We start from the raw sequence: 51,187 nt of genomic DNA on the forward strand, positions 1-51,187 counted from the left end.
GTTAAGGAAATTGCGAATACCTTACCAGATTATGGACCCCGGAGATGACAATTTGATCACCGTGAATCAGTTCATCGATCGTGTCAACAAAGTGGTAGATGCGTATCAATGGGACGAAAAACTTGTACGTCTTGCTATACACACAAAGCTGAAGAGTCCCGCCAAAATGTGGCTCGATTTTACACAACATGGAACAGTTTTGAGGCAGCAATACGAGAGGAATTCGGATCAGAGCCGGACGAGGCAGAAATTCGTATCAACATGGCAAATGCAACCAGACGATCGAAGGAAACCGTAAAGGAGTATTGTATCCGTATGTCAGCACTTGGAGTGCGATTTAAGCTTAGTGATCGGCAGTAATCCGATATGTTAGAGCGGGTCTACAGCACAGAGAGTTGCAAAACTGTATTGCAGCATTAATTTTTCGTCGGTGAAGGAGTTTCGGGACGCTACTGAGGCATATTTTATAACTAGAGGGAGGACCAATACAAATAAGAAAGAGTTCTTACCCAAATCCAGTATTTTTGAGGTACGACTGGAAACTGAGATGAAGCAATCAAAGCCAAGAGAAGCTAGATTCATGCTTCAATTGCGGAGATGTCGGGCATTTTGCTAATTCATGCCCAATGGAGAGGAAAAAAAAGCGTTGCTCCAAATGAAATAAGTTTCATGCCACCGATTGTAATTCGCCAAGCCACACAGGTGATGCGTTTGGGCGCATCCAATCAGGACAAGCTGTTCACACGTTTAATCCACATCAACGAGAAAGGCTATAATGTTTTCATTGATACTGGAAGCCAAGCCAGTATAATTCGCAAATCAATTGCAGGAGTGCTTCATCAAATTGTTGGCCTATGTGGAGGCTCACGTATCCTTACCGAAGCTATGGTAGTGGATATCGAAATCGCTGGAAAAATGGTGACAGCCAAGCCTTACATAGCCGACGACAATCTGTTGCATGAAGATTTGTTGTTTTGGACAAGATGTCATCACAAGCGCTAAAGCATAAAGAAAGCGAAGCGTTTCGCATATTTTTCATCACTAGACCTGAATAGCGGATATTATCAGATTGAAATGGAACCAGAGAGCAGAAAGCTTACTGCATTCATCACCACGGATGGATTATTTCAGTTTAAATGTCTTCCGTTTGGGCTAAACAATGCACCTGCTGCATTCTGCACACTCATGGCAAAGTTACAGAGTGTGTGAAGAAAGGCGACATGACGCATTACATGGACGATATCCGCCAAACTTTTGGTGAGATGTACGAAAAACTAGAGAGAGTTTTACAAGTATTGAGGGATTGACGTTGAATCTAACAAGTGTGAGCTGTATAAGCATCAATCACATTTTTAGGTCATCAAGCCTAGGGCTTCCATTGAGTTGCATGGATTCTGCGATGCTAGCATATTATCTTATGGATCGTGCTTATACTTGCGAGCGAAGATTAATAGTGAATCGAAAATCCATCTGCTCTGTGCCAAGTCAAAAGTAGCTCAACCAAAGGCCTTAAAAATTTCAAGATAACCCCTTTCCGCAGCGGTTTTATTGGCCGAGCTAATCGTAAGCGTCAAGGAAAATCCGGCAGACGTTGTGTCGCGAGGTTGTACCCCGAGAAAATTGCTGGAGCATTACTTTTGGACTAACGGGTCTCCATTCCTTTCGCAAAGCTCGTCGAATTAGCCGTCCCTGTTAAATATACGGTAAAGGATCTGCCAGAGCACCGTTCGGCTGCTCTAATTGGAACCGTTTGCATTGACAATTTATCTTCAAATTCCTTAACTCTTTCGATAAGTTGCATCGCGTACTATCATACATTCATTTTTCGTACATTTGCATATTCTATTCTATTAAAAGGCCATCTTTAAGTGGAGGAGATTAACTCGGGAACTGTACTTCATCTGGGAAGTATTAAGCAGGTTCACTTGGCGATAGTATGGATTTTTTAGCCGGGGCAAGCCGTTTCAACAGAAAAGCAAGCTGGTTTCGCTTAGGCCTATACTCGATTTCGATGGGTTACTAGTCGGTGGAAAGCCGGTCGGTAGTCTAAAACGCAAACTTGGACTACGATACGAAGCATACATTAAATAAACATCAAAACTCTTAGCAGGAGTCGAGGTCCTGACTGGCTTGTGTTTTACTTCTACCTTGTAACAGCTATAAACATTCTTTTTTTTGTCATTAACCACGATCAAAACATCGTGAAAAAAAAAACAAAAGTTGTACTCGGAAAAACATGACGCGAATCCAATGCAATGTTTGGTGAAAATTACGCAGCGCTGGGTCGCGTAAACTTAATAGATATTAAATTTTTGCAGCTGATTATCGAATCCGTACTAAAATTATTTTTATTGATTGACGTTTCGCTGCTCGTTGGTCTGTTAGTCCTTCTGTCCGGATAAACATTAAGTGGTAATATGAAAAAAGAACCTGACTTGTTTTATTTTTCATGTTCTTAAACTGATATATACTTTGATTTTTTTTAATAATCCAACGACTTCAATAACTACATACATACATTTTGATTTAAATTAAACAGATGATTTACGCAATGAGTAGCACTTTCAAATGTCATTATAATGTTTTGCAATTCCTTTATTTTATCAATGTACATCCTGTGAACCTTCGTATTGATACTTTTATATTTCACGCTATCCAGTAACTTAACGATAACATATGAAAGCCATAGGATATTTGTTTTTGGTGAAAACGATGACCAGTTGTTCCTAAAACAAAATAAAATAAAAAAATGATTATTTACAACATATACCCACACATACCCTCACTTATTAGAATTGGATCATTATGTTATTATGAATACACATGGTGCTTAGCTTTTAGTTGTAGCTTGGCTTTTCTAGGAAGACCTAGAACATTACGGGAATAAATAAACCTCTTTTTTAACTCTTTTAATCGGCAAAGAAGTCGATGGAGGTGTTTTATTGAGCAATTTAACGTCTATAGAATCTGTAGAAATTTACAAGATATATATAAAAAAGTGAAAAATATCATATTTTTCAAAAGTGTGGGCGTGACAGTTTTGGGCGGTTTGTGGGAGTTGGAGTGGTCGTAACAATACGATTTTGGCAAATCTATAAAAATTTACAAGATCTATTCAAGAATGAAAAAATATGACCTTTTCAAAATTGCGGGCGTGACAAATTTGAGCGGTTTGTGGGCGTAGGAGTGGGCGTGACAACATTTGGAAACAAAATTGCGCTGCTTCTATGTCTCTAACTTTTATAGTTATAGAGATCTCGAAGTGCATATTTTATTTTATTTTAAGCTGAGCAAGGGGGAACCGGTAATTGTATAACTCAACTATGGCGTTCTCCTTTGTTTTCAGTAAGGTTTTCTGCTAAATATAATTACAAAATTCAGTGCATAATATCATTCAAAATTAGCACGCCTAATGTTGTTTTACAGTTAGAGGGTGTCGATGTCCATTCCAAACGTTCAGCTGAGTTGTCGATTGAATGAGGTAATGCGTGTTGGCCAGGAGATATTACAGAAAAGAATTACCAGGTAGGAACCATCAGCGCGACCAAGCAAAATAAATACTTTGCAGTAATAGGACCCAGGGCACTTTCTCTTACAAATAAAATTTGGATGTCGTTTGGCGTGAGCCAAGACTATTATGTCTTTATCCACAGTCTATTACATATATTTTCATTCTCAAATATATTTGAAGAAAAATTGTGTGTTTTGATTGGTTTACTTACTTTAATTCTTTCCGCATCATTCGATAGACATCATATTGATAATCCCCTGTTGCCTGAAAAAGTTCCTCATCACTTGAGAGGTCATTAAAATAGCAGCAGTTATTAATTGTTATTCTTGAAAGAGTATAGTCAATAATAGTCATTTTCACTCCTCTTGAAAGCACAGTTAAATTTCTGTTTTTTAATGTAAAAATTATGTGCTTTCTATTGGTGTATTCAATTAATATATTTCCCAAATGAAGATCCCTGTGCTCAAATTGATACTCTTCTTCACCAACAGCAAGCGCTAGAATAATCTATAAATAAAATTATTAAATTAAATATTATATTTTTAGAATGCATATGTATACCTGTTGTAAGGCGTAATATGATTGCTCGGAATTTAAAATTGAAAATTCGCCATGTCACTTCCTCCAAACTTCAGTTCTAGGACCACAAAAAGTTGATTGTCTCCAAAAAGTTTTCGGGTGGTCGTTTTCAGATCCCTTTTCCTCGTCATATTTTTCCCACAGCTTTATAAGATGTTGTGGGTATTTTCCTTTGACTAGTGATACCTTAAAAAAAGTTTAGTAAATTTACTCACACTTTACTTTGCAGATTTCGATTTTGTAAGGATTGATTTGTATATCATTTGAATAACGTTATAATTAATTAATTTTTATACCAGTCATTCGTAGAGTAAAAGGGTATACTAGATTCATTGAAAAGTATGTAACAGGCAGAAGAAAACGTTTCCGACCATAGAAAGTATATATATTCTTGATCAGGATCAATATCCGAGTCGATTTGGCCATGTTCGTCTGTCCATCCGTAAGAACGCCTCGATCTCAGAAACTACAAAAGCTAGAATGTTTAGATTATGCTTTCAGCTTCCAGAGACATAGACGCAGCGCAAGTTTGTTTCCAAATGCTGCCACGCCCACTCTTACGCCTAGAAACCGCACAAAACTGTCACGGCACACTTTTTATTTTTTCATTTTTGTATATATCTTGTGCAATTGTGCAACCATCGGACATATCTCTGCCATAGCTTTTTTAATAGGTCTAAATTTTTAAAATTATTTGGATTGGTAGCCTTTATTTCAAGCCGTGCTTACAATAACTCCCATTTTTTCTATTAATAATAACATAGGTTTTATTATTTTATTTCTTATATTAGTTTGACTAATATCTCCCGTCCGCCTTTTTGTCTTTTGAATTTCGCGGCTATGTACAAAGCGCTACAGAGCTCGTATCAATACTATACATAATTTGAAAGGTCTTGACATAACCTACAAAACGACGCTATGCATGATTAGTTTGGATATTGCGTTCAACAGTTATAGACGTGTAAACATGGAGTTCACTAACGCCGAAATTCGCGCTATTTTAAAGTTTTCCTTCGTTAAAGGCAAATCCGCTAGAGAAACGTTCCGTGAGATTAATGGTGTTTTGGGGGATGGTACTCTATCACTTCGAACCGCGGAGGAATGCTTTCGACGATTCAGAGCCGGTGAAAACGACACCATGGATAAGCCAGCCGGCGGAAGACCTGTGACGACAAATACCGATCAAATCATGGAATACATCGAGTTAGACCGGCATGTGGCATCTCGTGACATCGCCCAGGAGATGGGAGTTAGTCACCAAACCATTTTAAACCATCTGCAGAAGGCTGGATACAAAAAAAAGCTTGATGTTTGGGTGCCTCATGATTTGACGCAAAAAACCGAAAACGGTCGTGGTCGAAGGCCGGTGAATCGTCCCAAACAGTGGCCAAGCCGGGATTGACGGCCAGGAAGGTTTTGCTGTGTGTTTGGTGGGATTGGAAGGGAATCATCCACTATGAGCTGCTCCCATATGGCCAGACGCTTAATTCTACCATCTACTGCGAACAACTGGACCGCTTGAAGCAGGCGATCGACCAGAAGCGTCCAGAATTGGCCAACAGGAAGGGTGTAGTGTTCCACCAGGACAACGCCAGACCACACACTTCGTTGATGACTCGTCAGAAGCTACGGGAGCTCGGATGGGAGGTTTTATCGCATTCACCATATAGCCCGGACATAGCGCCTAGTGATTACCACCTGTTCCTGTCCATGGCGAATGCCCTTGGTGGTGTAAAGTTGAACTCAAAAGAGGCTTGTGAAAAGTGGCTGTCCGAGTTCTTCGCAAATAAGGAGGGGGGCTTCTACGAGGGAGGTATTATGAAGTTGCCGTCTAGATGGAAACAGATTATCGAACAAAACGGCGGATATTTGAACTAAATCCGATCACTGTAACACTTTTTATAAAGCTTTGAATAAAGAGCAAAAAAGCGGAAGGGAGATTATTTGCCAACCTATTATATTGATTATTAACTGACATGAAGCTAAACACAAAAAAAAATGTTATTGTAAATAAATTTGTATCCATTTGGTTAAGACCCACTTCATTGAGTCCACACCTATCTGAGTTTTACACCACAAATGTGGAAAGCACCTTGAGTATATGAATGACGATAAAATGGCAGCCCGACATCAGAGGTGGAATCTGTGTCAGTGACAGTGGCGAGAGATTGCAAAACCGGAATTAGACTTAACTTGTACAAATCATGCAAACGACGTCGGCACGTGAGTAGCAGCACGAAATGCATGCATGGCCAGTATTCTTCTGCTGAGTCAGCAACAACCAAAACATGTCACCCACCCGACCCTTGAAAGCACAAATTACAAGAAACAAAACAGATACAAAGAACTGTGTCCAGAAAAAGCCGCAGCCACTCTTCAAAATCAAAGTGGAACCATCGAAGTACATCCTATTTATAAACTACCGTTCTTACTGCACCGGAGAATAATAGCCGAATGCCACACAAATTATAGAGGCACTAACTGAAAACTTAATCGCCAAAACCTTCAACATTCTTAACAGGAAGAAAAAGCCGCAGCCAATCTTCAAAATCAAAGTGGAACCATCGAAGTACATCTTATTTATAAGCTACCGTTCCTACTGCACCGGAGAATAATAGCCGAATGCCACACAAGCGTAATACACCCTAAAATCCATCTGCATCGTTTGCAGCGATGTTCACAGTAACGTGAAACAAGAACGACAGTTTAATTAAACAATAGTGGTATTTTTACAGCAATCTGCCAAGGCTGCTTTGCCTTACAAGGATATTAAGAATCGCCCTAAGAAACGAGTGACTTCATTTAGAGATCATACCACACCAACAATTCGCACAGTAATGCAACCGACAACAACCACCATCGCATCGTCTGCCGATCACATAATAGTTCCCAACTTTTCCTTTTGAACTAAAATCAGGGATCAGGGTCATCTGCAGACACAAGCCAACGTTCAGCGAACAATTAATCAAACAAACACTAACGGGAACATGGAACATTGAAGCGATTGTGCTTTCGATACAGCAAAGCTTTAAAGATTACATGCATGGTTAGATTGTGTTGCTTGCTCGTTTCTAATAAAACAACATAATAAGGAAGCTTTTGACCGCATGTGGTGATGGCTTAATTTATAAGTTAAAATCTCTACTCCCGACTGGCCAATTTCGCCTCCTGAAATCTTACATGCCTAATCGAAGCTCTATGTTCGCTTTATGGTCAAGGTGAAAGGTTAAAGGTCAAACATCAGAAGAGTTCGTGCTGGCATTCCTCAGGGAAGTATCCTGGGTTCCGTTTATATGTATGTATGTATACTATGTTTACTCAAGAGGCCTCACCTGGAAACAGCACACAACGAAATTAGCAGCCACATGTGCAAGGCTTAAGAAGCTCAACTGGCTACTCAAGCAGCTCAACCTAAACAACAAAATCTTGCTATTCTCAATGACCCACTGCATCCAAATATGGGACACTACCTCAGACTCGAATGTCATAAAAGTTAAGAGTTAAAAACCGGGTGCTGCAAATGATTGTAATCGCGAATTACATCAGAAACGATAAACTGGCAATTGACCTCCATATTCCCTCTGCCAAAGAACAGATCAACCGTCACTAGAGCCAATTCAACGAACCCCTAACGCATTATAGCAATTAAGCTGGTTGATTGGCATTTTAACGAATGTACATATGTTACCCAAAAAAAAAAAAAAAAAAACGCTAATGACGTTTTTGCGGCACAAGCTAGAACTAGCTCAGTTCTTAACCGACGAAAACATTGATGTCATGCTACTCTCAGAGACGCACCTTACTGACAAATAAATTTCCAAATACCAGGATTTTCATTCAGTCGGATTTGTATAGCCTCTTGGTAAACGAGTAATATTGATCAGTTTGTTCTAGAATTAGTTCTAGAATCAACACTAGTTGCAGCTGCAAAAGCGTCCACCAGACGGCCACGTTTCAAAGTATAATAGGACAAGCCGAGATACTGAACTGTTTGTGCTCGAAAACGACGACTTTGACGAGAGTGACACTTGGCGCAAAGATTAGACTAAAGGCAGCTTCTCGGAGATTTTCTAAAGCGCTCAAGACAAAAGAAGTGGATGTACAACTACGGTACATCGAGAAACTTACGCCCACCAACGCAAAGAACTCACTGTGGAAAGCCCACAGGAATCTACAGGAACCAACAGAAACTGTTGGAGCCCTGCGTAACTTAACCGGAAACTGGTCTCGTAATGGTACGGACAGAGCAAGAAACCTTCATTAATCACCTCAGAATATATTTTAACGTAATCCAGCCACCAACTCATTTGCTCTCCCACCTCTAACCGCACCACGAGATCCCATAGAATTTCTGCCGAGCGAAAAAAACAAGTCATTAAAGATTAATTAAAGGATGAACAATAGCGTGGCTTCGTTTTAAGAAACCCGAAAATGATATCGATCCCCAAAGTGTGCAGTTTTATACATCTGCTCGTTCTTCAACGCAAATACTAAAATTGGACACTTCCTTAAAAAATGGAATAAATCGGTCACGGTGACGACTCGATCCAGATGCCCAACAAAAGCTACGATGCAACTAGCACGACATTTATTATAGCTGCATTGGCTTGCAAATTGGCGCATACGAGTAAATGAACAGAAACAGGAAACAGGTTACGTTTTCCCTAATTAAACAAAGCTGTACGCCCTTGCTTATGAACAACACGTGCATTTCACAATGAAGCAACATACTCAAGTATTCCCCTGGACAAGCGGCTCGCCTGGGTAAACATATAATGACGCATCTGACGCATAATGACGCATCTAAAATCAAGAGATCTAAACTGCCTTATAAAGGTTCTCCGTGCTAAAACCCATGTCTGTCCGTCTGTATGAACGTCTAGATCTCAGGAACTATAGAAACTAGAATGCACAAGCACACACTTTTGAAAAAAGTTTTGATATTTTTTCATTCTTGTATTAGTCTTGTGAATTTCTGTCGATTTTCCAAAAATAAAGTCTGCTGTTAAGCCCACACCTCTTAAAAAATTTATTATCTTTTTTCAACCATAAATGGTAGTTGTTCTGAAACTTGTCCGGTTTCCCTAGTTTCGGCAGGGCTTGCGCCCAGCTCAGGTGTTCCTGGTGTGCCTCTGTTTGTTTTTTATGTTATTCTCCTTGTGTTTGATTGCTTGTTAGCTATTAATCATTTCTAATACAGTTACATTTTATACAATTTATACAGACTTATTGTAGTTAAATAATTTTATTATTAGTTGAAATACATTCCACTCAATAGAAGTTTCCGGATAATTTCTTCTGTAAAGTATCTAGCAACATTCAGCAACATCTAAGTAACTTGTACGAAAGCATTGTAATATAAATATTCTGGAATACTTGTTGCTAAATATATCCCTTTCAGGGTCATTGAACGGGAAGGTTACAAGATTGTTTGTAGAAGAATAACTTCCACTATAAAAAGAGTTATGAAAAAACATGTTCTACACTTCCTACTGGGAAATGAAATGGCATCGGAGCATTTGATAACCGCCCCGCAACAATTAAAAATTACACCAAGTACCAGCGTCATTATGGGTAATTGGGTTTAGCCGCTGAACAATCGGTCCAATTTTTACGAACTTTTACGACTTATTCGTGATAGTCGAGTTTTTGTATAATTTAAACGATTTGCTACGTACGCCCCCTTTATACGATCGTAAGACTTTGAAGATTACATATACTTTCAGTGACATGGCATAACAATGTCGTTTTGATTTAAAGGATTAGATAGATTGTCTTCGGGTGGTGGTAACTCTAAACTATCATAGTGCTTATATCTATGTAGCGGAATGAGATGCAAACGTACACTCTCTTGACATTTTGTACTCTTGCATTTTGATAGAGCACGAGCAGATTGAGATCCCTTTCTCCAGAACTAATCGAAATCAGACCCTGGCGTCGACCCGATGAATCCGATAGTATTTGAAAAGGCAAACACTATCCCGTCGAGATGTGGTGCAGAGCCGGTCGACTATTCCAGAGATTGCGTGGCGTAAACCTGGCGAGTCCTTAAAGCGGTCGTGAAAACCGGTCGAGGTACCAGCGCGAGCGGTTGAAGGTGACGTGGGGGTTATCGTGTTGTAAGTTCACCCGGTGATAGTCTGGAAATCGCAGCCGTTGGCTATCTGGAGTCTGTCTACGACATAATTCCTTGCCCAGGTTCTCAACACCCAGGACAACGAGAGACGCAGGACAGCGGAAACAAGGTCGTCGAGCATCCGCTGCGGATCATTCCACGAGAAAAATAAAGATCATGGAAAAAGAAAACTGCAAAGTGTTCTTACTGATAACCGGGTGATCATGTTTATATCAATTTTGTTGGGACGAACATACAAAATCTTCTGACCTAGCCTCGTAACCAAAAAAATCAGTTCGTCGTAAGTTGAAATATTATTTATAAAAATAAGGCATTCGTTATCATATACCAATTCACTACATTTTCATCTCACTGACTTGATACCCCTTAATGGTTTCCAAATGAGACACGAAATGAAGTGATTCTTTTTTACATAACTGGAATACTTACCAATAAATTTTGGTTTTTAGAGTCTAGGCGAAGACACTAGAATAATAAGATGCGTTTTTGCGTTAAGACAGTTTTGCACTATGCAGCCACTTTTTTGGTGGCGGCAATAATTCGAGAGGAATTCCTGCTCGCTTAAAATTGAGAGCATAAAAATATAAAAATAGAATTCACTTGGTTGTGTTAGTGAAAACAGTAAGCAAAAAAGTGTGCATGTGTGCGTAGTTCTGCTAGAAGACGATTTTAAGTTCAAAATCAATTTTGTCAGTTTGGTCAGTTTCGTTGTAATATGATCTAATAAAATATTTTTTAAAAATTGACGCCGTGACTATTGTTTTTTTTTAAAGAAGTTATTTTAATATTCGTTAGTTGAATTAGCTACCGTTCCTAGCTGAACTTTACGTATATACTTTTATTGAATACAAATACGGATATATTATTAAAATTTGGAAAAATAGTTGAAAACGATGAGCTCAATGTATTTGTCAGCTTTAATCAAACGGATTAAGAGGAACTAAAAGGAACAACAAACTTGACGCGCCTTTTTACCTACCCAAAATTGCGAGGTTTTTAAAAATATCAAATTAGAATATAACAAAAAACATTCAACAAAATAATATTTACATTTCAAATACTGAAAATTGGTCATTTACATAAGTATGCATTTTTTTTAACTTGTATACTAGTAATTTGTACTAATAAAAATCGTAAGGCGTTACGCATCTTATTATTCTAGTGTCTTTGGTCTATTTCTATATGTCCTGAATTTGATTTGCCTTAATTAACGTTTCCAACTTACAGTTAGCTTAACGTCGTAAACCGGAATCGATTTATTATAATACATAATATAATATATATGTATATACATAATATTTATATATAATATACATATATATATATATAAAGCATTCTTGATCGGTGTTTCAAAGACTTTATCACCAGATACATAACTAGGTTATTTAATTTTCCGATAACTGAAAAGCTATCGTCTTGATAAACAAAACGAAATAATAAAATTTAGAATACGAGTTTTGTCTAAAGCAGCGATTTTGTTATCGCTTTTCTAGACCGACAACAACAAGAGAAAATGCTGTAGTCGATTATCACGACTATCAGATACCCGTTACTCAGCTAATGGAAGTGCGAACGAGTAATTTCAGCATTATCTGGAATATCGGTAGAAATTGGGGGAAAAAAATAGAATGAAAAAAAAAGTGTGGGGGTCACAGTTTTTGGCGTTGCCAAAAAGTTTTTTTTGGAAATCGATAGAAATTTAAAAAGCTAAAAAAATTTTACAAGACTAATAAAGAAACGAAAATATATCAAAACACTTTTCAAAAGTGTGGGTGTTGCAGTTTTAGGCGGTTTGTGGGCGGTGCATTGGAAACAAACTTGCGTTGCGTCTATGTCTCTGGAATCCTCAGCCTTCTAGCTTTTATAGTTTCTGAGATCGAGGCGTTCATACATATGTGCATAGCCAGATCGACTTGGCAATTGATCGTGATCAAGAATATATATATGTCGAATTCTCTTCGTCTCCCATTAGAGCGCAGCGCGTTTCAAACTATTCACAGGCGATCACTCAAGCATACTGCCCTGCTCGTTTTCTAACAGCCTATACGAAAACTCGAACCACACTCGGCGGCAACGTCGCGACGCATCGTCGTGCAACTAGACAGGCGACGCGTCGTTCTCGCCCCGCTCCAACGGTACTTGCAGAAAAACGACGGACAACCACAATGCAAAGACGCAAAACATAATATGATGAAATAATTCAAGTTCATGCATAATCTTTATACTCCGACACGGCCATCCTGACTCTAACACGACCTCGTGTTCCATTCAATTGTCTTTTTTTTAAATTTATTATTATTTATTTGTTTTTTGTTTTATAAACAAAAGATTTAATATTTCCTTATCAAGTTAATTTCATAAAACAGTATCAAGCCTTCTTATCCAGTATCTTTACATAATTCTTACTATAATGTAATTTTTAACAAAATCAATTATTCTTCTTCATTCAACATTACAAACTCAATGCCCCACACGCCATGATCAAAACAAACATCAGTTTGTTTTGCACTTGTGCTTGCATTACTTATCTGGTCTTGTTACTCTGCCATTTTCTTTGGCCAGCAGTAAATCTTTCATCACCTTTATTGGTGTGCTTCACTTTCTTCAGTGGCTTCAACATTTCATTTTCGCTCTCTTCCCACACATTCACCTCCTCGGGCACTTGCCCCTCTGGCATTTTTCTCAAATCTTCATGTGCATATTTATAATTTCTTTTATTGGTTAAGGACTTTAAAGTGTACCTGTCACCCTCCAGAACCTGTATTATTTCAAAAGGCCCCTTGAATTTTGGACTCAACTTGGTTTGATGCCTCTCTTCGCTTTTAAGTAGCACAAAATCTCCTACTTTGTGTCTAAGAACTTTTGCCTTATTTTATCAAATCGTTCTTTGTCATAAACTGCCGTGGCTAAAACATTAATTTCAGCTTGTGCTCTTACATTTGACAGATCAACATCATTTTCTATGTCACCAGGTGGAAGTAATCCTAATGGGCGTGCTACCTTTCCCAATAACATTTCAAGAGGACCTGCCTTCGTCACACGGTTAGTTGTACAATTGATTGCCAACTGCACCTCCCCTAACACGTCCTGCCAAGACTGCGTTCCAGTTTCAACCGCCGTTAACATATTTTTCAAGGTGCTCATGGTTCGTTCAACTTGACCATTAGCTCGGCTAGCCCCGGTGGCAATCAAATGCAAGTTTATTTTCTGATCTGAACAGAATTGACTAAACTTTGCACCCGTAACACACCTTCCCTGGTCAGCTATTATTCGGTTTGGTACTCCAAACAACTCTCACTGTCTAATTTAAGGCTATGACTAAGATAGACATACTTGGTAAAAGCGTCTACTTGAACAATAACATACTCCTTCTGGTCACTCTTGCCACTAAATTTCCCTGTTATATCGATGTGGATAGTGTGCCAAGGAATATTGACTTTTGGGATTGGATGCAATTCGGCCTGAATTTTTCCTGAGTTTGATTTGGACATTTTGCATGTGATACAATTGTCAACAAATTTTCTAACATATTTTGACATATTGTCAAACCATTAAAAATCGTAAACTTTATCTAGTGTCTTTCCCAACCTAAATGCATTATTGACTCAATTATATTGTTGACAATTATTGACTCTTATTATAACAGACCATTTGAAGGAACGCCGTATCACTGGTAAACAGCGTGTTCTGCCATTTCTCTGTATTTTTCGGTAAAGAACTTCTGCCCTTAGTTCATAGGTTTTCGCAATATCTTCAGCAAGAGAACAATTTTTTAATTTGCTCACGATTTCGGCTATGTCCGAACAAAAATAACAAGGACTGGTTTATCAGTAAGAGTAGAAATAACCTTTTTCCGTATCTGTTCATGTTCCACTCTTCAAATAAATTTATTTTTGTCTGACGTTAAAAAATTTAACGGTTTCATCAACTGTGAAAATAAACTGTTTGAAATAAGTTGCTAATCCAATAAATTGCCTAATAAATTGCCTCCAATAAATTGACTTTGGAGGCGGGAGAGCAGTCAACACAACAATTTTCTGAGGGTTTGGGCGAATTTCGCCAGCACTAGCATTGTAGCCTAAATATTGAACCGATGTTTTCAAGAAGGAACACTTCGTAATGTTGAATGAAAACCCGGCCTCTGTCAGAACATCTAGAACAATTTGTAATCTTTCTAACGCCTCACATTGTGTTGATGCAGTTATCATGATGTCGTCCATATAGACGATAACATAAGAATTTGCAAGATCCCCGAGCGCTTGCAATACTAAACGTTGAAATACCGACGGCGCATTTTTAAGCCCGAAAGGCATAGATAAAAGCTCATACTGACCACTAGTAACCACTAGCCATATCTAAACATGTAAAATAATAAGCTCCTCGAAGTCTACTTATTTGATCCTGTATAAGTGGCAGAGCGACTGTGTTTGAATTTAACTCCCTATAGTCAACACAAAGCCTATCCGAACCATTTTTTTCTTTACATCTTTCTTTTTGGATGTTTTGCTCCCATCAGCTTCCTTTTTTGCACATTGGGTAGATATGTGACCCTGTTTACCGCACTTGTAGCAAGTTACACTTGATTTTCCGCGTTGATGACCATCGTGTCTGTCATGTCGTTCTTTGTCGTTGGCAAACTGATTTTGTTGTTTCCTAAATCTGCATTCAATCATTTTGTGTCCGAATTTTCCGCAGAAATGACACTCTATAGATGACTGCTTTTGCCGTTTAGAATAAGTTTCTGTTTTTTGCTCCGTGGAACCATTTTTCCGTTTATTAAAAGTGAACGCATTCAATTCGGACTGTAAATCGCCTCTGGTTCGAACATTTCATGTAAAACTTAAACGCTGCAAACGGTTATCAACATTTGCCAGCAACGCGAGAGTGACGGACACAGCAATTTCTTCCGTTTCCATTTGGCACCATTTCGTCGTTAGTTCTGTTACCACTGCGGCTTGCATGGACTGCAAGACATTCGCCGTCAGTCGGTCGTTTAGACAACATACTTAGAAACATGGCGGCTGGTGTTTCTGTAGTGTCAAAGCGATGGATAAACAGTTCTTTAAACTCGAGCCAGGTCATGTCAACGTAACACACTTGGGAGAGCCATTGCGAAGCGCTGCCCTCTAGTGCTGAACTTAATGCCACTACCAGCGCGCTGCCTTTTAATGCAATTTCTTTCAAAATAATTTCAACGGTGTTACACCACGATGAAGCGATTGCGCCTGCCTTGTCTGGGTTGAATTTGGGTAGTTGCACCGCTTTACTTTGCCCCGCATCAGATGCCGTTGTTTGTATGGCCCGCACAAGTTCAATTAAATTTGTATTTTGTAGTTCCATAATAGTACGCCATGGTCCATCTACTGTTGAAGGTATAGGGCCCGATCCCACTTCTGATGTCGAATTCTCTTCGTCTCCCATTAGAGCGCAGCGCGTTTCGAACTATTCACAGGCGATCACTCAAGCATACTGCCCTGCTCGTTTTCTAACAGCCTATACGAAAACTCGAACCACACTCGGCGGCAACGTCGCGACGCATCGTCGTGCAACTAGACAGGCGACGCGTCGTCGTCACCCCGCTCCAACGGTACTTGCAGAAAAACGACGGACAACCACAATGCAAAGACGCAAAACATAATATGATGAAATAATTCAAGTTCATGCATAATCTTTATACTCCGACATATACTTTAAACGTTACGTACTTTTTAACTAGTGTGCTAGCTAGTGTATCCTTTTAATCTATGGAGTGTAAAGGGAATTCTTCTATCCCCTGAACCCAGAAACCTGAGCAGCCCTTGAACTTTCCCTAGTGGAACACAAAACTAGAATTATTGAATAATATATTATTAATGAAAATCTCATTTACTTTAAACATATTAATGAACAATACCCAATAGAAATCAAATCAATCATAAAAGTGTATAAAAACAAACTTACATAAAGCAAAAATTCGACAAGCTAAAAATGAAAATAAAGTCTGCCGATATGATTTACCACCTAATAATGATTAATGATTTTTGGAAACTTTTAAATTTTTTGCTTTAAATAGCTTGAACGGGAACACACCAGATTACAAGAAAACAAATTTCTTATTGCTAAAACACACAACATAGTTCAAGCATAAACAAAAAATAAAGTTATTGGGGCTATCCATTATTTCAAGATAAAATGAAAACCCATATTATAAAAATAAATTTTATTTTCTGTTAAACAGCTCGATAAGAGAAACTGTAGGTCTACATCTTTATGAGAACCTCACATAAAGTTGAGGAAAACTAATATGAAAACTAACATGTATTTATACCCGTTATTCGTAGACCAAAAGGCTATAATAGATTCATTGAAAAGTATGTAACAGATATAAGGAAGCGTTTCCTACATTATAAAATGTATATATTCTTTATCAGGATGGCCATGTCCGTCCATCTATCTGTCCGTATGATTGTCATGATCTTGGGAACCAAAAATGAGGCAAGTAGAGTCTGGTGACGTAAGTTTGTTTCCGAGCGTTGCCATGCCCACAAACCTCTAACAGCTGCTACGCCCATACTATGGATTTTTTTTTTTATGTGTTTGACTAACGCCTACTCCACTTTTGGAAAACCCAACTAGTTTTTTGGGAAACCAGCTTTGAATGTCTAAATTTCATACGCTCATAACTTTAGAACACCTGACACTATGTACTGTGCTATATGTCGCTGAAACTCTGTTAAACGTAGATCAGGTGTCAAAACCATGTGCAGTTGTGCAAATAGAAAAGAAAATACAATATCTTAAATTTATTATTTTCATAAAACGCGCTGAATGACTAAATTTGGTGAGTTTAATTTAATTACCTCGTTATTTGTTTTATGATCAAAGTGCTAAAATTATAGACAATACCAAACCACATTGGTATTTCAGGAAATTAATTGGCCGATGACGTAGCAAAAGCAGTCACAAATTCCCCATATTAACCCCAGGATCCTATAAACTCCACTTTCAACTGATAACAACACATTCAACAGGTAACAGTTGCGGTCAAAATAATGGTAGTGCCGGTGAAGGAACACGCTATTTCTCATTATTTCCTCTATTCCTTCACATATTTTAATAATTTTTTCACTATTTGTGTGAAAAATTGTAATTATTATAATTGTAACTGTAATTATCTATTCTCTAAGAATGTAAAGTTTTGTTCGGTTCTCTTCTTGTTTTACGTTCTTCAATTTCATAGATTCACTTGTTTGACCTAGTCAAAATAATAGTAGTGCCAGATAAATTGACATGAATAATTAAATTTAATTGCTTTTTAGCCAGGACTTTGGTATTTAACAATACTCTTGTGTTTTTTTTACCAGTTCACACCATTTTTAGATGGTGTTTAGATGGTACTCAATGAAGAGTATTGATATTTAGTACCGAGTCTAGGGGGCGTGGCAAACACTGTGTGAATTAATAAGATAGCAATCTCAGAAATAAATCCGAGCAATAGCTTTGAACTCTGGGAAGCTGTATAAAGGTCTTGGAACTCTATTCCTGTAAAGAGATGCCAGAATTTGGTTGATTCCATGCATAAGCGCTGTGCGTCCATGATTGCAAACAAAGGACATTCAACAAAATAATCAAATAAACATTAAAAATAGGGCTCTTATATAGATTTAATCATTTAAACTTAAAATGTTTTATTGCTGTTTAAAAAATGCACTACTATTATTTTGAACGATCAAATTTAGGTAGAAATTTCACATATTAATTTCTTTCTGAAGTCTTATGAATTATCCAAATTATCTACGATGAGTTAAGTTTCATTAAAAATAAAAACAAAATTTGTGAACACGTTTTGAAAGGAGTTTTTTTGGATTCTTTGAAAACCTCTGTGGGTACTACTATTATTTTGACTGCAGCAGTATGTATGTATTAAAACAAGCTTAGAATAGCTGACAACAATAAGAGTTCAATGTTATTATAAATACCGCAAATCGTGCAAACAAATAAGATAAACCCCTGTAAACAAATTCTTCCAACCACCATCTATTCAATGCCACTTTTGCAATAACATACATATGTATGTATATTAAACATCATACAGACGAATACATAACCTGCTATTACCAATTTTCTATAGTTGCTCAAAAATGCCATAAGTTATATCATATTAATTTGAAGAGATATTAAATACCTCATAAATACTGAAATACATAAGTAACATTGTTTAAGCTAATTAGTTAGAACTCGCGAATGAGTATGAATAAGTAATGAGTCAATGAGTCAGAATAAGTAAATCTTAGAAATATGTATGTATTGATATGCATCTCATAGCCACTGCAGTGTACAAATGTTTAAAAAGGAAAGTGATTCCTCCTTGTTTAAAATATTTTTTCGAAAGTAATCGTAAAACACTAAAATAATTACCTTGTGTATGTTTACAAATCCATCCGTAGAATTAGTTTTATTTCTTTGAAGATTGCTCATTTTTTTAGTAATAATTATTTCTGGTAAAATTTGACTGAATGTTTTTTGCTTTTCTCCATTAATTTCTATAGAACCCTCCAAAGGTATAACCTTTAATACTATATTAGAGACGTGTTTTTCCAATCCTTTCTGATATTTTGAACAACGAAATACTTCTCCATAAGCCCCTTCACCTATTTTTTTAGTATTCAACAATTTATGTTGTTCATATGCGGCAATAAACGGAAGTGGTATACACTGATCGCAATATTTCAGAACTTCTTCCTCGAATTTATCTTCAAATTTTTGTTCGCCTTTTAAAACTAATGACTTTCGATCTTGGCATATTGAGCTTCGTGCTACTTTTTTGCTGAAAGTTATTTCAGTTATTTTTGTTCGAATAAAATTGTTCAGCGATTTTCGCCACTTTCCCGGCTTTAATACGATCGAAGGGTGCACAACAGTATCCATCTTATTTGACTTACTCAATCGCCGTTTTCCGAAATTAGAACATTTATTTGGGCTAGCATTTATGTTTAGAAATGGTATTTTCAAATATACATTTGAATTCGCGTCTTTAGTATCAGGGCATTTGTCACTACTGGCTTCAAAACCTTCAAGATTTAAGCGAGTTATTGGAGAGAGGCCGCAATTAAATAAAGCTGCGCCCAATCGTTTATCGCAAGGAGTTGATATAGAATCACTGGGACAATACATTTCTTTTGAGCTATCTGGTTCGTTTTCGTGATTTGATCCCATTATTTCAATGTAGCTGCTATTTTCAACACTGGAGTCAATGTTATAGGGTACTCTTACAGTTTGTTTAGCAATATTCATTTTACGCAGTTTCCTAGAAGCAAATCTATTATTTCAATTGTAATGAATTAAATGGGTTTACTCTTACGTATTGGAGTCTAACAGTTCATCAAACGGATCCTTAAATTTACTTTCCTCTAAGGAATTTTCCATTTTTGTTTTGCCAATTACTCTTATATTTTAAATTTTAAAATCATTACGATAGATATTTAATGTTTCGATAACAGCCGTGATCGATAATGACATTTTTAGATTATAGGGTTGACCCACCGACATTCATATAATTAGGAATTTATATGAATTTTCTACTTTTTATGCCCGTTTACTTGGGACCTAATAACTAAAGAACGTAATTTAAATAACATATAAAACTTGTTTTTTTTTTTACCAATATAACTTTATGATAGATTTATTACACAATAAATCCAAATAATACATTCGAATTAACTCAAAACAGCTGACACATTGCAGTACCTCGAGTTATATTCTGCGTTGTCTTCGATATCGATAAAATACAAGTGTTGGCTTGTGTCCTCCTCACATATATGTACATATGTTTAAAAAATCAAAATCATATACATAAATTGTATACATGTATAAACGGGTAACGCCCTCGAAAGTATTGTAATTTAAATATTCTGGTACAGCCTTTCACCAAGTGCTTGTAACACGGGAAGTATGAAAGAAATTGAAAAAAGCTATATAATCACAATCGGAAATTCGCTATTGAAGGAAATAATAATTTCAAAATGATTATTTTTCGACAGAACACGAAGGAAAAGAATTGAAATAAAGGGATAATACTGGTGTTCTCATATTTTACATTTAGAAGAATTTTTGTAATACACTAACGAAAATAAGTTAAAGCTTGACGCTGGTTCATGTTTCTCAATCAGAAAGAAGTGTTCCCGACTATAAAAGCTAGAAAGTTGAGATTAGGCATGCAATTTTGTTAGGCAATTTTGTTAAAAGACGTTGCCAAGCAACATTTTCATTTTTAATTGGTCTTGAAAATTCCAAATATTCCAGAAAATGAAGAAATTTATGGTTCGCACTTTCACTAGCTTAGTAACTGGTATCTGATAGTCGGAAACTCGACTATAGCATTCTATCTTGTTTTCAAATAAGGAGTTGGATGTAGTTATTTGCATAACGTTTTAATGTTCCATTGTATTATTACTAGGATCCTTTAATAGGTGGATTTGGTTTTTGTTATGAGTTTTGTTCACAGAAGTATAAAGGGTTCCTTCGATTGAGTGTTTTTGTTCTAAGCAATTTGCACACGTCCCTGAGCTTTTGCATTTGAGTGCTAGATGAACGGAATGGGAGGCATTTTTTGCATCGAAGTGGGAAGGAATGTAGTCTCAATTTCCGGTTGGTTGTGTGTTTCAAATATTGTTATAAATAGTCCGGTCTCGACCAAGAACAATATCACGTTCTCTGTTGGGGTGGTGTTGTTGCTTTGTTTTTTTCATATCATATTATTCATATTATATATCGGGTCTTGATCCTGAGGTCCGGATCCATGTTCACTCGGATCTCCCTGGCATGTTTTCCATCGGATTTTCATGGCTACCGGATCATCTTCTCATCTTTTCCTCCCAAAATAATGGACTCTAGCACTTCATCATCATTATAATATTTACTTATTTGACCATTTTAAACCACTTTTACTAATTAAAAATTTTGTTTTAATTTTAGTATTTCATCGCCGTTTGCCGAAGCAAAAATTTAACCAAAGCGACGCAAAAATCAGGAAGATGACGCCACGAAAATATTGTACGGGTATGCGAATATATGTAAATATATATATATACATATATGTATATGGAATGGAATAATTCAACGTTCACTTTCATTTCATAGTTGCCTGCCTATTTGAAGCTCCAAGCGGCTGAGACGGGTTGAATGGCTTTTATTCAATACTCCCCACATAAGATCGGTCTCCTCGAGGATATATATACGTTGTATATATGTTGTATAAATTAGATTTTTAAGATTAATTTTGTTGCTTGGACTCCCTGCGATTTGTTTTACATTTTGCTTTTAGTTGTGTTTTTTGTTAAATATATGTATGTATTTGTTAAATATTAAATGAATATTGCCGCATCAATTTTTTTTGTATTGGTTTTTCTGCGGGATTGGGCTTAGCCTTCGAGGTTAGGATCGACGTGGGTATCTGGATCAAGGAAAAAACTCTCCTGAGTGCAGAAAGGAACAATTCCGGCTACAAAAGAGGCTATCCCGGGTCCGCTGGAAGGCGGTTCTGCCCCTCTGAAACCCAGGTAAATTTTCTTATTCCTATTTCTAGGTTCCATTCGGAACGGACTCACGTTTGCCTTCTTTCATTACTCTCCCATAGGTCGAGAACCAACTCCAAGGCCAGCGCATCGCTCCTATCATAGTGTGCGTGGATGCACTCTATCAATGTTTTACCCCTCCCGGACTACCAACCTCGCCTACTGGGTCAGATTTCCCTCTTTTAGTGCTCATTCCGGACGATATTTGTTTCACCCGCGGCTATCGGTCACCGTTAGAATGCAATACTCTTTTAGGGAAGTTTAGTGCTTTGTTTAGCCTTTGTTCTGTCAATGTTACTTCGATGTCTGAAATTTTCGATACTTTTAAAAGCTTTTTGGCTTGTACCTTTTGGTTTTGATCAAAAGTGTTACGTCTGCGTTTTTTTATATGCATCAACTTTTCCTCAAGAATCATGATCTACTGATTTCTTAATTAAAAACGTTAAAACTGTTTTGAATGTATTACCGTTTTTGCTTATATCAATGTTAAGGTAGGCATATTAATGTTCTTGCCTGGAGAAGGACTTGGTCCGAGGGAAATGCACCCTATGTTCAGTTACCTATGTCAGCGTAAGCTCCTCGTATTCGAGGCGTGGGATCTTGGTAAGCCTCTTACCTCTCTAACATAACGAGAATAAATATTATAAGTGCCCGTAAAATAACTAGGTTTGTACCGTTCGTCAGTTGTCAGTGCTTACTGCCCTAAAAGCTCAGGGCACAAAAACACATAAAAAAAGAAATATCAAATATTATACAAGAAAAAACAAAAATAAAAAATCTTCTTATGTCAAAGTTGTACACAAAAACACAGAAAAAAAGATACTGCTTTTCTTATTCATTTATAGATGGAAAAACAAAAAAAACATAATAAGGGTCTCAAAGGGTCGCTGACCTAGCGCAAAGTTAATCAGTGTCCGTCTTCGCCTTTCAAAATGTTCTTTAAAAACAACTTGCTTATTATCATTAGTTAATTCGGAACTACCTTTAAACAGCTAAAAAAATCTATTTTGAATTGTTCTGATCGATACGTATCGATATTGCCTCAGAATATGGAAGTTTCAAAATTTAATTTAGGAAATTGTGGAAGAGATGCCTTTCGCGAAGACGCTAGAATATATAATAAATATAAAGAGTGAAAAGTCGAGTAAGCAGCGGAGTAAACCTGACTTACTGATCTGTGGTGTAAGATACGAAAAAGAAATGATGATTTAAAGGCATTAATGTCAGTGAAAAAATAAACGAGTATATTATAAAAAACAAGAGAGAATGCTATAGTCAATGCCATAGTCAGATAGTGGAAGTCCGAAAGAGAAATTTCCGCATGTTCTGGAATATCGGTAGAAATTGGAGATAAAATAATAAAATGATAAAAAACTTAAAATATTTTTTTAAAAGTGTGGATTCGTGACAGTTCTGGGAGTTTGTGGGCGGCATGGCAAATGTATATAAAATACAAAATAAGAAATCAAAACACATCACAACAAATAGAAATGGAAAAAGCTCCATTACCACTACCATATCCATCAATCCCAGCCAGTGACGTATTTGCGCCACCCAAGCCGGCTAATTTAATTATTTCAAAGAACTAATCCAACCCGATTCGTAACTTCTTTTATTTGACAAAACTTTAATTACAGCGTTGGTCAAAAGTATTTACACAACGAGCTTTTTTTTCAATTGAATTGACAATTGACCACCTCTGTATGTCGACGATCGAATACTATAGTCAATAGGTATAGTTATTATTTTTAAGTGAACTAGAATTCGTGAACAAGTCCGAATGTTAAAGTATGCCCAAATGTGTCTGGGCATACTGTTTTCGCCAGTAACTTCCCGGGAAAATGAAGCTTTTCATTGTCGAGCGAAAAGTAGGACACACTGCGGTGAGCTTACTTAAGTACTTACTAATGTCCGAGGTTAAACTTATTCTTCAAATGAAAACGAGCATACTACCAAGAAATAGTATGCCCATTTCTTCGGGATCCACAGTGTGGAGTAGCTATTTATGGCATCTTTGAACGCGCGACAACAAGATATATATAAATAAGTATATATACTTATACACATATATTACTTTATTAAAAAATAATAGGTAGAAAATAACTTCACTATATTATATATATTCTATATAATATATATGTTTTAAAAAGGAGGGAAATGCATATATCGCTGTAGCGAGTACCCTATACCAATAGCAACATTTAATTACAGTGTATTTAAGTGAACATTAAAACCTGGCCATAAAACTCGAGTGGCTCGCGAAATACGATCTTCCAGCCACGCAGTACAGTCAAATGTACAGCCAACTTGACAAATTTACAACTACCGCATTAATTTAACTAATGACCATCCATGCCTATAAAAAACCACTTACTTTTTTGTATTTAATGTCTAATTTGGAATTCTATATTATTTTTAGAGTTATGTTACGACATTAAACGGTTGGATAAGCCGTGACCAACCGCCGAGCTGCCCTAATGACAAGAAATGTTGACAAGCTTTTAGAAAAAAAATTAATAAATTTTAATTATATTTTCATAAATTAATTGAAAGGAATTGCTGAACAAATAAATAATTGTTTAAGTGTTATGATCAATTTTAACTTTAAAAAATAAGCGCACGTTTCGCATCTTTCATGTTTCAAAATTTATGAAAACATTAATGTATGGTTTCCAATTTTTTTTGTGTGTCAATGTAGCGCCTTTTAAATAGCAATTGAAAAAGGAACGGTGATAATTGTACATGGTAGTAGTGCTGCAGATTCATTACCAGATTCGTTAAAAGAGAATAAATTGAATCGTTGCCAAGTCGATGTGACCATGTCCGTCAGTATCTCGGGAACTATAAAACCTATAAACTAAATATGATTCGTGCCTTATTGCATGGGCCAAACTTATAAAATTTATTATGCATTTAAAAAAAAATTGAATAATTGTGCCGCCGTTTTCTTTTTCACGCGCACTCTAGCACTCAACCCGCAGTCACGCCGAAATTTGGAGAAATGTTTTGAACCTGTTGTATAATATCATTTTTCTTGTCACAAATGTTGACCCAAAATAAAAACTACTCAAATTTTATATCCTTGATCATCTTAGAAATTTTGTCTTCTTCTTTCTTTTATTGTAAACATAGAACTGGTGATGAAACGCATAACACACGTAGGTGTAAATTTAAGAGTGACATGAATATATCGTTTAAAAATAATGTCAACATAAGTTTTAAAATAATATTATAACACAATATATATATATAATATACAGTTACCTATACAAATAAGTTTGATGTAGCGATCCAACAATTTTGGGAATACCCTATTTATTTTAGTATTTGGCCTAATGTTACCGTTCGTTGTTTATAGATTCAACCCCATTTTTGTTATTGCACTTGATTGGGAATGTATAAATGCAATACATCACCTAAGAAAACTTCCCTCCATTTGATAAAGAAACGCAAAAAAAATATACTGCACTGGTTGAAAGAAAGCTTTACAGTCAAACCGATACATTCGAATCGCAAGTAAATTTGTTCGCGATTGTGAAATAGTGAGTTGTGTGTGTACTTTATCATGCGTGATAGTATATGTTTTACTGTCAACAGGACATCCTTAGACTATTCTGCTCAGATTATTTGACGTGGGATTGTATTTATCTAAGAAAGTATTGAAAACTAAAAGAACGCCAATAATGCGAAATACATTTCAAGCCGCTTTTAGGGGCTTAACGCGACAATACATTATAAGGCAGTCGTGGCCCTGTGGTAGAGAGTTGAGGGCGCAACTGATAATCCCGCCGTCTTCTACATCTAGCCCATTTAAATGCCGGAACTACTCAAAGTTTAGCAACCATCTGTCCACGGATCGGGCGATGGAGCTGCTATGCAACCTTGATGATGAGGAACGCAGCAACCTGCGTTCCGCTCTTGACAGGCTAGATGCCGACAAGGAAAAAAAGTTGTACGAGAGTAAGTTATTCTCAAAATAAATTTTTTATTTTACTTGACTTATTTTACTTGATAAACGTAAGGGTATTTTTATATCAACTATTTTCAAAACGAAAAACATAACAAGATTTAAAACTTAATATATATAAGCCCACAATATTGCAAACGCTTGTTTATAAAATATTATTTTAATACCTATACATATTTTACAAAATATGAATTTCCTAACTAAACGTGATAAAATTGAAGAAAAACGAAACACACGCTGCGATCAAACAATATTACCAAAACAAAATTTTTCCATTTTTAATTTTTTTTTGTTTAAAAGCACGATTTGAGAAACTTTAGTTCCACTACTTTTAGAAAATCGAGCTAATTTTCCTAAATAACCTAAGTCCTCCTTCCTGAACAGCTGGCTAGAGACTTGTTGAAGCATTTTCAAATCTTTGTTTTTAAACAAATTTTGTCTTAATATAACAAATAACAAAATAAAACAAAAAAATATGCCCAAAAATAAAAAAAATTATATTTACCCTTTTTGGTGAATAAAAAACATTTGACTTTCTTTGAGTGTGCTAGGAAAGGGATAAATAAACTCGCTTTTGACGGCTTCCCCCTTTTAAAAGCATCGATGACGTCATACGTTTCCCTGTATAATTTATAACCAATTTGTTATCGAGTTAACAAAGCAAATGCTAGTGATCTGCTTCTTTTTGACCAGCTCCTGCAGGGCGGCGAATGCGTCACTCATATTCAGCGTAAAAGTGTTTGCTGAGTTTGTGAGGTCTACTTTTATTTTTACATTTCCAAATTAAAGGCAAAGGTTAACTTAAAGTGTACGTTTCAGTGTTGCGCACTGCGACTGAAAATTATAAATCTATTGTCAATTAAAAAATTGGTAAAAATATACATATATGGTAAAAAGAAACCTTTCCTGTTATTTTTAGCTGAAGCACCAAGCTGATAAACACAGAAGACTTAATGCTGGTTATTACCAATTTTCCTAATTTTAAAAGCTGTCTTAGCTATATGCTAGCTAGCCAGTCTGTATGTGCCTCTTGTGTTTTGCCATCCATCCCTACATTCACGGAGATATCTTTGGATAAACCCTGAAAACGACAAGTTTTGAACAAATACTTTTCATTTATCTTTACAAATATTATGTGCATTAATATTCTTAATAATAGTTGCATATATCATATGTCGTTATCCTGATCATTCAAACCAGGATCAATATCCGTGTCAATCTGGCCAAGTCTGTCTGTCCGTATGAACGCTGTGGTCTCCGGAACATAACGGATAGAAAGTTAGGTTAAGACATGCAGATTCTAGCGGTCACTCCTACTCTAATTACCACAAAACTGCCACGCCCACACTTGTAAACAATTTTTTAATTTTTTTATATTTATTTGTCTTGCCAATTTCTATCGCCAGTTCATCAATTTTGTTGAAATTTCTCCCTAGCACTTTCACTAGCTGAGGAACGTATATCTACTTCTTTTAGTCTAAGTCAGTGTGTTATAATGATTTCGTTGAATTGAGGGTAGAAGGTGAACTTTTGATCATTCTGGCATGCTCGTTTAGTAACGCTAAGTCTGCAGCCGTACTGCTCCCAAATCGATTAGAAACGTTGGGTGATAAGCAATATGAAAACATGTCTCCTACCATAACGAATGCATTCGGGGGATAAAGACAGAATACCCGAAAATAAATTATTTCGTGTATGTTGAAATAGTGCACTAGTTTTTGTGGCCGAACCAGTGATGATCTAGATAGCAAAAGCTCCAAACTAAAATAAATTGACACAAGGCTCGGTGTAGCAAGCGAGCTCAGCTAAGCTTAAGGTGGATTAAAGCTGGTAATATGCCCTCAGCGGTACCTTTACAGTTTATTAGTCTTGGGCTATTGAAAAATCATCTAAGGCGTACAAAACACGCTACTGTTAGGCAGCTCACATGATACACATCATTACGCAGCCTTCACGAAAATAACTTAACTTTTCCTATGATCAGCAGTTAATAAAAGGTTCGGAAAAACACTACTATTGGTCACAAAATTTTTTTAGAAAGCGTGCATACAATCATAATTAACCTTTTTTTAAGACCCATACAACAAATCTGCACACATTCACTTTCTCTTTTTACATGCTTTCCGCGAAGGCGTTCCTCGTTTCACCAACCTTTATGCTTTCGTCATCTGGTCACACTATTTTCCTTTATCGGTTACCTCCAACTTTCTATGTCTTCAGGTTGGTTCGGCGTTTCCACTTCGTAGTATCGGTTTTTTTTAACAGTTATTCCTTGATGTCTCCAGGTCCAAAGTCCAAGGTTTTACCTTTTTCCTGGTCTAAAGTTCACCTTGGTACCGTTGCTTCCTTGAACTAAGCATGCTGACCATTTCCTCATGACTAGGTTTAAACAGAAAGATTCCAGCACCTTTTGTAAGTTTTGATCTTGTTCATTAGACCTACTCTTACGAACTCCGAGGATAAGATTATAAAATAGATCAATCTCGATTTTGCATTGAGATAATGTCCATTTGTCCATTTAATCTACATTTGGTTCGGTTTTCATTATATTTTTCTTCTGCGGCTCAAAATGCAATGGTTCATTTCTCATTTTCGTTTTGTTTGGCCATTATTTTGTTTTGCAATTAATTGAATTTAATTTCCTCTTTGAATATTGCACTTCTCCGTTTATATTCTTTTAATTTTGATTATGATATTTGGGTACTACTTTCACGTGTGTTTCACCATTATACGTGATATTTTCTAGAACATGATGGTGTTCCCGATCGCTCCGTATTTAAACTAGTCAGGGACTTTCGTTAGTAAGAATTCTTTTGATGTCTGTCCATACAGAATATTCTAATACTGTCGGCTAATTCCGCCGACTCTGTTTTACCGACTGGTTCATTTTGGCAATTGCCGGTGTATAATTACTATGGGAAGTTACGCGCCGATAGGTCGAACCAGAGCTCTTCCCAGAACCAGCGTAGCAAAACACCCGGAAGCGCACGTCTGTTCTGACAGCTCGTGTCACAGAATACCAATAAAGGGCTCCATAATCCCATTCTCACCACGCCAGGAACTTATCGTCTCCTCCTTTACCACCCGCATATTTTTTTGAAAACCTCAGCCTTGTAGACTATCTCGTCGTTGGTGGACTGCTTGACGTGTTCTACTGTACTGGTATACCTCGCGTACGCCTTCGGACTCTGTCGGAATGTCTGGCCTGTCCCCTTCTTGACTATCCTCGTGCAGGTGTTCATCTGACCGCCCAAACCGCACTTGCGTCGGCCGTTTCTAGACCGCGGCGATCCCGTTATTTCCCTTTTTGCGCGCGTTCCGCTCGTTTCCAAGATTCTGCGAGGTCGCTCCGCTTTGCTTGGGTCCAACGTACACTGTTTACCATTTGACTGCCCGCATTCCCGCCTTCTGCGCTGTATATTGTTATTTTGATTGGCAAGAATGCCATGCAAATAACTAAAAATCCTTTTTAAAAGATCAAGTGGGGACCTAACTGGATATTAATCATTCATTTCAAAAGATGATTAATTCAGAGTCAAAAGCATTTTTAAAGTCAATTATTTTTTGAACCTTGAAGTAAGCTCAAAAAAAAAAACGTTTTTAAAGCCGTGCTGGCATGAAATAATAATATAATTAACCTGCAAAGGTTATTATAATATAAATATAAATATAAATATAAATATAAATATAAATATAAATATAAATATAAATATAAATATAAATATAAATATAAATATAAATATAAATATAAATATAAATATAAATATAAAATATCACTACTCAATCTACATCTCTACATCTCCATATACCTCTAACTACTCATCTACCTCATCCAAATCTCTCACCTTCTCCCTCTACCATCTCATATCACTCTCCATCTCCATCTACCTTAATCTCCTCTCCCTCTCCCTATCCCTCTCCCTCTCACTCTATCCTCCTAACTCTCCCTCTCCCTCTCCCTCTCCCTCTCCCTCTCCCTCTCCCTCTCCTCTCCTCTACCCTCTCCCTCTCCTCTCCCTATCCCTCTCACCTCTCCCTCTCCCTCTCCCTCTCCCTCTCCTCTCCCTCCCCTCTACCTCTCCCTCTCCCTCTCCCTCTCCCTCTCCCTCTCTCCCTCTCACTCTCCCTCTCCCTCTCCCTCTCCCTCTCCCTCTCCTCTCCCTCTCCCTCTCCTCTCCCTCTCCCTCTCCCTTCCCTCTCCGCTCTCCTCTCCCTCTCCCTATCCCTCTCCCTCTCCCTCTACCTCTCCCTCTCCCTCTCCCTCTCCATCTCCCTCTCCCTCTCCCTCTCCCATCTCCCCTCTCCCTCTCCCTCTCCCTCTCACTCTCCCTCTCCCTCTCCCTCTTCCCTCTCCCTCGCCCTCTCCCTCTCCCTCTCCTCTCCCTCTCCCTCTCCCTCTCCCTCTCCCTCTCCTCTCCCTCTCCTCTCCTCTCCCTCTCCCTCTCCCTCTCCCTCTCCCTCTCCTCTCCCTCTCCCTCTCCCTCTCCCTCTCCCTCTCCCTCTCCCTCTCCCTCTCCCTCTCCCTCTCCCTCTCCCTCTCCCTCTCCCTCTCCCTCTCCCTCTCCCTCTCCCTCTCCCTCTCCCTCTCCCTCTCCCTCTCCCTCTCCCTCTCCCTCTCCCTCTCCCTCTCCCTCTCCCTCTCCCTCTCCCTCTCCCTCTCCCTCTCCCTCTCCCTCTCCTCTCCCTCTCCCTCTCCCTCTCCCTCTCCCTCTCCCTCTCCCTCTCCCTCTCCCTCTCCCTCTCCCTCTCCCTCTCCCTCTCCCTCTCCCTCTCCCTCTCCCTCTCCCTCTCCCTCTCCCTCTCCCTCTCCCTCTCCCTCTCCCTCTCCCTCTCCCTCTCCCTCTCCCTCTCCCTCTCCCTCTCCCTCTCCCTCTCCCTCTCCCTCTCCCTCTCCCTCTCCTCTCCCTCTCCCTCTCCCTCTCCCTCTCCCTCTCCCTCTCCCTCTCCCTCTCCCTCTCCCTCTCCCTCTCCCTCTCCCTCTCACTCTCCCTCTCCCTCTCCCTCTCCCTCTCCCTCTCCCTCTCCCTCTCCCTCTCCCTCTCCCTCTCCCTCTCCTCTCCCTCTCCCTCTCCCTCTCCCTCTCCCTCTCCCTCTCCCTCTCCCTCTCCCTCTCCCTCTCCCTCTCCCTCTCCCTCTCCTCTCCCTCTCCCTCTCCCTCTCCTCTCCCTCCCTCTCCCTCTCCCTCTCCCTCTCCCTCTCCCTCTCCCTCTCCCTCTCCCTCTCCCTCTCCCTCTCCCTCTCCCTCTCCCTCTCCCTCTCCCTCTCCCTCTCCCTCTCCTCTCCCTCTCCCTCTCCCTCTCCCTCTCCCTCTCCCTCTCCTCTCCCTCTCCTCTCCCTCTCCCTCTCCCTCTCCCTCTCCCTCTCCCTCTCCCTCTCCCTCTCCCTCTCCCTCTCCCTCTCCCTCTCCTCCCCTCTCCTCTCCTCTCCCTCTCCTCTCCTCTCCTCTCCTCTCCTCTCCTCTCCCCTGCCCTCTGTCCCCTGGCCCCCTTGCCCCATCCATACCCCACTCGCTACACCACTTGCATTCGCTCTGAGCAATTGAAGTGGTAGGACGTGTCGTAGAGCGAAGTCATTTTTTCTGTTGTGTCACGGTGCGATGGAGCGTTCGCTGGAACAGCGGTACGCCATAAAGTTTTGTGTGCGACTTGGAAACTTATCAAATGCTTCGAGAGGCCTTTAAGGAGGAGTGCATTTCGAGATGTAAGTCAGACCCCAAATTATTGGTGACAATAACAACTTCGGCCGCGTTAACATAAACAAATGACTTATAGACATAAACATACGCCGATACCGAATTCGTTTTTCCGCAGTTCTCTTGAACAGAGCCACTTGTGCTCCACATAAACAGCGCTATAATTTAATTAATTTTATATTTTTATTATTCACTACACATTCCAAACATTAACGGCATTCAGCAGGTCACAAAAGACCAGTTACTTAAAATGACTGTTGACATGTTGGTAGTACATAACCATAAGCCACGTCACGATGACCTTGTGTGATACAATACAATCTAAACATCCTTATATATATTAAAATATATAATAGCCTTCTAACCTGGAACAAATAATATAAACCTTCATGCGCTAACGATTATAATTCAGCAGCGCTGTCATTTTTGTATACATATGTATACATATTATGTACATATGTATATTAGGTTTTCGATGCTTACTCCAGATGCATCTGCTACATGATTGACATTCCCCTTGGGGTATTACTGTTAATTTAATTTTTTCTAATTTTAATGTATTCATTATAAAATGGTTTTAACTATTAAATGCCTTCCGCAATAAAAATTCTGAAATATTTTATTACTCAGTGAGTTGATGCTAAACATGTGTTGTTCAGAACAGCCGACAATTACTAAATTTTCCATCTAAAGAAAAGCTTGTAATGCATTTTCATAAATGAATTGTCTGCATATAAACCGTTATGTAAACGCTTCAAGCGATAACGACATTATGTATTTTTTTCTTGGAATTAGGGACAGATTTCTTGAGTTCCAAGAGAAGTGGCGTATTATATTGCGGTATATTTTTTGCGGACGTTGATTCCAACCTAATCACTTTTCGTTTTAATTTTTTTTTGTTGGATTTGTCTTTTATTATTTTATACGTTAAATATTTTTTTATACACTTTTAATGTTTGTGTTTTATGGCACTGACGACAAACCTCAGCAGGGGGCTATGAACGGTGTTCTTTTAGTGGAGGCGATCACAACTGAATTGACATCAATTTCACCTTTATTGCAACTATTATCTTTAATACGGTTGCAATCTGGACTTTTTCCTTTCCTTACATATTTTACACCAATATAATATGGGGATAAATGATCTTGGCATAAAATCAGCGATGAAGTGCTTACCACAAGATCTTCTGTTAATAAGTATTTTTCGGCCCATTTCATTAAAATTGTTGGAAAGTTTGGCAGGCTGAACTTGTTCCCACTGATATTTGATCTTTTTTTCTCGGCCGAAGTCATAAGGGCATTAAATATTGACCAATAAACCTCTTTATAAAAATAATATATGAATTTGAATTCAAACCAGTGTATATAACGATTGCGCTAAAAATTGCAAAAATACGTAAACAATTAATATGTTCTTAATTTTGCACTTATTAGCAATTACTAATAGCTTTTCTATGCAGCAAATCAACTTTCATTAAATATATGGAAGCGTTTATTTAGTCAAAGTTAAAAAATAAATTAGCAATTGAGAGCTCTATGTAATAGTCAGCTTTAAGCAAACGGATTAAGAGAAAGCAAAAAGAGGAATATTAGAGTTGGTACGTTGGTACAAAACCTAACAAAACCATGATATGCATATAAATTGATATATGTAAATCAATATATACATATAATTACAACTTCGCAGTTTGTTGGTTTATAAAAAAAAAATATTTTTATTAATCACTTTTAAACTTAAGCGAACGTCGGAGACAAATTCACGTCTTACACAATTGAAGTATGAATAAAATCTAAATCTAATTTGCAAAGCGAACGCTTAGCAAACCCTTGGCTCAGCTTATTTACTTCTTTATATTGAGCGTACATAGGCTCTCATTTATGTTTACGTTAATTAGGCGCTCTCTTGAGTGGATTGCGCATGGATACAGATCAGCCGAGTTTGAGCTACGTGGAAAGTTTTGACCCTTTAAGCTGTGTAAGCAGTTTTCACCCTTCTAGTGGGAATAACGAATAAGACTGCGGATGTTTATGTTAAATTGTTTACATCGGCCGAATTTGTTATTGTCACCAAGAAGTTGGGGTTCTTATATGCTAAGGCATTCTTGGTTCTATGTTCTATTGTTGCTAAGTAAGAGAATATATAAAGTGGCTGGTATATGTTGTAGATATATGTTATGTGGTTGAGCACTACATATGTCACTACCCCAACCTTAAAATTTAGCCTGTCCTCAGGCGGATATTCTAGGATACAATACAGGATTAGTATCAAGTACTGTATTTATATTTTCTGTTGTTATACTATTTTGTTGTTATATTTGTTGTGAATTCTCTTTTTTATATTTAACAATTAATTTTTTGGGAATGCCTTTATATTTATAAATAAAATATAGTATAAGTGCAAGTATTATAATAGAAATTATAGGTAATGTAACAATTTGTAATGTGTTGTATGTATTAGTGTGTTCTTTAATTATTTCTTTAGCATGTATATATGATAATGGTTCTAACTTTGTTACATTGTTATTGATATAGACCGTTTGTGTGTAGTCTAGTGTTGTGCTTGTGATTAATATGTTTTCTATTTGAACAGAACAATTAAAAGCTTTTATTATATTGTCTCCTATTATAATTTCTCTATTAGTTATACAGTTTTGATTTAATACAATTTTTGATAATTTCCAAGTTAAAATTATGTTTGGTTCTATATAAGTTATTCCAATATTATGTGTTTTTGAATATCTACATTCTGTTGGTATTTGATTAAATATTCCTGTAATACATTTGTTCATTATTGGTTTTCTTGAGTTTTGTTTATAAACTTGATTATCATGAATATAATATTTATCATTTACATTTTCTATAAGTATATTATTATCTTTGTCTGGATATGGTACGATGTTAAAAAGTGCAGTTTTTATAATGTCTCTAGGAATATGGGAAATAATAAGTATTTCATTTGCATCTGATTTTAACCATGTAGAAGTTTTTATATTTCGCAATTTTCAATGTATTCGTAATTTGTAATTTAAATATTAAAAGTTCTAATCTTCTGTCACCTTCACTTATTGCGCTTAAATGGCTGATTACTTCAATGCCTCTATTGACTACATCTATTACTTCATTCAATTCATTAATTTGAATACTATGTTGAGAAAGATCGTTTATTTTTTGTTCTAATTCTTCCTTGTCATTTTGATCTAAAATGCCAAAAAGGTATTTAAATATTAATGAAACCACGTTTATTGCGTTTTATTATTCTTCTTCCATTCATCTCTCTGTCTAATTTTTCAGTTAAATATTGGATTTGGGCTATAGTACCATATTCTTCAGCTAATTTAATTAAATTTGCAAAAGTTTGTTCGGTTTTTGTAAAGTTTACGGACAAATAGTGATATTCATAGTTATATTAATTGATCCTGTTTTAAATATAAGATATCCATTTTTAGCATGTATTGGGTTAACCTCTAGGCTTTGACCACGGACGGCACGGACGAAACATATTATAAATGTTATTATGAATAACTGTTTAATCGGACTCCTCTTGATTTTCGGGAGTTGAGCTGGAATTGTATACAAATTGTATTAATTGAAAATTGTATTAATTTTCTTTTGTTTTTTAAATTTAGAATTATAATATTCAATAATGTTTTCTTCCTCTATTTGTTTCTTCGTAATGTTTCTCATCTATTTGTTCTATGCGTCCTGTTTTCTTAAATGGGTTAGTTGTTTTACTTTTTACGAATGGTGCTTGTTTATATCTGGTATCTACTTGATACCTATGTCTATCTTTATTCAACTTATCTATTTTTGATTGTTTCTCCCTTTGGGTGTCATATGCAGGTGTTCCTGCATAAATGAAAATATCAGCTGGTATTCTCCCAGTTGTATTGTGTTTGGTTTTATGATTATATACATAGAGAATAGTTTCAAATTGTGTTATCTTATTTTCCGGGTCGGACTCACTATTAATGATTCTTAACTTTTCATTGACTGTTTTATGGAATCTTTCAATGTCAGAAATTCCATTTTTACTTGTTGTAAGTGTAACGCGGAACATATAAAAGCTGAATCTTTATCGGCCTTTATTTCGGACGGTTTTTCCATTTCACTGAAAATTTTAAGGATAGCTCTTTTCGCTTCCAGCCAGTCTCTACTGTTAACTTCAATCAAGGCGGCATATTTGGAATAAATGTCAATGCATGACAGGAATGTTTTATTATTGATTAAATAAAAATCGATAACATATTTTTCTCCGGGATTAAAAGTTTCTGGTGTTAACTCATAGTTTAGTTTAGTATCTCTATGTTCTGTTTTGGATATGTTACATTCTTCGCATTCATTAATAATGTTCTGTATTAACTTTTGGTAGTCTGGGTAATAATATTTTTCTTTGAAAAGGTTAGTTTGTTTCTCTATTCCTGGGTGTAAAAGTTCTCTGTGGCTTTTTATAATTATTTCTTTAAATTCTGAATATGTTTCAATATCTTTTAATTTGATGTTTGATTTCATAACTTTAGTTATGTTATTCGGACTGACAATTTCAATGTAAGCGTTTTGAAATGTAAGGAAATCTATTTTGTTATGAAAGAAAATTACGCTTCTTTTAGTACATAAATATTCTTTAATTAATTCTTGATCTGGATATTTGTCATTTCTATGTAATGCATTTTAATTATTGTTTTATGAAAGTATCCTTTAGTTTCTACGGTATTATTATCGTCTTTTATAAATTCTACCTGCCTGTTGTAGTAATTAATTGGCCTTTCCGTTAAGGAAATATAAGATTGGTTATCTTCTTGAGCACTGTGAATAGTAGCTTGTGTTGGTAACGAAATGTTACTGGAAGTTTCTCCTAGGAAGTTTTCTTCAATTTTTACTCTTGATAGAGCATCTGCTACATGTGTAGAAACACACCAGGGAGATATTTGCTATGGTAATCAAATTCATTTAATTTGATTTTCCATCTCTGAAGTTTCATGTTTGGCTCTTTAATTGAATCAAGACAATGAAATCAATTTTCTACCAAATAAATAGGACCTGAAATATTTAGTGGCCCAAACAATAGCAAGGAGTTCCTTTTCTATTGCGGAATAATTAATTTCATGTCCGTTCAGAGTTCTGCTCGCATAGCATATAGGTTTATGCTCTTGCGATAATACCGCGCCTATAGCAAAATTGCTGGCACCAGTAGTTAGTGAAAAAGACTTTTTAAAATCTGGGTGTATTAATATGGGATCGGACGTTATTAACAAATTCAAAAGCTAAGTAATAGTCTGAGTCTTTGATATTTATTATTGATCCTTTTTTTAGTCGTAATGTCATTTTTTTTTGCGTTAAAAACCGCAAAGACCAATAAATGATTTTATTTCCTTAGTGGACATTGGTATAGGGAAATTCACTACGGCTTTAATTTTTGTGGGATTTGGTTTAATACCATCTGTTGTAATTATATGCCCTAGGAATTCAGTTTCTTTTTAAGGAATTCGCATTTGTCTAGCTGTAATTTTAAATTTGCTTCCCTGAGATTTAAGAATACCTTTCGCAAGGACATTATGTGCTCTTCCAATGAAGTGGAATACACAATTATGTCATCCATATATACGAGACAGTTTTTGTATATTAAATCTGCTAAGAGATTATTCATGCAACGTTGAAAAGTTGCGGGTGCATTTTTTAAACCAAATGGCATTCGAGTATATTCAAAATGACCATTTTTGGTGGAAAAAGCTGTCTTCGCTATGGAATTTTCATCCATTTGTATTTGATGAAAACCTTTTGCGAAGTCAATGGTTGTAAAGTATTGGCAATTTCCAAGCTTGTCCAATATTTCATCCATTACCGGTATTTGGTATTTGTCATCAACGGTTATTTCGTTGAGGTTGCGATAGTCAATGACTATGCGAAATTTCGATTTTCCCGATGCATCTGGCTTTTTGGGTACTACCCAAACCAGAGAGCAATACGGAGAATTCGATTTTCTTATGATGCCTTGTTGCATCATGTCTTTCATTTGGTTTTCGAATTCTTCGTCGAAGCTTTGTGGGTATTTGTATGGACGTCTGTAAATTGGGTCTTCGTGTTTAATTGTTATGATATGCTAGTTGTACTTGTGAAGGTCAAATTTTCACCTTCTTTGTACTGTATGTCACTAAACTCGTATAAGACACTGGTGAGGGCTTTCCTCTCTTCATCGTTTAGATGATCAAGTCGAAATTCATTTGTTTCATTGAGTTCGTTGTCAGTTACATAATTGACTACTCAATATTTGGGGAATCTAACAGGTTTTCTTTTAAACTCTCTTTAGGTGTTTCTTCTTCTTCATTAATATCTTCAAGATGCAATTTAAATGTGTATTTATGTAAAGTAACTGTATTGGATGTATAGCATATAGTTGCTTTGGAATCTTCCAAATATTCCCTGCCTAACAAAATATCATATGTTTCTGAGAATTTATGTAAATAAAATGTTTGCTTTGTTGGATATAGTTTACTAGGTTTTAATGCAATTTTTGATTTTAAAATAATTTGACCGTTTATTGTGTGTACATCCTATGCAGCTTTTGAGTTAATCAGACAATTGGAAAAATTTGTACTCATCAATTTTATTGATGAACCTGTGTCAATCAAACATTTGAGTTTGATATCGTACATAGTTATTTGTATGAATGGGTAGGTTCTTCTTCTTCTACTTCTGATTCCGATCCCGAGGCAAGTTGATGAAAATTTTCACTAGTGTCCATTTTAGACTGACCACTGGAACTTTCACGCTGCCTTTTTTGGGGCTGGTTAGTAGTAGAATAAGATGTGGGTTTTTGATAATTTAGAGTGTTTTGCGCTCTACCTTGGTCTAACTTTTGTTTGAACTCACTGTATGTCGCTTGGTTATTTTCAACCCTTTTTGAATTATTACTTGCATAATTATTTTGATTTTGCTGTGTTTGAATATAATAAGGTTTTGTACCTTGGTCATTATTATTTCCTTTATTCTTTTGAGAATCATTATTTTTACTACTGCTTTGTGATGTAGATGGACTGTTTGATTTAGCTTTAGCTTTTTCTGTATTTAATACAATTGTATCGTAAAGGCCTTCCCTTTGCGCTACTTGTCTTAATAATGTTGTTGTTGTAATGTCGTACCTTGCTAAAGTCATGAACATTCTGTCTGGAATTCTTTTATAGTATTAGCCATTGCGGCGGTATAAAGAGTTGTATTTGTATAATTATTTTCTAGTGATAATTTATTTGAAATTTCGAAAATCTTATTTTCTAGTTCTTCTACAAACTTACGAATACTACCACTCCAGAACGTGTTGTAAAGTCTTCAATGAGGACTGATCGTAGTTCAGCCCAAGTGTTGCACTGTTGTAGCTGGGACACTTCTTGTGCGTGTCGGGACAGCTGCATCTCGATGGCACTGTAGAGTACACTATGTTGCCTCTTGTCTGTTGTCGGGTATAGGGACATCACGAAGTCCACACGTCTCACAAATGATGCCAGTTCTCTTGTGGAACCGTCAAATGTTGGGATGTGGCGAATCTGGCCCAAAGCCTGATTCAAATGTAACTCGGATAGAATCATAATTTGTTCACTGGGTTGTGCCATGTTGTTGGCTATTGTTGATTTTTGCTTTTGAATCACTCGGTAGGTTAATACCGGGGTTTTTATTTTTTTTTAATTTTAAAATTCACACACCTTCGTAGCGGTCCAATCAAAGTTAGATGGGCTACACTGACCTGGTAACAGTCACACCTTTTATTTATTTTGGTGAGTCACGATTTAATGGTCACTTGCAGTTTTTAATTTGTATTAATAGTATCCAACATCGAGAGTTAGATAACTATTCACAAATATTTTGTCACATAGATTCTTTTGCGGATCTGCTTTGTATAAACTGAAGCACAAACGAAACTTTGTTCGCCACGAGCTGCGCTTCATTAATCTCGAACTAATCTATTAGCTCTAAGAGATTATGTTCACACGCGGATCCTACCGGCTGCGCCAATTACAACTTTGCAGTTTGTTGGTTTATAAAAAAAAAATATTTTTATTAATCAAAAACTTAAGCGAACGTCGCAGACAAATTCACGTCTTACACAATTGAAGTATGAATAAAATCTAAATCTAATTTGCATAGCGAACGCTTAGCAAACCCTTGGCTGAGCTTATTTACTTCTTCATATTGAGCGTACATAGGCTCTCATTTATGTTTACGTTAATTAGGCGCTCTCTTGAGTGGATTTCGCAGGGATACAGATCAGCCGAGTTTGATCTAATTTGATCATCATAACAAAAGTTTTTTTTTCCTAAATATAGGAAATATTTAATCACGAGCATACACTGCCAGAAACGCTGGGAAAGATGGGTTTTGAAATATTAAATTTATATTTAAACTCTAATTTTGATTATTTATAAAGTGAAAAATATTATTTATTTATTATATATTACACAGCTATTATATTATATTATATATTATTACAGCTAAATTAAGTTATTATTATTAATTCATATTAATGTTATGCACTGAGTATTTTATTTTTTGGGGTTTGTTTTCACTTATTTATATTTTATGTTTCACTTCTTTCAATTTTTTTTATATTTCATTCTTACCTTTGCCAATATATTTTCAGGAAAAATTTCGAAAGCAAACATATTATTTCGTAAATGAAAATATTAAAGAGGAACAAGAAAACTAACCTAGTTATAACCAACTTAGATAATCCTCCGCTACATTTTGTTTTCCTTTTTTGGGTTAAGCATGATTTAGGTTGGGAATACATGATTCGGCCGGGAATTAATTTGCTTTAGGTGAGATATTTGTTTTTGTTGTTTAAGTACACGTGCATTAGCGGAGATTCGGCTAAGGCCTAACAAATATATACAAAATTGGATTTTGATCGGCCTGTCTCCGACGATTCGGGTTGAAGGCCGCCGAATTTTTTGGGGAAAAATTCTTAGCACTAGGTTCCAATCCTATAAAAGTTAAATTAGTTTATTAGTTTAAAATAAAATATTTACTCTGGTAACTTGATCAAGCTTATTCTTATGCTACCAGAGCACGTCCGTTTCGTTCGCTGGTCTGATTGAAAAGAATAGACCAAGCTTCGGGCGGATATAGCCAAGCTCGCGGCGAAAATTTGGAGATCGTGTTAAGCCCTTTTCAATATGGGAAGCGATATCGCTATTATCGATATTATCTCCGGAGTATCGCTACTTAGAATACTTTCGCTTAAGCGGAGGCTTAGGCTTAAAGTAAGTACAGAAAGTATGCTATAAAAACTCTTTGGCTGTTTGCCGATCATTACCTAATTTGGGCTTAAGAGTAGACTTTTGGGCTAAGAGTGATTTATTATTTATTACCCAAGTGCTACTACAAGTGGGATCCGGAGCAGGAACTTATCATAAGCTCTGTGTTATCTCGACACATGTTTTAAGCATGCAGATTTCAGAGATATAGACGCGTAACCGCCCAAAACTACCACACCCATACCTATGAAACATTTTATAATTGTTTTATTTTATGAAAAAATTTTACAATTTCTCGTACGCACTTTCAATAACTGATTAACGGTTATTTGATAGTCGGTGATCTCGACTATAGATTCTCCCTTGTTCTAGTTGAGAAAGGTGTTAAAACCCCCTAAGAATTGTACTAGGAAGGGTAGAGATATTTTTCTGGGGTATGGAAAAATACGCTCTTTAGATAAACTGTTAAAGCTGTTTAATCGCTTCTTCAGATTGAAGGAACAATTGGATATGATATTTGAAGGCTTTAGATAGGGAAGGATATATATAAAGATGGGAAATTGGTCATTAAGACTTCAACCAATTTACACGATATTTCTGAACCAATGTCTGCTGTGGCAAAAGAGAGGTGCGTTATATAATGTGTGGGTAATCTGTCGTTCAATCGTATTCTAAGTTAAGCGAATTGTTGAAAAACAGAATGGTCTAATACATACAAACGAACCAGGTTAACACCGTACACTAAATCAATTCTTGTTATGGTTTTTGACAAAAATGTTTTATTTATTTTTCATATCCCAACATCGATATCTTAATAACACATATCTGACACTGGAACAAAAAACACGCCACCGCCTCGGCTCACACATCACTATACATCGGTTTTAAGGTCAACTGGCTTTTGGCAGTTGGCGTACTCGCTTCGGACGACTTTCCAATAAGACGGAATTGGGCCAAGTTATTGCGGGAACTTTTTGTGCAGTGCCCGATGATTGGCTGCGAAAAAAATTGGGTAAATAACTATATCAGCCACTAACATAAAGCTGTGCCTGTGGATATAATACAGCATCCGCATCATCAACGAACTCTTAACCCTATAGTGGTATCATACTTTCCTTTTTATTTTGTTTGCAGTTGAGACGGCAGCATCACCCACTGCAGGTCAATTGTACAGCAGTAAGTAAATGTCATAACTTGTTGGTTTATAACTAATAAGTCATCATATATTTTTAGTTTTCTTTGTAAATGCAGTGCCGTTTGTCGCTTTCGGATTTCTTGACAATTTCATAATGATAATGGCGGTAAGTATGATGTATAGACAACCATATAAACGTGTAAATATATTTCCATTTGTAGGGCGAATATATTGAATATTATTTGGGCCACTTTATAACGCTGTCTACAATGGCAGCCGCAGGACTAGGCAACACCATAAGCGATATTCTGGGCATCACTATGGCTACCTACGTTGAGAATGGGTGCCAGATATTGGGTCTAAAGCAGCCCAATTTGACTCCAGCGCAATTTGAATTAAAGTCTAGCAAGCAGTCGTCAAGTTACGTATGTTAATCAAAGAACAGACAAAAGGGTTTTTCATATCTATATCTATTATTTTAGGGTCGAATTGTCGGGATCACTGTGGGCTGTCTGCTTGGAATGTGTCCTTTATGGCTTATGGATGAAAAAGCAGATAAGGTGAACGTAAATGATGAGATCCACAAAAACTAGAAAGTTTTCGAGCTTGTCAAGAGAACGGATATCGCTAATAATTTAACAACTTTTCATATTTTAAAAGGATATCATGATTTTTTGTTGAACATCTTGAATATGTATTAAATGTTTGTTATGCAACTCAATAGAAAAACGTACCAAAAGTGTCTGAGAAACAAATATGCTTATCGGTGGTTATTGTCCTTACAAACAATATGTTAAATTTATAATTATATATATTTTATATTTATATTTATAATTTAATACTTTTTTTATCACCTAACCACCTTATAACAGATTACTCGAAAAACCTCAATATGTATAAGCCATACTATAGGTTTAACTCTATAATGCTTTTGAATGTCTTTAAATTTTACAAAATACAATTCTTAAGTAAATTTATCATATATATACAGTGCCGTTCAACAGAATAGCTTTGAAAAATATTTTTCATATGATTCCTCTTTTTTTGTTACAATTGCAAAACTTTTGACTCTTTTGATTTGACTCGTTACTTTCATCGTTGTTAACCAATTTTGAAAAATGTAATTCACTAAAAAAAAAGATAGAAAAATAGGTCAAAGTCAACACATCGTTAGTAATCCTATATATACTGATAATCTAATCTGTACTGAAGCAGATCATTGAAAACCAAATAGTTGAGGGAAAAACTATATGGGAACAGCATTCTAACTAGTTGGACCAGAGGGCTATTATTACTATTTTCACAATTCAAGAAAGGATGTAGTACACCCTTCTACTGAACGAGTATCGGGTCTAAAAAACACACAAATCTATTACGTCTAACGTCACTATTTTAATTTATGAAGAAAAGTTATATAGATTTCGAAAAGTTTATTGTTTAAAAAAAGTATATTGTGTGAAATGGCAAAATTTTGCAAAAATGCATCAATACAAGACTTTCATATAGTAATTAAATAACTTTCGATCTTTTAACAAAATGTCCAAATGCTTATGTCCAAAAAAAAAAATACAGTATCTTTAGGTCCTACTTTAATGTGCCTACATGCATTAGGACCAACGTCGATTATCAATTTTACCATTTAATTAATCAATTTCCGCTTTTTAATCAGTATACATAAGTCGTAAAAATATTTTGATTTATTTAATATGTACATATGTACATATGCACATATGCACACAATGCAGCAGCATTGTGACCCAGCGTACATATGGAAACCAGACTTTAATGAAAGACTTGATTAATAACACTAATATAAAACTTTTAAACAATACCATTAATTTTTTTTTGTTTGCTTCATTAAAAATGATTGCGCTTTTTATCGTTTATTGTACGCTGTAAGCACCCTTATAATAAATATAGTGTAAAACACAATACTCCAGATTCATATAGGAATCGTCAAATTGACAATCTGAACGCACTACACGTTAGCAAATTAAAACCTCAAGCCCCTGTTTTGCATCGCATATGGACTACTACTTTTTACTTTTTTGGTGAGGTATCGTACATCATATAAAAAAAATGTAATAAATATTTATGTTGAGCTAATAAGTATTTTTATTAGCTATTTTTAGTATAAAACGACGACTTTAAATATTACGATTTTCGAATGTAGTTTATTTTATTTGTGGTTACAGCGATTATTGACGATGGGCAGACTTCAGACAGCAGAACATAAAGCCAAATGAGAGGAAAGAGAAGGGCTTTTGTGCCTATTTACGCAGATAATAGCCTATAAAATTGCACAGTATCGCATAATTGTGTTTACAAAGTTGCAATGTTTTTAAAGGATGAATCTCACATACTCCCCCCGTTGAAAACGAGCGTGGACAACATCAGTAAGGGGTAGCAGACATCTTATTTACTGATCCCTTCGTCCATTCTGATGCTTTTCTTAGTACGGCAATTCGGCCGACTTCATCTCTTCTAGAAAGCAGGTCAAAATCTCCATTTCGCGTAACTTACCGGATACAGCCATGGAAGTAGTACTTAGATGAAGGTAACGCAAAAATAAGCATTGAATGTATTGAATTTTTCTAAATGCTTCACGAAGTTCATCGATCTTCTTCAACCTCACATAAAGAACGGACTCGTCGCATGAAATTTAACTAAGCTTGAGAGGAAGCCCGCTAAACGTTCTGCTCTACTCGCCTTGCGCTGCAAAAACGTCACCCAGCTTGCATCAGCGGTAACGTTTCAAGAATTTTCAGCAGCTTTGGCGACAAATACAACAATAAACCAGCAGAAAAACGTCTCGAAATTCGGTTTAAGCGGGAGATGAGCGCAAAGATAATTAGCGGCAGCAGTCCGTTACTGGGCTATAGATGCGCGCAAATATAATTCCTTATCTTAGGTAATCAACGGAAATTACTTTTAATGTTTACTGCCCTCAACTTTTACTGACAGTTGCAGACAAATGTTTGTTGCTGATTCAACGCACTCCGCACAAAAGCGATTTAATAAAATTTAAAGTTTAAAACAACTATGCATGATTTGCACCTGGTGTTGTTTAAGCTCAAATCGAGTCGGGTTCACCAAATAAGTTTAATAAGTTTTTTATTAGCTGTTGGCTACTTCGCTCCCAAATTGAACACGGATTTCAAGTATTCGCTTGGATCTCCAATGATCAATCAAACTATGAAATCAATCAAACGATCAACTGAAATCTTTATTCATTGTTAATTAATTCACTGGTTTACATTATAATTCTTACATTTGCGTTTTCCTCCTCAGCTCGCACGTCCACGCCGTTTTCCAATTTCTTGCATTTGCTGCTTCTCAGCGCTTGGCATTGATACTACGGTTCTAAGCTTGCGGTACAATATAGAAAATATACAATATATATTATCTAGGGCGTAGGTAAATCTGGGCGCAGGGCCGGATTAATAACTTCGGAATTACGGCACGACGTCAACATTCCATTTGCCGACTTATCATTCCCCCTCCCCTAATTCACCTGCTCCAGCTGTGTATTACCAACTAATATATCATCTTTGCCAGCTTTACCGACGGTCGTGTCACTAATCGATCCACTCCACTGTGGTCCAGAACTCGATTTATTTGGCATAAAGTCGAAAAATTGATGTTACATGGTTCAAACTTCACACAATTTATTGTAATGGCATTGATAATTTGTGACCAAATTGGCCAGTGCGACCAAGACCACGCTTGCCGCCCCTGCAAACTATTTAATAGTAGATTTAGAATAAATACAAATTATTTCCTGTTCTATTTAACTACTTACTTATTTTTTAAAAGCAATTTTCTTCTTCATCCAATTTAATATTATAAATATCCTCATCGTCATCAGAATCGCACTGCAGATCGTTTTCATTTTCAGCTGTAGACGGAAGTTCCAAAAGACGTAATATCTCTTTTGAGAGGGGTTGTTTTTATTTTTTGACAATAATGGATCCGAGGAATCTATATCTCTATGAAATACATATATCAGTCATAGTATTGATTATATATTATATTATATACATATTATTCCTTGAATGCGACAATCTATTTTTCTTGTAAACTTTGTTGCGTGCTTAGAAGCATTTTCGCCCGAGCATCCTAGTGGAACCAAGCTCGACAAAATTTTGTGACAAAAAACAAAAACAGTGCAAAAAATACGCACTCACACAACAAACACAACAGAAATGAAATGAACCCCAGCCAAGAGAGCTGAGCGAGTTAATAAAACAAATCAACAATAACAAGCGGCCGACGGAAAACAACATATCGCAGCGGCCACCACACCACTTGATCGAAGTTCAAAAATTCATATTTGAAAACAAATGTAAGATGTTCATTTTTGTATATTTCAAATAAAGTTAATAAAATACCCAGAGCCGTCTAGTGTGAGGTTTCAGTGTTTATAAAAGCAAACTTAAACAAATTTCTGCCTGTTGCAATAAAGTGTTAAAGAAACCTTTGTAAGCTTAAATAAAAAATTAATTCCGAAACGATTTGATTCTTTTATGTTGCGCCCAGGGCAATACCAAGACAAAGCGGACGACAGTAGTGGCGACGAACTAATAACTTCATACTTAGAGCTAACTTTAGATCAATCAAAAAAAATGAATTCAGGTTGCCCAGATAGAGGCAAAGGTGCGAGGAGAAGATAGCCCCTCTGACAAACCAGCTTAGTAAATCTAGAGTTTCTGCACCACAGATAAAAATTTTCCAAGAAGTTGAAATCGTGCCAGGGGCCCGCTTCGACGAGCCCCTAGATGTTGCAAAGTCCATCCCCGAGTTCGAGGGAAAGATAGAAAATGATGTTTCGTGGAGGCAAGCCGCATCCGCAGCCCATGAAGTCTTCGAGCCATACAACGGCACCTCAAGACACTACCAGGCTGTAGCTATAATCAGAAACAAAGTAAGGGGACCAGCAGATGTTGTGCTGGGCTCATTCAACACAGTGTTGAATTTCAAAGCTATTATTGCTAGGTTAGATTTCACATACGCGGACAGGACACCGGTTCACGTAATCTAAAAAGCAACAAAGCACGCTTCAGCAGGGAAACTTGCCAGTGTTACAATATTTCGACGAGGTCAAAAAAAACTCACACTATTGACAAATAAAACACTAAAGACGCACGACATCCCCTCAGCCTTAGCTCTAGCCCAACACGCCGAATCAAGCAATGAGAGATGCATCTTCGCAGCAAATTTTGCAAAACACCTTGAGGAAAAACTCCAGAAACAAAATTCGCAAAAGTCTCAGATCTGGCGTCAGAACGCCCAACAGGCAAGGGAAGAAAATTCTCAAAGCAAGAATCCCTACTTCCAAAAGAATCAAGAAGACAAAAATGACCAGCAAAACCCAAATAGCACAAAACAGCGCTTTAAACAATCAAAAGTCCCAAGGGCGGGGTCCGATCCAATGGAGGTGGATCCCTCCTCGCACTTCAGGCAACCCGCACAGGTTTACAAGACAATCAAAGTTACGGCGAGCAGTCCAACCCAACAAAACCTGAATCATCTACCCCAAGAAGAGAGTAGCGGTGACTACGAGTCACGGTCACAGCATGAGATGACACAAGTAGAGGACGATTTGTCCAGGGTCGAAAGCAGTAATTTTTAGCGGAAGCTCTCTGCTTCCGTTCATGAGACGAACGGTTGCAGGGCGAATTATCAGACTGGTGATAGACACAGGGGCCCTCAAAAAATTATATAAAACCACTTCTGAACTGGCACATTGGGTGTCCTTTCAAGTCAAAAAACATTCATGGGCACACTAAGATCGAGCAGAAATGCCCCATCCACCTTTTCGACGTAAAAGTCCTTTTTTCATGCTAGAGTCCTAATGACTTTGATGGCATAATTGGACTTGACATGTTAAATAGATAGAAAAAATCGAGTTCACTAAATGTCAAAAGGTGAACCATATTCGGATTAATGACGCAGATGTCCCTCTGCTGCCATATCCACTTTTGATAGTAATGATCAACAAAATGGTAATGGCATTTGCGGACGTTTACAAGTCCCTACCGTAACAACATAAATAACGGTTGCCACCATACCAACGGATGACGAACCAGTTTACTCAAAACTGTATCCGTAATCCAAAGGGCGTGTCTGACTTGGTCAATGCAGAGGTTAACAACTTCTAGCGAATGACAAAATAACGGCCGTCAAAGTCCCCTTAAATAAACGATATGGGTCGTCGACAAAAAAAGCATCGACGAAGCGGGTCACAAACAAAAGCGTCTGGTTATTGATTTTAGGAAACTAAATCATAAGACAACCGACGACATCCCATCCATTCCGACTATATTTGGGCGAGGCTCAGTATTTCACTAAGCTGGACCTCAAGTCAGGGTTTCACCAAATCGAATTGGCTGAAAGAGACAGAAAAAAAGACAGCGTTCTCTGTCAACAACGGGTAGTACGAGTTTTGTAGACTCCCCTTCGGGCTGAAAAATGCCCCAAGTATTTTTCAACGAGCCATCGATGATGTGCTCCGCGAACAAATTGGTAGGATATGTTATGTTTACGTCGATGACGTAATAATCTTCATAGCTGCTTCGCAAGGCCCCTAACAGATATCTTGAAAGGCGAAAACGGCAAAGTAAGTGCCAACTACTAAAGAAAGGTGATAATCGAGTTGTCACCACAGCAAAATGAAGCCTTCAATAGGCTTAAAAATATACTGGCCTCCGAAAATGTAATGTTGTCCTACCCAAATTACAAAAAGCCTTTGACCTCACAGACGCGTGTGGCTACGACTGGGAGCGGTACTGTCACAAGACGGCTGCCCGATAACAATGATCTCACGAACACTGCGAGGTAACGAGGTAAATTTTGCCACAAATGTGCGTGAGCTTCTCGCCATTGTATGGGCACTTAAAACCCTCAGAAATTACTTGTATGGTGTTAAGAATCTTAACATTCATATAGACCACCAGCCATTAACCTTTTTCGGTATCGGACAAAAACCCGAATGCCAAAATAAAGCGTTGGAAAGCCTTCATTGATGCGCACAACGCAAACATAATTTATAAACCCGGAAAAGAGAATTTAGTAGCAGACGCTCTGTCGCGCCAAAATGTCAATGCACTAGAGGACTCAGTAGACTCGGATGTTGCCACCATCCACAGCGAAGAATCCCTCACGTATACCATTGAAGCCACAGACAAACCGGTGAATGGCTTCCGGAACCAAATTATTATGGAAGAAGGAACTATTCCCCAACAGAAGACGCCTATTATGTGTCTAGTATGTGACTAGTATGTGTCAATTTTCTGATCGCATCACATTATTGCAAAGCATTAAAGATGCAGTAAATGCTGACGTAGCCAACGCAATTCATTGCGAGCTAAACATACTGGCTTTCATTCAACACGGACTGGTTGAGGCATTCCCTTCTACCACCTTTAGATATTGCAAGAACTTGGTTGCAGACATTGTAAACCCAACGGAACAGAGGGAAATTGCGGCAGCCGAACATAATCGCGCGCACAGAGCAGCGCAAGAAATTCGAAACAAATACTTAGGGAGTACTTTTTTCCAAAAATAGGTCACTCAACTTCAGAAATAGCTGCAAATTGTAGAATTTGTGCTATGAGTAAACATGATCGGTACCCAAAAAAACAGGAAATAGGGAAAACCCCCATATCATCGTTTGCCGGAGAAATATTGCATATAGATGTTTACTCCACTGCCGGGAAATATTTTCTAACCTGCATCGATAAGTTTTCCAAGTTTGCGGTAGTACAGCCTATACGGTCCAGCGCAATTGTGGCTATGAAAGCTCCACTTTAGTAACTTTTGAACATGTTCCCCGAAAGAAAGGCAATTTACTGCGAAAACGAGAAATCCTTGAACTCGATTATCTTCACGATCATATGGCGGCTTGGCACTCATCGCCCTATTGCTACTCCTCTCGGGCACCGGGAAATAATACCAGCGCAGAATGAGAAAGAAGAAACCGAAGACGCGTTTCAAACTAGTAGGGGAGGAGATAACACGCGCAAGCTTGAGTTTGCTGACAACGCTGTTGCGCCGGATGCCGCGACAAAGTTGCAGCCGAAACTCACACGCGCGAGCTGCCTGATCGCCCGCTGCAGAAGCTGACGCAGCATTTAGCCGACATTCCAGCGGCAGCGGCGGCGGCGGCTTCGTGGTCCGATGAAGCTTGCCCTAAGTTTCAGTTTTAAATTTGTTCTTCAAAGGTTCCTACGTACCGGAAATAAAAACAAATAAAGATACTTACTAAAATAAAACAGTTTTATTTTAATTTATATAATGAAAAGTTGTTTTATATAATGAGCGAAATTTTTCTGAATTTATATAATAATTGGACGAAATTTATTAAAAAGATCTTCGTTGAAGTAGGTAATAGATGATCTGAAGTCGGACTTCCATTAAATTGAACTCGCGGAGCGCGATCGAGAAAGACAGTTTTTTCGGTCACCAACGGGAAGTATGAATTCTGCAGACTTCCCTTTGGTTTAAAAATGCCCCAGTATTTCCAATGGGCCATAGATGACGTTCTGAGAGATCACGTCCGTAAAACTTGCTATGTCTATGTCTATGATGTAATAATTTTCTCCAAACAATGGAGATTCATGTCAATGATATAAACGCGGTTCTAAAACTTTGTGCGATGCAGGCATAAGAGTGTCTGTAGAAAATCTAAGTTCTTAAAGAGAACGTAGAATATTTGGGATTCACAGTGTCCCGAGGGGGAATTAGAACTTCACCTTAGAAGGTTAAGGCTATAAAGAGTGTCAACCTCCATCCACATTGTTCAGTCTCAGGTCATTTTTGGGATTGGCCAGTTATTATAGATGTTCGCAAGCATCGCAAGAATATTTTTAAAGGTGACAACGGAAAAATTGGTGCAAACCACTCAAAGAAAGTCAAACTTAAACTTAACCTGACTGACCTAAACTGACCAACAAGCAGCGAAAATCATTTAAAAAATTAAGAAACATCCTGGAATCTGAGGATGTCATGTTGGAATACCCAGATTTCACCCACCCATTTGACATATTATTTCGCAAATGAAAATATTAAAGAGGAACAAGAAAACTAACCTAGTTATAACCAACTTAGATAATCCTCCGCTACATTTTGTTTTCCTTTTTTGGGTTAAGCATGATTTAGGTTGGGAATACATGATTCGGCCGGGAATTAATTTGCTTTAGGTGAGATATTTGTTTTTGTTGTTTAAGTACACGTGCATTAGCGGAGATTCGGCTAAGGCCTTAACAAATATATACAAAATTGGATTTTGATCGGCCTGTCTCCGACGATTCGGGTTGAAGGCCGCCGAATTTTTTGGGGAAAAATTCTTAGCACTAGGTTCCAATCCTATAAA

The 51,187-nt window shown here is 37.1% G+C and overlaps 2 protein-coding genes across 6 annotated transcripts; one reads left to right on the forward strand and one right to left on the reverse strand.

The window, feature by feature from the left end:
• Positions 1-2,438: 2,438 nt before the first annotated feature.
• On the reverse strand, positions 2,439-19,655 carry LOC113564625 (putative serine/threonine-protein kinase haspin homolog; the record flags this gene model as incomplete). The annotated part of the gene is given in 7 exon segments (XM_026982914.1): positions 2,439-2,726; positions 3,723-4,018; positions 4,073-4,107; positions 4,110-4,185; positions 4,187-4,276; positions 18,624-19,512; positions 19,567-19,655. Coding segments are annotated over 7 exon segments (1,695 nt in total), but the record flags the coding sequence as incomplete, so codon positions are not given.
• Positions 19,656-24,497: 4,842 nt separating this feature from the next.
• LOC26526341 (transmembrane protein 65) lies at positions 24,498-45,338 on the forward strand. Of its 5 annotated transcripts, none has more exons than XM_026982916.1 (7): positions 24,498-24,523; positions 25,584-25,738; positions 41,569-41,691; positions 41,814-41,855; positions 41,913-41,980; positions 42,036-42,239; positions 42,297-42,547. In XM_026982916.1, exons 2-7 carry the CDS (start codon positions 25,642-25,644, stop codon positions 42,405-42,407), a joined length of 645 nt encoding a protein of 214 aa, XP_026838717.1. In that variant the 5' UTR covers positions 24,498-24,523; positions 25,584-25,641; the 3' UTR covers positions 42,408-42,547. The 5 variants fall into 5 exon arrangements, with proteins under 5 accessions (XP_026838717.1, XP_026838716.1, XP_015012785.1 ...); XM_015157299.2 differs by lacking the exon at positions 24,498-24,523 and adding an exon at positions 25,101-25,320 and having other exon boundaries at positions 25,376-25,738; XM_026982915.1 differs by lacking the exons at positions 24,498-24,523; positions 25,584-25,738 and adding an exon at positions 24,807-24,936.
• Positions 45,339-51,187: the final 5,849 nt, after the last annotated feature.

This window comes from Drosophila erecta, unplaced genomic scaffold (assembly GCF_003286155.1).
Source record: "Drosophila erecta strain 14021-0224.00,06,07 unplaced genomic scaffold, DereRS2 tig00000264-arrow-arrow-pilon, whole genome shotgun sequence".
In the NCBI taxonomy this organism is placed as follows: domain Eukaryota; kingdom Metazoa; phylum Arthropoda; class Insecta; order Diptera; family Drosophilidae; genus Drosophila; species Drosophila erecta.

Excerpts from the sequence above, each read along its gene's own strand:
- LOC26526341 (XM_015157299.2), top strand. The coding sequence starts at position 25,462 with ATGCGAAATACATTTCAAGCCGCTTTTAGGGGCTTAACGCGACAATAC. Across the intron at positions 25,739-41,568 it reads GGAAAAAAAGTTGTACGAGA|GTCAACTGGCTTTTGGCAGT; the intron begins GTAAGTTATTCT and ends ATCGGTTTTAAG. Across the intron at positions 41,981-42,035 it reads ATTTCATAATGATAATGGCG|GGCGAATATATTGAATATTA; the intron begins GTAAGTATGATG and ends TTCCATTTGTAG.